Raw genomic sequence first — 71,558 nt, 5'->3', positions numbered from 1 at the left:
GCCACTACAAAGTAACGTCGTGATCGTTGCAGCTGTGCGGCTTCTAGGCTCAAGTGACGGGAGGTTAACGCCACATTGACATATTACTGTCGGCCGTGTTTGTATGGAAGTAGTGTTACGAGTAAGAGTACAAGTACACGAGCACAGTATTGGACCTGATGCATGATAATGGTATCGGTGCATACTATATTATTATTATATACACTCATAAATGGGACCAAAAAACATGACACAAACGCTGCTTGGTCCAGTAGTTTGCGAGATTAGATTTACGACACATATAACATAAGGTAAAGCCAATCCAAGAATCTATAAGCAAAATCCTTTCCATCCTCATATTTGTTTGTTGATATGAAAGCAAATTTTGGAAAAAGGCCAAATATTTTCTCCACCTTTTTACAGTAATGAATTGAATATTAAAAATAAAAAAAAAGGAATCAGTTACCAAGTAATGATTTTCTCTCGTTGAAAAATTTGAAATGCATGAATAACGAGTTGTGTGTGAACACCTGTTCTGATTTTAGCACAGATATTCTTAGAAGGGAACATGGTGCATTGCCAAAGTATGCCAACAGTATGTTTATGAAGATAAAGTGTGATTATATGTGTTGCAGTGCTGCTACGGTATTGATTTTGAGGGCTTGTGAGGAAATTGCCTTTTTTTTTTTTTTTTTAGTTCTCCGTAATGATCTGTTTTATAAAATGTGTGCAGTAAAACTTTAAGGTACTTTAAATTCCTGAAAGTCTATTCTACCGCTGTATAGAATACATCTGATAAGCATTTGAAGCAAACTGTAATTAGCTTATTTGTTTTGCGTGGAATGAGATTCGGATGAGCACGATGTCAACAACGGTGCAGCAGGAGTCAAAACAACATCTTAATGATCCGGTTGGTTTGTAAACTAATTGGTGTTCATCAACAATGACAGATCTGAGAGGTTTCTGAGCTTATCTGGTTCAAATAAGCAGAAACTTTAGCAGTGATGGAGGGTACGCCTCAGTGGGAAGTATAGGTGTTTGCACATTCATTTTCCTGCTGTCAATAATGGACACATTCTTCCCACGGGTGCGTAAGACAACATTACATGCATTAACACTCGTGATGGTTTTCATAACCAAAATGTTTTCGACTGAGTGAGCCCCCCCAGGTATTTGTTGCCATTTCTGACTTTATTCCTCGTTCCTCTGCAGATGATCACGTGGGACTGTGCGGCAGCTCAGAAAGCCCACAAAAAAAAAAAAACCTGCATCTGAAGGAGCTTCACCTTATCTCAGAAACACTGGAGGCAGCTTGTCAGACTTCTGATGTTTTATATTCAGGGGTAATATCCGGATTCAGATGAACAGAGGAACCCAGGTGTATCATACTGTCTGGGCAGAATTCAATCAAAACCAAGCCTGATCTGCTCCATCTCCCTCTCCCTCCATCACTATTTCTCTTAATTTCACTTCAATCCACAGTGCTCTGTTGGCATGAATGAGATATGAGCTGTAGTTCCACAGCATCTAACAGTAAACATTTGGCTTTTTTGACCATCTCTATCTGTGCATTGTATACCTGCGCTATATATATATTGATGTATTCAACAGCCAGAAGCCTTTGTGTTGCATCTCTATCTCCGTTTCTATCTTGATCTTTTTTTTTTTTTTTTTATCTCCTCCTGTCAGGCAACATAACCTTTATGTCAGGTTATCATGATTTACTTTATATTTTCTCACTTCCGCTGGTTTATTTGCCCCAGTTTTCAGATATCTGTATTTGAGAGTTCTCTATTGAAACTATGTTCTGCCGGAGAAATGAAAACAGTCCACAGTGTGTTCTTTGGATTATTATCGGTAGAAATTTAGACACTGTTTTTGGGAATACACTTTAAATGTTGTATTAATTACAAAATACAGTAATCTAAGCTTAACAAGATCCACTTAAGAGCTTTCCAGAGCTTTCAGTTGTATCTCATGGTCCTCTTTCTAAATGTTATTTCGTTTCTCTCCACTGTGTTGACGTGAAGGCCAAAAAGTCATCTCAGCTATCTGCATTGCAAGGCAATGTTGGAAAGTAATTGGGTACCTTTACTCAGTTGCTGTACTCTTACCGTACTATTTTGAGGTACTTTACTTTACTTCTACTCCACTACATTTCAGAGAAAGATATTGTACTTTTCACTCCAGCACATTTATCTAATAGTTGCTTACTTAACATATTTAGATCAAAAGATGTCATAGGGTTATAAAATACAATCCACTGTTGAAGATTAAACCATTGGTTCCCAATCACTGATTGAAAGCACCACCCGGCCAGCACGATAAGTGACTCAAATCAAACACACCCACCAGGTGCCTGCTTGTTCTAGCTAAAAGCTAATATGCTCATGGTGGATTCTGCAGTGGTGTCTTCTACATTCCCCCACGAACTTATACCTTCAGTGAGGTGTGTTTCTGCTGTTTTTGACAACAGTCTTTTTGATTCAATGTGTATGTTGTGTGCTGTACACAGCAGGCTGTAGCTGCTTACATTGTCTTTCCATCTCTGTGTTGTCTGCCTTGGCGATGCTTTATTGAGCTGTTAAAGTGGCAGGTTATTAAATGCATGTGGTCTTATAATGCTTGTTCCACCTGCCGCCGTGTAGCTCTTTATTTATCGTTGGTCATTTCTCTTTAATTAGGTTTTGTCCTCTTTTCTGGTTTATTCTGGCGACGCTGAGGAAGGCGATTGTTTATTTAGCTTGTTTATTTGATTGATAATCAGTTGCATGTAAAGGATGCAAATGTCCTTCTATTGAAAGGTTATTTATTAGTGGATTAGACATAAGTGCTCCGTGGTGTGACGTTGTTCCACTATTGTGTACTTTTTTTACTTTAAAGTACATTTGCTGATAATACTTCTGTACCTTGACTGTAACTTGCAGTGGATCTTCTTTTTTTCATTGTTCCAAGTAAATTAAATGAATACTTCTTTCACCATCTTGTCTTTAGAGCTGGTGGGAAAATATGTTTCTTAAAGCAATTTGTATGAACCAATCCTTTAAACAACACAGGTTGCTGAACTGAAAGAGGGGGAAGATCTTCATCCAGCCGTGCTCCGTGGTGCACATTTGCTTCTGTGTGTGTTTGTGATCCCACTTTGTAAGGAGGGGATTGGATTTTCTCTCTCCATTTGGGCCACCAGTGATTAGATGAGTCTATGTCTGAGAGTTTAATCCTTGTTGGAAGGAGCACCAAGTTGCATGTGGCATGCACGCACACACACATTCACACACTCACACTCAGACATCCAGATGTATCTTTTTTTTCTTTTTAAGTGGCGCTGCATCTGCAGGGAGGCATGCGGCCCTCATGGCACAGGCCCAAGCTGCTTATTGATGGGCAGATTTAGCCATTCATTTCACTCAGACATTCCTTTGTCAGACCCCTCACCCTCACTTTCTCCCTGCCACAACACACACACACAAAACATGCACACACACACACACACCATGTGTCAGATGAAGCCAGCAGGGGATGGCGACTTTGTGCAACAGGCCAGAACATAAAGAAATGATAATGTCTTTTCAAATCAGTCTGTAGCATAATCCAGTATTTAGTTTTCTCATATCTGCTCTTTCTTTTCTCCGTCTTCCAGTAATTACAACATAAAAAAACTTTATGGACTAATTTTACAGTGAACTGTAGATCAGTTCATTGTGGTTGTAAATCTGCCTCAGCCAAAAGGACAGAGCGGTTTTAGCATAATAATGCAGATTCTTTACTGTACATTAATATTCATATTTACAGACACTGCTGCTGCTCTGACAACTTGGCCCCTGTTGCACCTGCCGGACATCTGTGTCACAGCAACAGCTAGTGTATTTGCACAATTGCACATAAATAATCTGCAACACTTTCCTGGAACTTTAACACAAATGTACTGTAGAATGAGGACAAAGGTGCTTCTCCTCCTTTACAGGAATGTTTATTTGGATGAAGAGGTTACTCTAAAAACCTACAGCCATGGATAGATTATGAGACAACGAGACGCCTGGACACAAAAAGCCCCCCCATCCCCCCATCCCCCCTATAGGAACAAGACACCCAGACTGATGGAGACACAAAATGCCTCTTTGTGGTTGTTTTTGCATCAGTTTGTGGTCATTCTAATGTAGTTTTGTGTGTCTAGAGTCTTTTTGTGTCTTTTTGTAGTAGTTTTGCATTACTTTGTGCACTTTATTGAATATCTATTAAATCTATCTATCTACTTACTAAATGAATGTTGAGACAAGGTCACCATGTTTGCATAGTGATTTAGTGGCCTGCTGTTAATGTCAGCTAAAGAGTTCTGTTTTTCAGTTATATAAAGGTAATACTGCATGTTGAATGAGTAGAGTTTTGTTTTTATGACCATCTTGGATGTTTTATATTGAGCCCATCTGGGCTGGACATGTGGTGGAAGGTGCTTGAATCAACAATTCAAATCAAATTAGGAAAATTACAAAAGAATGTAGATATGAGGAAAGAATTCAATTCCAGGGTTTTTCTTTTTTGAGGTTTCTTTGTATGCAAGTCTGTGATCGTGACGCAGCAACCGTCCTCCAGTGCGACTCATGCATCCTCTGGCTCCAACACAAATCATCATGTTACTCATACCGTCCTAAACCACGCACACAGACAGACACACACACAGCATCTTACTCATTTCATCCTAAATATAAGGCCTGCCCAAGCCATATTTCATCACACACACGCCATCTATGAAATGGGCAACAATACAGGGTTACCGAAGCTCCTTATTGCTTTTTAAAGGTTCTTTTCTGTGAGAGGCCTGTTCTCCTTGAGAATTTTCTCTATGCATCTAATGAAAAGGCCCTGAGGTACAATAGAGACATGAGATGCAGCCCAACCACCTCTGAAGTCCCACCCTGCATAATTCTTATTGATCTGTTTTGTGCATTCAAATGTGATTTTTGTCTGTTTTAATGTTCTGTCCCTCTACCTAACCCTTTTAATTAAGTGTTAAAACTGTGCATGTGTGTGCTAGCGAGACATCTGGTACCTGGGCGAGCGTCTTTCCTCAGAATTGTAATGTTTTTTTTACATGTCACTCTGGCATTTTGTTATTTGCGATCATCTTTTCTCTCCTGCCGGACGGAACATATCTTGCAGCTCAACAATCGAGCGTGAAGGTTGAGAGACGCACCAGAGGAATCTGAAGTCTTTCAGGGGCGATAACAAGAGGCTTATTTTTTGTCATTTAATCGAGAAACAAAGGCAAATGTGATTGAGGTGGAATTAGAATTGGGAAAGGGGAGAAGCAACAGTTGGGATGTGGGATATCGCTGGTGGCCGAGATGAACACAAAGTGGCTTTGCAGGGTTTGCAGATGAAGAAAGCCTGTGTTTATATTGCTATGTAGACTTTTCGTCCCCAAACAATCACATTTTGTTCGTGTTTTGATCTGCACCGGTTCTCCACGGATGGCGCTGAATCTCAGCTACTCTGCAACCTGTCTTGGTTGACACTTTTTATTGCGACAGAGAAAGTGGAAAAAATAGTTGGTTCCTTGCACAGACGCCTTGCTTGTTCTCTGAGGTGAGCACCTCGCAATTAGTATGCAACAAAGACACCTCGGTGTGGCCGCCATCTGAATAGAGAAAATTAAAGTTGTGGAAAATATGATGTGTTTTCAGAGCCTTGGGAGAAAGGAGTTAATATGCATGTCAGTCAAGCCTACTGGCTGCAGATAAAGCCGAGCAACCATTTCATGCCTGAGAGTGGCGAAGATATTGGTGTGAACTAACTGACCGGATGCTGTTTTCAGAGTCCGTGACCTCCAAACGGAGATTTATGCAGAGCAGGCGAGTGAGGGAGAAGGGAACAGTGATTCTCATTTGTCAGAGACGTCATTCAAATCAGGAATGGAGTGACACTTCAATTAACTCCCCGTCCTCAACAAAGTTTACCTTGGTCTTCGGAAAGGCGCAGTATTTCATTTCATCCTGCAGGATTAGCCAATCATATTTCCAATCTCAGACCTGTCACCATGGTGTCGCTGTGTGGCAGCTGGTAGTCATAATGACAATCTATTCTTCAGGAAGTGAAGAGCTGTTTTTCTACCTCGATTTTCCAAACCAAAGAGGAACATTGTGATTTTTACTCCCTCGTAGCGGTTTGTTCTTTATGATGAATACATTTTGTGTCGGTCTGTCTACCTACCTGGACTTGTTGCAGGTCTGGTCATCTGTCCCTCCATCTGTCTGCTATTTGTTCTTTCTGTCTGGCTATCTATCAGTTTGGAAATATAAACAGGTTTTCTTTAAATGTTTTCTGAAATAATGCAATATTTTATCTAAACTATAAATACAGAAGATAATTGGTGATTTAATCTTTCCCAGCATTCCACCTCTGGACTGGGTGACACCAGAAGTTTGTGTCTGCATCCCAGACAATGTTGGCCCTGGTCAGCCAGCAACAGAAATACCCTTGGGATAAGTCCAAAGCTTTGTGTCAACAAGCCTGGAGAAAGTTTTCTGCAGTCCAACACTTTCCTCTTTCACGGAGAAGAAACTCCCAACAGGCGAATTGGGGTTAGTTTTCAAGAAACATGCTGGGGAATCTCAGGATTTCAGTAAGGCAGCAGATATGTATCCGACATTGTTCCAGATGTTGTAGCAGGACAGCTCTGGCCAGCGTCACAACCTCCCTCTCCTTCTTGGAATAAAGCACCAGGAGACAGCTAAAGAATGCAAGCAGATGTTTAGCATTACTGTACGTAGGCCCAGTTTGGCTTGGTTGTCCCATGATGGATGTCATGATGACTGACAAAGAGTGACACTGCTTCCAAGGAGATCCTCAATGATGGAAGTGCATTCTCTGCTGCTTTAAAAACAGCATACATCAATAAAACATTACTCCTGTCAAGTTGATATTGAAGTACGGCAGAACAGATAACAATAAATAGGCCATCCTTCAGCTTTCAGTGGAGGATTCTGGAATAGGCTTCATTTTCTCAAAAAGGTACTACACCAATTGTACATGTGAAAGTCAATTTATTAGTCATGGTGGGTGAATGGATTTGCATTTGTATAGCACCTTTCTAGTCTTCCTAACCCTCAGAGCGCCTTACACTACATGTCATCATTCACCCATTCACACCCATTCATAATGGCAATGGCCATGCAAGGTGCAACCTGCCCATCAGGACCTAACACATTCACACCCATTCACGCAGCGATGGCACAGCTTTGGGAGCAATTTGGGGTTAAGTGGGGTCGACTGGAGGAGCCGAGGATCATCTGATTGGAAGACGACCTGCTTTACTTCTAATCCATAGCCGCACTTAGCCCCTCAGCCTGTGAAAACTGTTGTACAGTTGAAACTGCTTCTAGTGTTCATGGTTACTGTCCGTTTATATGGATCAAGAAGCTTCGGACAGAATTCTTCCTTTACAAATGCTGTTTAAATCATTTGCCTAAATATGGTAGGCTAACGTCGATTCAATTTTAGTTTTTTACTTTACTCCCTTGATGCTTTGCCTCGCTGTAACTTGTCCGCTACCTGAGGCCTGTGCTGTGTGCACATTGAAATCATGACTGGAAAAAGTGTTCATATCATAACTTTGTATTCATGCAATAAATAAACAAATGTCAATTAGATGGTAATCTGCATGACAAATAGGGAAAAAAATTAACATTTATCCGCTTATAGTGATTCATTTGTCCTGAACACACGGGGTCACCAAGAGCGGTTTCCACTGTATAATGTCTTCTGTGACATTGCTCAAGTGCACACTTTTAAAAGAAACCATGCATTCACAACTGGGGGCGTGAAGTGTTTACCAGGTAAAAGATGCTTGACTGAATTACAGCATGGGATATGCTATACAAGTTAAAGTCAGAATATCTCGGACATTTAACAACCGGACATTTCCCTCTCCATCCGACAGTAAGATCATTCCCATCCACTTGTTTTTATCCATTTTTGAAAACGCTGGAAAATTGGAAAAAAACACAAAATGCGACAAAGTGTAATTTGAAACAGGCAAATACAAACCATGATATTTCCCTAACCTTAACTAAGTACTTTTTACTTTTTTTATTTTAACATAAACGATGATCTTTCCCTTAACATGACAAAACGTTGTTTTTGTGCTTAAACCTAACCAAACCTTTATTTATAGCGTCAACAAAAGGCACAGACAAATTATGTTGAGGGCATGGACAAACAATGTCATTTGTCGTGGAGGACTTGTTGGATTGAGTTGGGAAAAATAAGCAAAGCATAAAATAGTCTAGTGAGGCTTAATCACTTGAGACCTTACTTGCAGTTTGAAAATGGTAATTCTATAGGAGGAGGGCATTTTCCTCTTGCCATTCAAAAGTTGTGGTAAATGTTCACTGGCTCATTCCTTTAGAAATGCCTTTTCTTCTCTGTAATACTTGTGGGTGAATGTCGCTGCAGAGAACAGATGTAAGTCGACAATGCCTTTTTTCTTTTCTACCGCCGTCGGTCGTTTGTCCCTCATTTCTGCAAAAAAACGAGAACAACTGCTGTGTTATTGTCTCATTTGTTCTCTCTCTGTTGGTGGCCTCCATTCATTGCCCTAAAACATATGACCCTTTTTATTTGTTTTTACTCATTCAAATTGGTGATTGCACAATAAGGCTTTTAGTGTGAGGACTTAATGTTGCGTTGTAATGACTCGCCTTTTGTATATTGAATGACAAAAACATGAGATCACGACTCGGCTAAAGCGTGAGGCTTTTGATGTTTTGTTCGTATAACCAGCATTAGTATATTAGCGATTGTGTGAAAATGTTAATATTCAAGATGTATCGTCAGAGTCAGTTGAGCAGAGAATTACTTGTATTCCCTGATTTATTAACTGGCTGTTATAAACAAAACAATCTTGGAAGTCTTACATTTGCTTCCTCTTGTCTCATCTTCTCCCCCTTTGTCTCCTCTCTCCTCTCTTCTATTCAGCTGCATTGTTATCCCACCTCTCAACTAACAAATGGCCCTCATTTAATTCATACATGACCTTATAAAAACATACGCATTATGTTAAGATTCTTAAAATGGTGCTACAAGTTTTGTGCTCCCTCAACCGCTTCACATTCGTCATCCCATATTAATCAGTGAGCAACAAACAACTGTCCTACGTTAGATCTGCGTCACCAGATGATCAAAACCCACCGTGAGTCACACACCGATCCAATACATTTCTTCTTTTTTTTTTTTTTTTTTGTTGCATCTGAGACGAGGTGTCATCCTGTTCGTGCAACACAGGCTCATTCCAGCTGATGCAAACACAACAAATAGTATTCCCTCCGTAGCCTCGTGTGGTAGGATATGACTCCTCTATCATTACACACCTTAGAATGTGCATCCATGGTCATGAATATAAATGCAACGCTCCATAAAAAAAAAATGGATCTCAACAACAGCGACTAATAAGAATATTCACACTGTATGCCAAGACGTGCATGAGTAAATGTAATTGAGCGACGTGGTGCAAAGGCAAAAGGCAAATGACAGACGAGATAAATACTGTAAGGAGACGGAGAGAAGTGGGCGTCAAGAACTGTGAGCTGAATACTGAGCTTGATGGTTGAAAAGCAAAGAAAGAAAGAAAATATATATATCATGCAACAGTTGTTTACTGTTGCACATGACCCCAGGCCTTATACCTGGAAGGGTTTTACTCCATAATTATTTCATACCGTTTCATTGTCAGCGAGGCAAAATGCATCAAAACACCTTTTTATAATTGCTCAACAGCACAGGTAGTATTGTTGAAGTTATTTTGTTTTTTATTTCTAGGATTCAGTCAGCATACTAACAGGCCATACTGTACATACGTTAAATGCCTTGGTTGTCGATCAACAAGGAGAGGATGCAGGGTTTAGCGCGGCTAGGTGTCGACCCACAGCAAACAATGAGACACAGACAGAAACTGAACCAAAAATATTGAGGTGCTCATCAGTTATTGTCCTTCACATACTCAACAACAAGCGTTGTGCTCACCGCACTCTCCCCTCTTCTTCCTCCACTCTCGCCTTTGCCGTCTTTCCAGCTCATGTTAGTTAAGACCTTTAACATTATTTATTAGGGAATTTTTTGAAGATTGAAGAACCAATTACAAGTAACTATGTGTGATAACCTGTGATTATGACACAACAACAAAAGTGATGACCTGTTCATTTCCTTACACAGTTCAGCTCCGTCAACGGTGTCGCAACACAACTCCAGAGCCTCCACATCCACACACAATGACAGATTCTGTATTTAAGATGTGTAGAAAAATAAAACAAAGCATTATGATTTAACCCAGTCTATGTTCTGGTTTTTTTTAGCGAGCTATAGCTATAACCCATTTGTGACCTCAGCACTCTGTACCTTTTTAGGGAAGAGTCCAAACTTCCATTCTCAACTTGTTATTCAGTATCTTTCAGTTAAGTTTATTTTTCGATGTATATATGCTTTCTGTCCGGATTGATAAAACATTTGTTCGTGGGCAAAAATTGCATTTGAAATTCAATGTTTTGTACAGACTGTGCTGCCACTCTGCTCTTCTTCACTGATACAGTCGCTAAAAGTATTGGATTCAAATTTTGGGTTCACCTTGGTCAAACATTTTATCTTCTCAGGCAAACAGAGGACATTTGGGGATTTAAAAAAAAGCATTTGAAGATACCACTGTTCCTGTATAAAAAAAAGAACATTTTGACTTTGCCCCATAAAGTTTACATAGGGTGACTGAACCATGGTGAATGAACCAGCTGATTGAGAAATGTAAGCTTATGCCAGCTAAGAAGACACAACATGGAAATAATACTGCTTTTGAGTTACCAGGTCTCTAACTGCCTTCTCACACCTCCAGCCCCCTGCGCCAACCTAACACGACCCAAACCAGTGTGTCCACTGCACAGACAGTCAACCCTCCACCCTTACACAACGCGTTACAAAAAGAAAATACTGTAACACATCACTAAGCAATGTATCGGTACTGATCACAGAACATGTCCACTCACATGCCATATGATGCCACCCCCAAATAGTGTAACCTGTTCTGAAAATAACATCTGGCACACCTGTCTAAAACATGTAGTGACACAATCCTAGAAATAATGCGGAAAAATGGCCTCAGGTTAAAGCAGTCAACAAATAGTCTTTGCTGATTGTTAAATTCAACATCAAATCTTGTTTTATTTTGTTGTTTCTCTCCATTGTAGGAGGTAATAACAACACATCTTATAAATGTAGTGGTTTTAGAAAGTCTTCATGCGGACAACTGACTTGTCAGGTAACACACACACACAGAGACACACCACGTACTTAATGTTTCCAAAACACTCACACGCATGTTTACAGGGTCAGAAGAATTCACATACTCTAGTTTCATTGACAGCATTTCAACATGTCTACTGCCCCGTCAGCAGCATTTCCTTTCCAGCTAATTTTGAGATATGAAACATAGTCACAGTTGCGTTTCCTGGAAAGGTTACAAGGTCAACAGAGTTTTCCTTTTTCAAGAATTTGGAATTGTAAGCCAAGCTCAGTTAATTTAAAAGCAGTATTCAAGCAATTAATAAATGGTTTATAACAAACTAGTGTAGATATAAAACAGATATAAGGACAATTTGAAATTTTTCAAAATGTATTTGTTCATAACTCCTTATGCAAAGCAACAATCAGACAATAAATGAGTCATGATACAGCAAGTATTATTAATAAAATGCATTAATTGTTATTATTTTATTATTACAGTAATTCATCTCCATCCCTGACAAAGGCCACAAGATGAGACTCAAAGCTCCAGAAGAAATCTAGTAAATGGACACTGAGTTAAAGTTGTAATACTTAATCCTTATTTTTCATGAAACCAAACCTCGTTTTCCGTACTGTTTATGGATTGCATTTTTTCTACAATAGCCATTGAATCGATTTACATTGATACATTTACTTTTAAGTCAATGGCGGTAGCTGTACGAAAGCTATTTTGCGAGGCGGCGCAGCAGAGTCGCCTGAGCAGAGTTGCCTCAACAGAGTCGCCTCTTTTCGCTGGGTATCGGTCTTCATCAAGTTTAAATGCATAAGCTCAACACCGCTGACCTTCCCCCAGCTAATGACCCTTGTTATCACACAGGCTCCACACCGGCACTTTACACCAGGGAGACAGTATAAACAACAACCTCGGTTGACCGGTCTTCAATCACAGCTCCATAATGGGAGTTACCTTGGAACAGTGATATCTGTCATCATCATCCAGCATTAATTTATCATAAGGGATGAGGCATTAGACACTGCAAATACATGGCAGAGCAGTGACAGGGGCTCCCTCTGGTGTGATGAAAAAAACACTGGGAGCTCCATGCTGTGATGGGAAAAATACTATGTATAGCACATAGGTGGTCTGCACAATTAAGCTCCAAATAAATAGTTTTATTTCTTATTTCAAGGCAACGTTATTATCTATGAGATCTTCCTCGTTACGTCTTTCACACATGTGTCAAATTATGTCTGGGGAAAATAAACAGTGTTTCCAAGAAGTTTGCCAGAAAATTATAGTAATTTGCAACTTTGTGAAAGTTTGTGAAAAATGTGCTGGCACTCTGAGAACTATTTTCCCTTTTCTTTGTATGTATCTGTCTATTTATTTGTTTCTATGACACACATCTGGTCACCAAGATCTTCCATTGAGCCCAACTAAATGATGCAAAATATACAGAAAACAATCAGCGCTGTAGCTGCCATTGAGAACCGTGGGCCTCATGCAAGAACCACTTGTATGAACGAGAGATTTGCCGCATGCACCAATTTCCTTGTATTTTGAATTTTCTCATGGCTACGAATACAATTTGCGAGTGTATAAGACCTGTCATAGAAAACATGTGTAACTAGTCTGCTGTTATCTGACTTGGAACACTTGTACGAGCCCACAATACAAAATAAGGTAATAGAAATTTAAGATAAGAACACAAAAATGTTCTTGCACGAGGTCAAGTGATCTCATGTCCTTATTATTTTATTCTGGGAACTTGCACCTTCCACATTTTTAGGCTGATTACAGTTTTTTTAGACTCGGAACATTTAGTCTCACTCCAAATTTGACTAGTTTTGTGCCAACAAAATGAATAAACAATGGATTTAGTATTTCTCCACCAGAAAATTATTCCCGGCACATGAAGATGCTTTGAAACAGCATTTATACTTCAAAATTTGGGAAATTAAATACTATGAAATGCGACCCACTTAAAGGGAAATTAGAGACAAAGTTCTGAGATGAATATTCTTTTTCATCAGTTATTAGTTAGTTATGTTTAAGTGCAGTTGATGACTTGATGATGAAAGAAATCCTTGAAAGAGCTACCTCATTTAAATAAAACTTCAGCTGAAATACTTCAACAGCTAAGTCACTGAATAAAATATGAAAAGCACAAATGATTAAAGTCCCCTTCCAAACAAAGTGTTTTGCTTATTGTCGGTTCACTCGGATGTTCGAGCTTCACTCTGCACAACGATGTATGTGCAGAGTTTTCACGTTCATCTGTTGTCACTTTAAATCTTAGTGTACATAGACACAAAGGCATCTCGCAAACAGCAGCTTTTAAACAAATATTTGCATAGTCACAGATTCACAAAAACTTTTGTGTAAAAACTATATCGGACACATTATTATTCCAAGCCAAGTATTTTTATACATCTTTAAACATGTCTGGGGGGGATCCTTAAATATTTTACACGTTTGACTTTCTTTGTGGTGGTGGTGGTTAGGGAGAGTGTCAGAGGGACTCATAACTGCAGTAATTGTGAAATCCTGGCGACGGCCCTGTAGACGGTTCTCAGCAAAATGACCTTTGGTATTTAGTGTAACCATGTTGCAAGTGTAGAGGATGTATTTCTAGTTATCCATGAAAGTGGAGTGTAAAAGGACAAAATTAATGATTACAAAGCATTGCACAACTTGAAAAAAACTGCAGAGGCTTTTCACCGGCACTGTGCAAAACAAGCTTCGGTTTACAGTAAGCAGCATGTTAACAGTAACCGTGGTTGGTTTACAGTCAGTTCCATAGGGGGCTTTGAAGAGGAGGCACTGTATCCCTCAGGAAGGGGTTCGGGAGCAGATGGTTGCCTGGGTGTGCAGGCTCGGTGGCAACCCTTCCTACCCTTTTTTTTTGTCTGTGTCACCCTGGCTCCTTCGTGGAGGGCAGCTGACAGCCATTCACCCACTCATCAGCGCAGACGCCATGTTGAAGCGTGTCCTTGTTGTGGGAGGAGGCAGATTATAGAACCAGATTGTGGATGGAGGATTTGAGGATGTTTTCAGTCATTGATTTGTGAAAACGGAGCAGGATTGGTGATGGGGAAAATGCTAGATGATGAATGCAGATTTGCTTTCATCTTTTTTGATTTAGCGATTTAAGATTTTGGTTATGGTGTAGCAACCCCACCGTGCAAACAAGAATGTCAATTTTGGACGATTCTTGAAAACCACAGATTACATTCAATGATGAAACATTTATTTTACATCCAGTGGCAATTTTGCTGAAAGTCTCACTTGTGGTGTAAAGGTACATTTTGGTTTACACAACTAAAATGTTGTTGTGTTACACAGCCCTCCAACACTCAGTCCTGCAGAAATCCCCATTATCTTCCGTTGAAGACGTTTGTTTACGTCCAAGACCAACGCTTTTTAAATTCTCACTTTGGGCCATATTTGTGCATGATAACTAATATGGTTATTGTCAGGATAAGGTTGTTGTAATGGCATATAAACAACTCACTCTGGTCTCTTACCTGAAGGTCAGACACTCCACACAACCTCCACACACTGACTTTCTGCCTCCCTACGTAAAGAAGGTCACACTACCTCCTGTGTTGGCACTGAACACTGGCATTCACTCATTAAAGCTATCTGGATAATAAGTAATTCTGTCTCTGGAAGGGCACATCTCCACAAACTGCAACTCTGGTTTGTTTTTGGGAAGGCACAGATCCTTGAATTCGATGCGGAGGTCTCGCTACCCTGTAGGAATTTAAGTGATTCAGCCACTAATGATCAAGGGTTGATGACCAGACTGATATGTGATAATCCAACAATTTCAACAATCTTGATATCATCTCCAGGTTGCTGGCAGTACTACCTAGAAGCAGCAATCTTCAGTGTGGATCTCCACATGTTAATCTGTCTGGATCACATTGTACCGCCACCTGTTTCCCTGTCCTCGCCACACATTTCCTTTGTGTCGTACTTCTTCTTCCTGTTCTCACCATCCTTACAAATCCAGTCCTTACCCTTCATCACTATCCACTTCCTTCTCTGTTTCTTTGCAACTCTTCCCTTTGAAGACACCACATGTCTTCACATTGGGAAAAAACACAGACACACACACTTGCCCCAGTTTACATACAATTTGACCTGTGCAAGAGTTATACAGCTCATCCTGAATGTCTGTGTAAAAAGCATTATTTGTTTAGTCAGTGTTTGCGGTTACTACAACGTGAAAAGCTCTCTCTACCTCTGTCTCGCTCTTTTTTTCCCTTCTCTTTCTGGCTGGTTTCTAATGTATTCTACCCCTTTGGTGGCCTCTAGCCAGCCTCACTCTTATGTTCTTTAACAATGGAGAGGGAGGAGGTCACTTGATGCCTCCCCTAAGCTCGACTCCGCTCAGTTTTGCTCTCCTCATATTCCCTAAAATGCTGTTTTCCCGTCTCTCCTTTCTTCTGCTTTCCTCTCCCCATTCGTCTGCTCCCCAGCCCTCTGGGTGAGGTTGTCCTACCAGGATGTAACTAAACTCACTCTCTCACTCTCTCTCTCTCAGGAGAAAACAAAGAGCTGATAGAGGCACATTACAGTGGGCAGGTTGCTTAGAGCATGTCACATGTAGCGCTCTGCAAATAAGGCTTAAGGAGAAGAAACAGAAGGACTACATGGCCAAAAGTATGTGGGCACCCAAATATAACATCCACATGTGATTGCTGAAGATCTCATTTCAAAACCATGAAATAGATGCTGAAAAAGACAGACTTTCCACAATATATTGGAACCTGGCTCTAGGGATTTACTCCCATCCAGCAATTGGAGTGTTAGTGAGGTTGATGTTGAGTGATGAGGCCTGGCTCAGTGTGTGATAGGATTTGAGGTCAGCGCTCTGTCCAGGACCGCCATGTTCTTCTCAGTCCAGTATCCTTAGGTAATATGTTCATGTTGGATGATTCTGTATGTAATGATTTACGTCCAATGCCAACATTCTGTTGTAATACAGGAAGCAGGCGCACATTTCAAACAGTGCCTCCTGGAAGACACAGTGTTGGACTAGTTTATACACGAAAGTGAAATATAGTGAATACGTGTACCCAATTCTGAGGTCGGAAAGGTGTGGGGTATGGGTTATCCGAAGCTTTTTGACTAGCCAACAAGCTGTTTTGATGCAGTATACTTGCCTCTTAAGAGTGTCTAGGGTAGTTTGGAACAGGCATGTAGTGCATCTGACTTTCTTAGGCCAGAGTTTGCATCCTAAACACATTTCTTAATTACACTTTAACTGTACAGAAGTTTATTTGCCAAAACCTCAGTCTTTCTCTAACTGATATTGTAAAAAGAAATAATTTGAAAACGTTGACATTTAAAGGTGCTGACCTTGAAATTCGGATATCTATTGCCTCCACAAGGCTCTCAACATGGCGACGCTGAGCCAGTGGCTCGCAGCTAACGGTGCTAACAGCGATGATGCCGCTGGTCGGGGCAGCTGTAAGTGCAGTGCAGAGCGACGGCTGTGAGCTAGCCGGTGGATGCATGAACACAACTAACATGCATGAAAAGGTACGAGTGTCTTCATTCTCTGCTCAGGTTTCATGATACCTTTACACAGCAAACTATGCTGAGCCTTCTTTTCACCTCTCTTTATAAGATGGCAGGCGCATCAGGAGCCAGCAGCTACTGCTGCTACAGCCTCAGTCTGTATGTGGAGTCAGCAGAGGAACTTGCCATCAGGTCCTGATCGACCTCCCCTCATCACCTCAACCCCTCCGTCTCTCCACCCCTCCATCCCGGTCCTGGACCGTGCTGGCGGCCATGATGAATGATTCATCCTCCCAGCAAAAAGAGCTGACTCGGCGCTACATTTCAGCTCCATATTTCCAAAGTGGGCAGGAGCTAAATGGCTTTACCAATAGCCTTGCCTTCTCATCAGCTACAGCTACCTTCTTGTTCTACTGCTGAATATGCAAAAGAAGGAAATACAGTATTGAAATGTATTGCTTTCCTTTGAGTAGCAGCCACTAAGGCCTATTTATCTCTCAGGGCTGCGGCTAATTACAGTGTATTGTAGATATACATTTTGAATGTAGGCGTACTTTATCTAATGTGCTACCTCATGAGGTCATTTCTCAATTCAAATGAAGCGGTCTGATACGATCATTTATTGAATGGTCATCTCAAAAGCTCAGGTCACTAAATCGTCAAACAATCTGTCGAGAGTCAATGTCTGTCTCTTTGAAGCTGTTGGATTTGAGGAGCTGGTGCACACAAATATACACTCGCAGTGTGACATTCTGAGATGAAGGACATTTTAGTTCTGCTCTGCTGCAGTGAGCTAATGGTCAATAACAGATTCATTTTCATCAGGCCACACTACGTGAAAGCAGTGTGTGTGTGTGTGTGTGTGTGTGTATGGCCTGCGTGTTTGTGCGTGTCCTTCACTTCCTTCTCCGGCAGTTATTATGAACATTTTGAAATTCTGTACCAGCTTCTAGATCGAGCCGGGGGATTACTCATCTGCCTCAGATATTGTGCTCCTTGGTGGTGCTTGGCTTTGCGGCTGACTTAATGAGAGTGGAAGGCTTTGTTGTTGTGAATTTCTCTATTCATCCAAAAGAGGAGGAAAGGTGCTCCACTGAGGAGAAAAGGGGAAAAAAAAATAAGGTAGCTACTCTCAGCTGCTTTTCTCGGTGAAAAGGAATGACAACTAATACCTGAGGGCACTTCCTTATCTCCAGCCTGTCAACACAGACAGGCCATATCATTCAATGGGAGCTTTACTCAATGGGGAAAAGCCATCTACCAATGGGAATAAGCCCTTTCTTGAAAACAGTGGTGCTCTATATCTTACTGTGACTCCGTAACCTTTATCATACAGCGTTTATGGAAGAATGGTTCCTCACTCTGCCAAATACTGAGACTTTCTTTCATTTCCTGATTTCAAAGCAATTCTGTGATGTTCTCGGCTTAGAGGAAACAGGATGAGGTGAGGAGGCAGGAAGTGCATTGTGGGAGAAAGATGAGATTATGGGGTGAGGAGAGAAGATCAGGTTGAGATTCAAAAGATGTGCTGACCGCAGGTGGTGTTGTTAATGGGAGTGTGTCTGTGAGAACGTTGCTCTCTCGGACATTTTTCTTGATCCGTGTTTAAGGATCACAATTTAAACGATGCAATTTTAAAGCTCTGCTCCTCTTTCCTGGTATTTTGCAAAATGGAGAAATGGAACAACATCATCACTGGATGACATGATAGAAGTTTGAAAAAAAATACATATGAGAAAGATGATGATACCACAAGGCTCAATGTCTTGAGAAATATAAGTGACTTAGGGAAAACAAATTATGCATAAACAAAATGAACATTTTCTATGGCGAAACTGGATTAAGCTGTAGCTACATGGCTGTACACAAAGAGACAGAGACCTAAAAAAAACATCCTTTTAAATTTCATGTAACCCCAGAGCAAAACCATCAAAACCACATCCTGCGAATACCCACTGGAACCACATCCGTCCGCGCTAAAAACAGTAGTTCTTCACATGCTTTGTGGAAATTGTCATATAGAAAGCTCACTCAAAACAGTCATGTTATTTGGAGACCCACCTTTTAACAAAAACGGTGCTCAGTGCTCCTGATAAAAGACAACTGTCCAGGGAGCCCCCCCCCCCCCCCCCCCCTTACACTCACACAAAAGTGTCTCCCAAGAAGAAATCAATGACTTGGAGGTGGTGATATGCCACAATCGACTACACAGCCCACTAAATAAGCAGCCACTGGCAGATGATGTTAAATGAGGGTGGGAGGAGATAACGCATTCGGTCACAGCGTTTCTCTGGTCCTTTGAGAGAACAAGAAATAATTCTAAGGTATGAGGTGAAAAGCCAGACAGTCAAAAGTGTCCTTCTTCTAGTGGACAGAATTATAGATTGGTAGATGTCATGACCGACTGACAGAAGTTTGAAGCTTCGTGCTGTAACATCTCAAACACACATAATAGAGATGTTATGTTCTGTACAGCCCGCACAGATACAGCTTTTTACCTTTCCACTCAGATAATCTCATTTTCAGTTCTCCCCAGTAACACCAAGTCTTGTGGTCTGGTAATGACAGTGATGATGAAGTATTTAGGACCTGTAGTCTCCAGAGTTCTGAGTGGCTCACATCCACTTCCGTCTTTCTCTGATATGATTGGTCGCTGAGTTAATTGTGGAGGTCACGGATGGATGGGGAATTGAACTTCCTTCCTCGGAGACCACAAAAACTAGATCACTCAGAAGGAGACGGCATCATTAAAAGTAAACTATTGCTGTAATAATAATGACTGATTGTGATAATTTCTTTGTTTTTGCAGACCGTCATACAGTGATAAAAATGTAAATGAATGATATCAAACTTAATTCAGTGATTGAGGGTGGAAAGGTGTGCTGGAAACCTGTGGTTGGATGGTTGATACACCTGCAATCCAAACTGCTTGTTTTCAATATTAGTGACTATTAGTACACTTTAAAGGAACTAATGCAGATTCATTTTCACAAATTGTATGGATGTTGTGTTCTTGAACATATTGTTGTTATTGTTAGCTGTCATTTGTATGTGCTTGTTTGGCACACTCTACCTATATTGTGTTTGTATGATTTTTGGTCATTTGAACCATTTATTGATTTTCTTAATAGTGGTGTGTTGTTGTTGTTGATTTGGTGGTTTTGTATTCAGATCAGCTGCTTTTGTGTTTGTTTGTTGTTTTTTTGGATCCTGTTTTTATGATTATGTCAATATTTTTGGGGGGACATTTTCTTTATGTGTGTATCCAGGAAAATTAACTAATGGGGATACGATAAAACAAACAAATACACCCGAACTGATAGAGGGCGAACAGTCCAATTGTTATGAATAGCAAGAAGAAAGCAATTAGTTGTGGTTTATTTGCAATCATGAGCGATGAAGTCCTTAATGATCACAAAATGTTCTGCCAAATTTAGTTTGTTCACATGAGAGATTTCTGTGTTTGTTTGTTTGTTGTGTGTGTTTTTTGTAAAGTTGATTGGGCACAGTTGGACAAAGGTTACGTCATATATAGCCAAGCACCAACCAGGAGCATTTGAATCAGAATGTCAGAAATACTTAGGATATGAAACCAAATGGTACCCCATGGTGCCACAGCACCGACATTGGGAACCACTGCTATACAAGTTAGACAGTCCCTTATGATCTCATACCTAGATACCATACACTCACTTTTAAATTAATATTAGGTTGAAATCTCTTCAAGTATGTAAACGCTACTATAAAGTCACTCAACCTGACTGGTTTAAATTACTGGTAAACCATTCATTCATGTCATTGACTTCCTGTTATTTGATCATACCCAGACATTTTTTGCCTGCATTGATGCCGGGGAGAACAGCAAGATGAAGAGTTCCTCACATGAGCACAAAACTGTTCCTGATATAGTCAAGATTAATGATTGAAAACAAGTGGGCGAAACTGGGAAATAGCAACTATAAATACTGGTGCTTTAGAGAGCTGAGATCAGGCTGGAGCCTTGCACATCAATAAGAGCTGCTTTGCTCTACCTTTACTTCATTGTCTATGCAGTGTAAAGGAAAAGGAACATTTTTTGCAATGCTTTGAGACCATAAATGTGAGTCCTTCTGAAGGTAAAATTTAAAGGTTACAGCACCTGACATTTGTCCAAGTGGTCATTTTCAATTCGAAGCACATCAGATATTTATTAAGGGGTTTTAAGGCTTAATATGAAGTACTGACCTCCGTTCCTGTATGGACATTCAAAGGAATAGCTTTAGATCCATTTAGCACTTCACAACAACGGTTTTACCCACCAGACCATTTTGTTCATTATGCATGGCTGCCCAGTAGAATTGAAATGCTTTTGTTTTATGGAAGATCTTTTCTTTTTTGGACCTAGAATAGAGTAGATGTTTGTTTTATCTCCCTGATTAAGTAGAGATGGACCTGAGGATCTCAGGTTTCTCTGAGACTGGATGGGTACAGTGATGTAAATGTAGGACGCTTCCCATCTGGGTTTCAGGTGTCTGGGAGCTCCAAGTCTAAGTGGTTGTCTTCTTAGGCTACATCCACACTACTACGCTTCCATTATAAAACGCATATCTTTTTCACTACCCTGGAGATTTAACCCCTAAAAAAAAAAACGAAGGGGGCTGAAAACCTCTTGTTACTGCTATTTTCGACACAACCCCCTTAAATAAGTATAATTGAAGCAAACACATCTGACCTATTAGCTGAATTAGCATGGAACACATTGCTTTTGCAGTGGTGATAATCCATTTTGTCACTGCAGTTCCTCCAGGAAATGCTTCTCTGTTGCCTCATATGTACTGAAAGATCTTGCCAGGACACCACGTCTCATCTTTATCTTTAAAATCTTACCACTGCTGCAGTTGTTTCTTTCCCTCTTGTTGCTGCTCGAATCTGGAACATCCTCTTACAAAGTCCGAGAGAAGCGCGATCCGTGCACATCTTTGTTTTCTTTGGCTCTTACTTGATTTTATAATGTTTAGGCCTACTTTGTCCCTTGAGGAACAACAAAAAAAGTCATTGTTTGTTTCATGAGTGACCACAGTGGGAACTCAAACTGGCTATTAGTAGCACTTGGAGCTCAGCTAGTCATGCTTTTTGTTTTTTAAAGGAGACATCCTTGGTAGTGTCTGAAAGGGTAAAACCCTAGCAGTGCTTTGATATGACTGTACTAGATTGGTACCTGGTACAATTAAAACAGGTTCTTCCAGATCTTCATCCTGTGCTGGCAGTAAAATCACAATGTGGAGATCTGGTCTTGAAATGGAAAACTACCCAACAAATACAATAAACCTAAGTTAGCAACAGCTGGTGGTTATATGTAACTCTAAACAGCAGTAATGGATACATAGATGTTGCAGGTCAGTCCTATGTCTTGGTCTTTGTTTTGCAACCTTCCTCATGGTCAGACTTGTACATTCCTTTCCAGAGGCAGGTCGGCCTCAGTGCCAGGGTAAGCTGGAGTAACAGATGGTTGCTGGAGCAAGTCTGGCCTTTCCCCCTGTCTCTCTCTCTCTCTCTCTCTCTCTCTCTCTGTCTCTCCTCACAATAACCCCTCTGCTGTTCTCATGGTAACACTATCTGCCAAGTCCAAGGGATTGGATTTTCACAGGACACATGAGCTCAGCACTGTACCAGCGGTGGACACTCTGCTCCCACTGTCTCTCTCCTTCCCTTCTGCACCTTCATCTTTCTTTCTGTCTCTATTGAATGTTTCATTTCTTCCTCCCTGCTGGCCCAGGATCCCTTTGTCTCCTTTATCTGTCTCCACCTCTCCTCAGCTCATCTGTCATCGCTGCTTGTTTAGTCAACGGTTCCTTCTCTGCCTTCTTCTGGTTTTTGTTTCATCATCCAGAAATCCCAACCATGACTGGGCTTTATTAGTTAGTGTCTATAAATCTTACTCCAATCTAATCTCTTGCATCTGCTGAGCTATTGTTCCTCCTTCCTTTGTTTCACTGTAGCTTCAAACACATTGCCTCTATTGTATCATGTTCTCCAGACTGTGCTGATAGTCTTATCACAAGACTGATGATTGCATCTTTGGATACGATCTCGCACCTTAAAAGAATGCCGCCCATTTTGGTGTAAGGTTCTTGCAGTGTGCCGTGGTTGCCTGTTAGTGCTGTTTTTTAATTTTTTTGGAACACAATCAGCGACACACATGCACCGACCCATACAAACACACTTATTAAGGATATTGGATTTAAACGGGCACAGCATGGAGTAGGAAAAGATAGCCAGCTGCTCTTTGGACCAACTTAGATTTCTAAAACAGTGGCCATCTGTGGTTTGAGGGGGTGACCACTCTGAATTCAAAACATCTACAAATCAAATGCAAGACCACACACACACACACACACATTCTCCCAGCCCCTGCTCCATCAAAGAAGAAATTCAAATCACGAGACTTAAGAAAGGGAAGCTGGCTTTCGGCGTGTCTTGCCATCTTTCCATCCACAAGGTGAGCTCGCCTTGCTCTCTCTACCTCCTTTCCCTCTTTCTTCCTCTGACGGCATTGTAAATGGAATGAGTCTGGTAGCATTGCTGTATTACGGTGGGATAAAGTATCAGTGCTGGTAATCTTCCGTGGATTAATGGCTTCTTCTTTATCTGCTGCGGCTGCTGCGCTCAGATGTCTGGCCGGGCCAGGAGCCTCCCGCTGGAATACTAATGACAGACAGACAGACAGCTCCAGCTCTCCCTGTCCCTAGCCCCAGCCCAGCCCACGGGAGCTGTTTGTGTGTGAGTGTGTGGGTGTGTTTGAGTAAAAGAAAGGGAGCACATATGTGTGAAGTGCATGTAGATAGAGAGGGCGCACAGCAGAGACAGAGAAGGAGACTGCGTGTGTGTGTGTGTGTGTGTGTGTGTGTGTGTGTGTGTGTGTGTGTGTGTGTGTGTGCGCGCGCGTTTTCGCCCCCAAGACCATGTCGCCTCCTTTGTGAGGTAGTCGCTGTCCTTCTTGTCCTGGCTGACACCTGCTTTGCATACAGGAGGGGCCAAGCGGAGAGGAGGGGAGGGGCAATGATGGTGAAATGAGGGTCCCCCAGGATGTGAGAGTGAGGGACACAGAAGGGACGAAGGAAGGGAGGGAGGGAGGGAGGAGGAGATACAGCAGATTAGTAGAAGAAAATAAAGCGGACTGATGGAGCGAGAGAAGGAACCAGAGAGAAAATTGAGAAAGGAACAATGGGGAAATATGAACAGATCCCAGTGACTGGAATGCACAATGCTCCCCTTTTCCTATGAACCACTGACAGAAACCCATTCTGTATAAATATCCTGCTGTAGGGTGTAGTCATTGTGGAAGCTCCTCTTCCATTCCCTTAGTCGCATTTACCCTGTACAGACCCTAGGCTAAGAATATCTTGTAGGTTATTTTATGAAAAGGAAAAGGACCAACACTAAACACCATCTGCTTCCTCAGTGAAGGAAGAAAAGAAGAAGAGGAGGAGGAAAGGAAGAGGAGGGGGAGTGACAGAAGCACACCATGTACCTACATACTGGCCATGCTTATGTGAGCAGAAATACAGAGGAGAACAAAAGAAGACTGTGTGCCCTGAGCGTACCTCGTTTCCAAGGTGGAACAGGAACCAGTAAATTAAATGCCAACATCTCCGTATCAAACTGCCCTCAAGAAATTTGGCCACATTACTAAACCTTCATGAATCCAACAAAATACCAGAAAAACAAATGCATAAAAGTAACTGCGGAGTCTCACAATCATTGTCTCTCAAGTAACGGTTTGTAGTTGCTATATAGCTATTTTATTCCAAACTGCACTTCAGCTTCGATTTACTTTTCATTCATACAGTTGTGTGAAAAAGTGTTTGCCCCCTTCCTGATTTCTTATTTTTTTGCACGTTTGTCACACTTAAATGTTTCAGATCATCAAACAAATTTAAATATTAGACAAAGATAACACAAGTAAACACAAAATGCAGTTTTTAAATGAAGGTTTTTATTATTAAGGGGGAAAAAAAATCCAAACCTACATGGCCCTGTGTGAAAAAGTGATTGCCCCCTAAACCTAATAACTGGTTGGGCCACCCTTAGCAGCAACAACTGCAATCAAGCGTTTGCGATAACTGGCAATGAGTCTTTTACAGCGCTGTAGAGGAATTTTGGCCCACTCATCTTTGCAGAATTGTTGTAATTCAGCCACATTGGAGGGTTTTCGAGCATGAACCGCCTTTTTAAGGTCATGCCACAGCATCTCAATCGGATTCAGGTCGGGACTTTGACTAGGCCACTCCAAAGTCTTAATTTTGTTTTTCTTAAGCCATTCAGAGGTGGACTTGCTGGTGTGTTTTGGATCATTGTCCTGCTGCAGAACCCAAGTGCGCTTCAGCTTGAGGTCACGAACAGATGGCCGGACATTCTCCTTCAGGATTTTTTGGTAGACAGCAGAATTCATGGTTCCATTTACCACAGCAAGTCTTCCAGGTCCTGAAGCAGCAAAACAGCCCCAGACCACACTACCACCACCATATTTTACTATTGGTATGATGTTCCTTTTCTGAAATGCCGTGTTACTTTTACGCCAGATGTAATGGGACATACACCTTCCAAAAAGTTCAACTTTTGTCTCGTCAGTCCACAGAGTATTTTCCCAAAAGTCTTGGGGATCATCAAGATGTTTTCTGGCAAAACTGAGACGAGCCTTTATGTTCTTTTTGCTCAGCAGTGGTTTTCGTCTTGGAACTCTGCCATGCAGGCCATTTTTGCCCAGTCTCTTTCTTATGGTGGAGTCATGAACACTGACCTTAATTGAGGCAAGTGAGGCCTGCAGTTCTTTGGATGTTGTTCTGGGGTCTTTTGTGACCTCTTGGATGAGTCGTCGCTGCGGTCTTGGGGTAATTTTGGTCGGCCGGCCACTCCTGGGAAGGTTCACCACTGTTCCATGTTTTCGCCATTTGTGGATAATGGCTCTCACTGTGGTTCGCTGGAGTCCCAAAGCTTTAGAAATGGCTTTGTAACCTTTTCCAGACTGATAGATCTCAATTACTTTGTTTCTCATTTGTTCCTGAATTTCTTTGGATCGCAGCATGATGTCTAGCTTTTGAGGATCTTTTGGTCTACCTCACTTTCTCAGGCAGGTCCTATTTAAGTGATTTCTTGATTGAGAACAGGTGTGGCAGTAATCAGGCCTGGGTGTGGCTAGAGAAATTGAACTCAGCTTTCCAAAGATGTGATAAACCACAGTTAATTTATGTTTTAACAGGGGGGGGGGGGGGGGTCAATCACTTTTTCACACAGGGCCATGTAGGTTTGGATTTTTTTCCCCCCTTAATAATAAAAACCTTCATTTAAAAACTGCATTTTGTGTTTACTTGTGTTATCTTTGTCTAATATTTAAATTTGTTTGATGATCTGAAACATTTAAGTGTGACAAACATGCAAAAAAATAAGAAATCAGGAAGGGGGCAAACACTTTTTCACACAACTGTACATTTTTAAACTATGACCATAAGAATGCCCCCAAATTTGAATGTAGCATGAGCATTGAGAACTTGGTATTTGGCAGAGCTTCTATCATGAGACCCTGCATGTATTAAAGGTCACTCATGCACAAAGATTCATGAGAAGCACACTGCATCCTCTACTCTCCCCTTTGGACAGTTTTCATTTTCAAATACAAACATCCTAGCTCACAAACTGCATGCTAATGTTTGATGAGACATTGTGGAAAACAGTTGCTAAATGGCAGGTGCTACATAAGAAGAAAAGTACCAATGAGGTTGGTGCAGGCAGTTTCGGCCCACTCTCAATAAGTAATAAGTACCGTCACCTTTTACAATCGCAGTCTACGACAGTCAGAGTATTATTATAGCAGCAAAACTATTTTCTATTTAAAGATATAGTGGAGTAATGTCTACATGAACAGAGAATGAAGTTCTCCCTCTGCGTGTGTTGTTATCTGAGCTTCTCCTTTTTTTATTGACATTGCCGGATCGGTTGCGCGTACTTTTAGTGCATGTGAGTGTGCCCCCCGGTCTAGCTCATGGCTGCCGCTCTGCATTGGTCTCATATGTCGCGAAAGCGTAGCATCCACCCTTCGGTTCCCCCTCAGGTAAACACTGTCTGCTGTCAGCAATTTTGCCGTAGTTTGCGCTGTCAGCATTGTTAGCTACGGGCCGGCGGCGTCAGGTGCTCCCAATCTCATATTACCTTTAGTTTAATATAGCGAACTTGTTGGCAAATATTAGTATTATTACTGAAACAAATACCATATGGTATTCACAGCATTCAAAGTATAGCTGTAATAAACTACTGAAAAGTCACGTGAAAATGGATTATATTATTAACACTCTATGTCCTATATAGATTATTTATTGCACTGTAATTCACCGTAATTCACTGCATCAACGTAAAGCTGTCATCCGTGGAAAATATTATCATTTTGTAAAAGTATAAAGACCAAATCATACGGCCATAGTACAGTACAGTTATTATTCAGTCCTGTTGTACACAAAGTTAAATGTTTTTCAGCTACACCTGTTCAATCTAATGCAATCCAATGCAATGGCACTGCAATAAATCATAGCTTTGTGAAGCTCATTAGTTTGTTTGTTTTACACTGTTTATTTAGCTTCATGGCATTTCGAGGCTGTACCTTTTTATTTGTGCTGCTCCATAAATGTAAATATATATTGAACAAAACCACATTATTATTGGTGTTTTTATGATTATTTAACATGTCAATATACAGTGGGGCAAAAAAGTATTTAGTCAGCCACCAATTGTGCAAGTTCTCCCACTTAAAAAGATGAGAGATGCCTGTAATTTTCATCATAGGTACACTTCAACTATGAGAGACAGAATGGGGGGAAAGAATCCAGGAAATCACATTGTAGGATTTTTAATGAATTAATTGGTAAATTCCTCGGTAAAATAAGTATTTGGTCACCTACAAACAAGCAAGATTTCTGGCTCTCACAGACCTGTAACTTCTTCTTTAAGAGGCTCCTCTGTCCTCCACTCATTACCTGTATTAATGGCACCTATTTGAACTCGTTATCAGTATAAAAGACACCTGTCCACAACCTCAAACAGTCACACTCCAAACTCCACTATGGCCAAGACCAAAGAGCTGTCAAAGGACACCAGAAACAAAATTGTAGACCTGCACCAGGCTGGGAAGACTGAATCTGCAATAGGTAAGCAGCTTGGTGTGAAGAAATCAACTGTGGGAGCAATTATTAGAAAATGGAAGACATACAAGACCACTGATAGTCTCCCTCGATCTGGGGCTCCACGCAAGATCTCACCCCGTGGGGTCAAAATGATCACAAGAACGGTGAACAAAAATCCCAGAACCACACGGGGGGACCTAGTGAATGACCTGCAGAGAGCTGGGACCAAAGTAACAAAGGCTACCATCAGTAACACACTACGCCGCCAGGGACTCAAATCCTGCAGTGCCAGACGTGTCCCCCTGCTTAAGCCAGTACATGTCCAGGCCCGTCTGAAGTTTGCTAGAGAGCATTTGGATGATCCAGAAGAGGATTGGGAGAATGTCATATGGTCAGATGAAACCAAAATAGAACTTTTTGGTAAAAACTCAACTCGTCGTGTTTGGAGGAGAAAGAATGCCGAGTTGCATCCAAAGAACACCATACCTACTGTGAAGCATGGGGGTGGAAACATCATGCTTTGGGGCTGTTTTTCTGCAAGGGGACCAGGACGACTGATCCGTGTAAAGGAAAGAATGAATGGGGCCATGTATCGTGAGATTTTGAGTGGAAACCTCCTTCCATCAGCAAGGGCATTGAAGATGAAACGTGGCTGGGTCTTTCAGCATGACAATGATCCCAAACACACCGCCGGGCAACGAAGGAGTGGCTTCGTAAGAAGCATTTCAAGGTCCTGGAGTGGCCTAGCCAGTCTCCAGATCTCAACCCCATAGAAAATCTGTGGAGGGAGTTGAAAGTCCGTGTTGCCCAGCGACAACCCCAAAACATCACTGCTCTAGAGGAGATCTGCATGGAGGAATGGGCCAAAATACCAGCAACAGTGTGTGAAAAGTCATTGCCAACAAAGGGTATATAACAAAGTATTGAGATGAACTTTTGTTATTGACCAAATACTTATTTTCCACCATAATTTGCAAATAGATTCTTTAAAAATCAGACAATGTGATTTTCTGGATTTTTTTTTTTCTCATTCTGTCTCTCATAGTTGAGGTATACCTATGATGAAAATTACAGGCCTCTCTCATCTTTTTAAGTGGGAGAACTTGTACAATTGGTGGCTGACTAAATACTTTTTTGCCCCACTGTACAGTATAAAGTAATGTGCAAAAGTTTGCTAATTTAAGTACAAAGAAAGTGAAATATTAACATAAGCTATCCCTTTCATTCTCCAGTGTTTCTGTTTCTCACTCTCTCTCACACACACACAGCCAGCTTTCTAGTCACGTTATAGTAGCTCCATTTTTGTTTTTGGCATTCTCCTCGCAGCTGTTCTTTACAAGTCAGATCTTGAATAGTGGTAGACATTGGCTGTTTGGTTTGCCATTCAGTTAGAGCTCTCTGAAGAGACTTCTGTGTTTGTATGTGTGTGTGAGAGAGAGAGAGAGATAGAAAAAGAGATGTCATATATACAACACCACAACCTTGTCTTGATGCGCTGATGTGAGTCCTTATTCCTACATTATGTGGTCCCCACACATTTTTCTTACTCTCCTCTGGTTTGTATTTCCCCCTTTCTTTCTTTCTTTCTTTCTTGCCCCCTATCTGCCTTTCTCCTTCCTTCTGCCTAACTTCCCTAACTGAGTCTTTTCCTGTGTGGTCTCCAGCAGTTCTCTCCTTACTTTCATCTCACTTGAAGAGATAATGAGTTTGATTGCATCACCAGCAGAGTCATTTGACAAAAAACTTTAGATTAAATAACACTTTGATCATTTAAAAAAATAGGAAGAAGTTGTCAGTGAAAAATAGTTGTTGCCATGCATTTTGCTGTTACTGCATGAAACTTTTTATTCCATCAGTTTTGTATCTTTTTAAGTGATAAATCATCCATGGCAGAGATTAGCTCAGAGGGAGCACATGGTCCCAATAGAGATCATGTCAGTGTGGGGTGAGAGGCCAAACAACGTCCAGTCTGAGACGTCACGTTTTGACACCACCGAGTTGGGAGCAGGTGCACAGCCACAAGCCAGAAGATTGTAGCCAGTTTAACACTTTCACAGTTATTTTCATGGATTGATAAGAGGTCTGGTGGGGAGAAATGTTAATCAGATGACTCATACTGGCTGGAATTAAGCAAAAAGGCTCATTGTAAATGCATTTTCGGGTCATCATCATAATAAAAAATGGTTTAACAACAACTGTATAAATCTGGACAAACATTGGCTGACGATGAACATGAAAGGTCATGTTTGATTCTTTTGAGAAATAGAGGGAAACAAAGGGCCCTGGTCTCACTGGTGGTTGGAGGGATTTGGTGAAAGAGCGTGTGTGGGCGCACTAGTGTTTGTAGGTGTGTGAGCCCCAAGCGTCTTTGTGCCTTTTTGATGGACTCAGCCTTTGTTGCCACTCTACGTGTCACATGCACATGCACCGACATTGAGCAACTGAAGCACACACACGTGTCTGCATGCAAGTTGGCTGGTTTTTCACACAATAGAGTCTCCAAAAAACTGTTTTTTTTTTTTTAATTCTCATTTCTGGGAGGTAATTTTAGATGTTTTGAACGTTATCTGGGATTTTGGTCTATCTAAAATGCTCTCACAACCTAGAATGTCCTCATAAGTATAGTGGCTTGCCTATAGCCAATCCTCACAAGCACGGCTAAACCAGATCACACACATGCAGGCAGCTACCATTGGCTCTGCAAAGAGGGTCCCCTCCTGTCCCCATCCCTTCTTGCCTGCAGCTGCTGGCCAGCTTGTCAGTTCCCAGGCATCAAGCCATCAGAGATGACGCCTCCTAACGCCACCAAGTGGTAATCACCTGTCCTGCACCACTCACCAACAGGCAGCAGTGGATGTTTAGAGGCTACCAAAAATATTTATCTTCATTTATGGAGTTTGAAACGCAGTGTGTGTGTGTTTAAGTTGAGACTGAAGGTTCAAACCATATCATAAAGGCACATTATGGAATGAAAACCATGTAATATAAGCTGTGTAGGCTGTTATGCCATCATGTTGGTTGTATCACAGCACCTTTATTACACTGCATGACATTGTTTTTTTGTAAATTCACTTATATTCTAGATTACGGAAATAGAGCACTTTAATAGTCATGAATGTTTCTCTCCAGGAAAGTGCTGCAATTATTCATATTTAGCCCCAAAATTCTGGGGTAATGAATTTCTTATCACAGAGGTCATGCAAAGTGCTTTACAGGCAAATGATAAGAAAGATATAAATATAAAATGACAGACAAGTTTAAAACCAAATAAATAAAAATACCATTAAACTGATTAAAAGCTGTGGAGAGGACGGTCTTCAGCTTAGTTTTAAAAATGGCTACTGTTGGGAAATATCTTGGTTCCAAGGGGAGCTGATTCCAGCAGTGAGCAGCGTAATGTCTGAACGCTGTTTCACCACATTTGAACTCTTAGCACACCACTAACTGACCAGTCCCTGCAGATCTGAGACCCAGCTTGTACTCGGCAAACATATCTGCCATATATATTGAGCCCAGACCATTGAGTGACTTAAAGACAATAAGTCGGGCCTTAAAATCAATTCTACATTTAACTGGAAGCCAGGGCAGGGATCTAAGAATTGGAGAAATGCCTTCTCTTTTCATGGTGTGTGTCACTATTCTAGCTGCAGCATTTTGAATAAATTGGAAACAAATGAGTCAATGAGTGAGCAACTTAAAGGATGAGGCTGGCATTCCTTGGAAAGACACACCAACTATGTGGTGGTCTGTTTCGCAATACTTTCTGACTTCTCCAGGCTCATTCTGAAGATGTAAATTAAAAATTTTAAAACAGGTCATATAAATAGCTACATTTTATTTATTTTTAAGTAGTGATTTGAGTGAAATGACTGGGTGCTGCAGTTTATTTGCAAATGTTACTCGAACACAAGTAAATAATGTTTTTATAGGGGGGGACTATTTGTTCATGCTGATTTGCCACTTACAATTTAGGATTGCTTCAAAGTGAACTCCAGCACCCGTCCATGTGTTCATGGTTATGACAGATCTTGTAAGGGGGATCAATCCATCGTTTGTTTTGCTCCTTTGTTGACACAAAACTAAAGCATATCTCTTGATTCATCCTTGAAGTCAAATGATGAGAAACGAGATAAAAAGCTACAACAAAACAGGTCACAGAATCAAGATGTCGGTGTCGGACGTACCCTGATGGCCTCCCAGTCTACTGTGTGTGTGTGTGTCTCTCTGTTGTGGGTTTGTTTGTGGATAGTATGCCATGGTCTAAGTATGTCCTTAACCTCTACTTAGACTGTGGGTTCAAAGTCATGTGTATCGGAATGCGTGTGCATACAGTATCCTTGCTTTGTGTCTATGCGCACAAGTCGTGTGTGTTGTGGGATGGAAAGCGGAAAAACTGATATTTCTGAGCCATGTTATTCCGCATCCTTGCTTTATCCGTCAATCCGTGGATTCAAGTGTATGGGAATGTGTGCATGCATTGTGTGTATAATGTATTATGTGTGCATGTAAGCCAGTTTTTTTTAAAGATTCATTTTCTGCACCGGACAACTGGAAAACAGGAATATGTCTGGGCATATAAAAGAGGCTGAAGAGATGTGCCATAGAGCAGGTGAAGCGCAGGCGAAACAGGCAGGGGCTCGACAGTGGGGGGGCTGCTCGGGTCAATGAGTAATTGTGGTGGGGGTCACACAGGTCTGGACCTCATTAAGAGTAATGTCTGGGAACTTTCAGGCTCTGAGCCGTCGTCATGTCCCCTGTCTTCTTATCATGGGAGGCAGCGTGAGGGAAAACAATGGCTTATTAACGTGTCTTTCAGTTTTCCAGGTCACATAGTTTGCCATTAGAGTCAGGAAGATCAACGCACACACGCACGCACACACATGCTAATACTGAGCAGTTTTGCAGCAAACACTTTCAGATGCAAGCCTGTTACTGACATGCACACGTCTGACATCTGTGGACTTGAGACGTTTCAAAGGCAGGTACATCTCAGCCGGAATCGCTTTTGATCGTCTTCTCTTATCTCTTCAACACCCCCCCCCCCCCCCCCCCTCCCTCCCTCATCTGTTCTTAATTTGTATTCACAGGGGGGTTTTCTGCTGTCTGAGGTTACATAGATGAGAATTGGGGGGGATTTGGGGGCTCTCTCTCTAGCAGCTTTTTAAAGAGGCTGAGGTATCAATCAGGTGCTGATGTTACACTGATGCAATGTTTCAGCCTATGAGGTTACTTCTGGACGCTGCTCTGCTTTTTATCAACTCACCAGCAGCTAATTAAGATACCGGTTAACATTTGACAAATTATAGTGTGAACTAATGTGCTAAGATGGCTACATGATGTTTGATTCCGTATTAATTAGGGGCTTTCTGTCAGGGACTTAAACATGTTCAAATGTGACTAATGATCTGTTTGGTGCTTTAAAGTGAGGCAATATTGAGTTGGGTCCATGGTCACTGAACCGCATGAATCCGTCCGATAAAGCGGAGCGACTAGAAATCACAAAACCCATTTTATAGTGCCTTTAACCCGTTTATTCTCATGCTTTTACGCGCAATTCAAAGCATTCACCAAAGAAACAGAATACAATAAAAATTGTCTTCCGTTTTGAAAATGTTCATTCAAGAGTGCAATTATTTAGTATAAATAGAATACAATATCTGAGTGTTATAGAATATAAACTCTTTAAAAAAGTGTTTCATAAGAGTATGAAATATAGCATTTACATGAAGCAGTAAACAGACATTCATAGATCAGCAGGTGCACTGATCCCAAAACCCAAGGATAACATCAACAGTTTTCACTCATTATAAATATATATATATATATATTAAAAATTAAGCTACACGTTGTACTACAAGTGTGCAATCAGCCCAAGGATATATGATTTTCACATCCAACAGCATAAATATCACAGTAGTTTAAGGACGGGGTGATTATCCCACAGTAAGGTGCAGGGTTGGTTGGAGTCGGCTCTTTTTGAAATGCTATTTCAGCAGTCGGATTTAAATTGCATTGTAAGTAATGAATAAGAGAAATATTATTTGGACGGAACAAAAACGTATGTCTTGATAAAAGAAAAATAACACAGTTTGAGAACTGACGTGACAAATGTGAATCAGAAATGACTCCACAACCCTGCTTAGAGGTGAAAAGGCGCTATGGGGCGGAGGCCGACTAGTTTATCTTCTTGCAGTTTGTTGTGTCCGCGTTCTCTGACTTCTCTTTGGCTTTGAGCGATGCACTCTGACCCTTGACACGAGAAACCGGGGTAGTTTTCCGCGCTGCTCCATTCTCACCAATCTCTTTGGTTCCGGCGATGGCGGTGGCGGTCGTCCCGTTGGTTGCACCGTGATCGCCGCACGCTTTCTGTACCTCGCCGGTTAGGGCATCATAAGGGGAGTGGCCGGCGAAGAGGGTCTTGTAGACGGCCGACTCGATGGCGGCGAATGGTGAGGAGGAGGAGCCTGTCAGCATCATCCTCGACTAAAGAAAAAGACAAATGTGTCAAAACAGAAACAAAATGTCTTATTGGGTTTAGAATTGAATCATTTCCGAACTATAGCAGCAGCTAGAATCACTATATTCCAATTAACAATGGATCACATGACTACTTGTATGTAAAAGGACTTGCTTGTGGTGATGAACCTACAGAGAAGTGTCAGCTGTATGTAATTTGTCACTTTTCACTGAAGTAATTAGGGGATGATCTGCATCATCAGGATCACAAACTAATAAATAGAAGATTTGGACGCAAGACTTTAAATCTGATGAAATGCCTCTGCGATAATTCGACAGATCAGAGACGATGAGAGCTAAAAGAATGGGAGTTGAAAGAAGACACGGTAGATTTATCTGTGTCTCAGTCAAGAGCACAAGTTTCCCAAAGAAGAGAGAGGATGATGCAAGCTGATGAAAATGATGCAAAAGCACCAGCCCTGCGGGTAACACCGAGCTAATGCGAGTCACCACAGCTCAAACTTCAAAAAAGCAGAGGGAGAAAGGTCATTTAGAAGACAGGACGCCACAGATTTGGAGGGATCCACGGCACCAAAACATTTTACATACCCGAGTTAAGATCAAATAATAAACTAAGAATGGTATGAAATAATTTTTGTATGCGTCATCGGTAAGCAAATTGCCCAAAACGTGCCTTACTGTTCTGCATCTGAATCGCTAGCACCGTGGGCGTTTATTCTCACGGTCACGGTTTCGGGTATGAGCTACAGACTGACCTTGTTGACGACGGTGAAGACGGTGTAGATGAGCATCAGGTGGTGCGTCTTGAGAGGCAGGTAGTGGGTCTGCTGCAGAGCAAACAGCACCGCTCCGATCAGGGTGATCTTGGTGGGGCTGAACAGACATGCAATGAGAGAATGGTTATGATATAATATATGATCAAAATCAATAAATAGTGAGGGTGATCACTGTATCCCCAGATTTGTTAAGCGTTTTAGAAAATTGTCTTGTTCGGTAGATGAGAATATCAATACCACTGTCATGTCTATAAGGTAAATATAAAAAGGTACAACCATGAGCCAATCATCTTATATTATTTGCTTACCAGAAACTCTAAAAGGTCAAAAAACAACATGTTGTATCTTGTTTGTTTAATCTATGCAGTGTAAAAATGACAAGTTCTTTTTACATGAGGGGTTGTGTGCCAGACTATTTCTTGTCAGGCAAAGAAATTCATTTCTTAAATAAACACATTTCCCAAAATGTCAAACTATTCCTCTCAGTTTAACATTTATACTAAATGCAACACAATACACTCTCAGTGATTTCATTGAAAATGTAGTTTTATCGATATATCAGTGATTCTGTGCTTATAAGAGTCCTGCAGAAGACTTACTAAGACATCTTTAGGAGCTCATTAGTCTCTGGTTTCCATACACCTCGAACAAGCTGCTCAAAGTTACTTATCAGACCTCCTCCAGCACCTAGTGGGGGTAAGAAAAGAAAAGAAACGTATGCTTGATACAGATGGATATTCATATAAATAATCCATTGAAGAATCCTTCTGCATGCACCGTCAGCTACCGACCTTTAGCCCACCCAATGGCAATCATAACCAGCAGGCTGTCTTTGTATTTGCTGTGTGCCTGGGTCACCCCCCCAAGCACCTTCCACGTCCTGGTCACTTCCTTCATCACCGACAGCACCAGCCTGAGAGGCAGCAGGGCAGAGCAACAGTACACCAGGTCCATGGGGCAGTAAAACACTAGGTACCTGTAGAGACACACACACACACACACACACACACACACACACACACACACACACACACACACACACACACACACACACACACACACACACACACACACACACACACACACACACACACACACACACACACACACACACACCTCAGGTACCTGCTGTGTGTCAACTACGTGTTCATTAAACACGTTGACAGTATCACCTGCATGTTTCTGTCAAGTACCACCAGCAGAGGGTGCTGTGTACTTCTTTTGAGGAGAGTGTAATAATATGTGCCACCAGTAGAGGGTACCATAGGCTTCATATTAAGAGGTGGGAACTTGACAACAGCCTCTCTGTTTCATTCAATCTCTCCCACATGTCATGCTCCCTTAACAGGAAATTAAGTAGTTGCACATTTCTTCACAAACGTTGCAGAGGGCCTCTCTCTAACCCTGCAAACTGTCTGCTCCCCCTCCTCTTTGCTCTTTGCTCTATACTCTGTTTCAAGGTATATTTACCAGGTGATCGACGCAAGCAGAACACCGGTGCTGTTGGACAAAGGTGCCACCGCGGGCTCGGCCAGCATGATGGCAGACAGCACGGCTCCACCAAAACAGAAGAGCATGGAGCTGAACCAGCAGGCTAAGGGGCTGACTCTGGAGACCTCAAGAACACCTGCACAAGAACAGAAGCATACTCGTCAGCAGGATGGCTGTGACGTGGATCTCCCCGAGTCCCATATACGTGGTACATTTCCAATACATAAGGTATTAGCATTCCTACTGGGTCTTTTAAAAGCATGGGAACACCCCTGCAATCACTGTTGCATGTTTACCACAATAAGCATTAAATATAGTCTTTATTATAGTGGAGGGATTTATGTGATGACAGTAATAATGCCTAAGAGATGAGCTTTGTGGATACAAGTAACATTTAGTCCAGCCCAAAAGGTAATTTGTGAATTCCAGTGTTGTTGTAGAAACACATTTTAAATTTAACACACAAGTGTTTTAAAGAAGAAGTGGAGTTTAACACGTTGGTCTCTTCCCTGTGTGACGCACGAGTCTCCCAATCCCTGTAACTGTGTTAATATTAACTAGTCAGAGGGAGGTCTGCCAAGCACAGTAACATTATTGCGTAGTTCAAAGTGCAGAGGCACGGCATTTATTTGATCAATGCTCCTTCTGTGTTTCCACCATTTAAAAAGAACTCTGTATTCCTTTTTCTCCCCTGAACCCATTTACACGCCAACTACTGCAACATCACGAGTTTTAGGCAACTGAAATAGCACGTGAACTGCTGTGTATTAGGATACTGATGTTCTTACTGTAAGTCTGCGCTATGGAAGGAAGGTCTGGTGTTACTATTATCCAGCCAAAGATTGAGATGTGTTTATATAACTCTATTGACCTTTGCAGAGATGGTCCAATATTATCTAAAACCGACTCGTCCGGCTCTACCAGAATTAGTGCCGCCGACGTACACTAGAATATTCCTGTTTGACTAAACTCCAGACGGGTAACGCTAAGTCGACACTGAACCACCTGCCCAGAGTCACTATATGGCCACACACAGGACCATACTGGTAATCTGAGGATTACAGACAGATTATAGACTCCTGGAGAGAGATCGGTAGACCAGGAGGATTTATAACTCTATCTGCCTCCTCTGCAGACTCCCAGAGGATTCTGTCTGCTCGGCTCACTTTTTAAACTTTGCCCACACTCAAAGAATATGGAAATAATAGACAAGCGGTGGAATTCACCACTTTAAAAAAACAACAATGCAATACAACAATGGAATAAGGGATAACCATGCTTTAAGTTATGGAAATACTATTCCCATAACCTGTTGGCTTTGAGTGATGTAAGCAAGAAGTATAATGGTGCCATGGAGTAAGTAAGTCAGCTGTGGGTTACAACTCCCTCTCCATTTGTATATTTGTTTACATTTTGGCAAATAGCATAATTTAAAGTATGTTGAATTAGCTGTTGGCATTTCCTGTTTGCAGCGTACCCATGAATGTACAGACAGCTATTCCAGGATTACTTTAATACTGAAGAAAACTTAAAAACGTGATGATTCGAATGCAAGTTCTGGAGATATAAAGGGGCGCTTTTTTTTTTTTTCAATGAGTCATAAGTAGATGTCTGAGTGTTTATTTGTTTGTACTATTGATTTATTCTGAGAGAATTATATCCTTGGGAAGTGTACGTCACACTGAACAAATATGTCTATTAAGTCTGAGTTATGAGTCAGTAGTTTACATGCAAAAATCAGGCACTAAGAGTTTTATAGTACCTTTTAAAATTCCTCATCCGCTGTGTTTCACAGACACTGCTGCTGCTCCAACCACTGACGGTGTTAGTGAGTGGGCCTAAAGTAACCAACTTCCTGTTTTTAGAACGCCGGTATGCACCTGTCTCCTTCGGTTCAGTGTCCTGACCTCACGTCTGTCCCTTCATCCCCCCCATCCCCCCTTTAAGCTCTCCCACGCCCCCGTGGGTAGGCGCCCCTCACAGTTCTGAAAAAACTCTGCTATATACCAGAAAGAATAGTAGTGCGAGCGAGTGCAATATGGCTTCAGCTCCGAGTGGTTACTGCATGCAACTGCAGCATCAAAAGCACAGTGAAGTGTCAGTGTTAACAAATTCTAGTTATTTTCGTGTGTGTGATTTCAGTTTTGCAGCGATGACACAACGAGACAGTTTTTTTTTTTCCTTTGTGTGTCTGATGTAATGGACATTTCTGGTTTAAAAACTAGCTGCCACAGTTACAAGAGGAGGAAGTTTAGGGGGAGAAAAAGCACCCAAAGAGTCCCTTCCTCCTGTGAGAGGGTTACATGAGATAAATGCTCAGTATCAGTGCTGTTGGTCTTATCGCAGTTGCAGCACTCAGTTCACAGGGTGCAGCACATGGCTTACATAGTCAACAGGGTCACTGTGTCATCCCTTTTAGTTCCAGAGTGAAACAAACTGCTAAGTGTCAGAGCCTGACAAAAAAATAAATAATGCTTTGTTTACATTTTACACTGAAATATGTCACTCTGTTTGGACTGCTCTGACCTGCTGGGCTACAAACGCACCCTTACCAGATCAAGATCCTGTTTGCTGGTTTGCGTTTAAGGAAACACATTTGCAAGTCAAATTTGGCGAATACAGGCCAAGAACACCACAGATGCAACATGTCATACTGGTTGTTGTTGTTTTTTTTAAATTCCTCTTTTTTCTGAGAGGAAAAAGTATCTTAGTATATTCAGTGTCTATTAGTTTAAGTCCAGATCTTTCACAAATCGAACTCAAAGGAAAAGGAGACGAGTCTTGCAGCTGAGAAACAGTTCAGTTGTTGCTGCTGCAGCCTGATCAACAACCAGGACGGCATCCCTCCCACCATACACACACTTGCGCATAAATAAGACATTCCTCCTCAGACATTCCTCCTCACTCTTGAAACTGGAGAACTAGAGAAGAAACAAAGTGGCCTATCCCCGGTTATTTTCGGCCTTGAAGAGGGACCCGCTGATCGACTGTCCGATACAATCCACTCACAGCAATGTTTAAAATAACTCCGCAGTAAACTGCACAGATGGTGTCATGGAAATGTAGAGAGACCTGGCGAGCGCGTTTTAAATCCTCAGGCTGGTGGAGAAGAGTTAACATATAGGAAAGAGAAAAGAACGGGCGGGTTGAGAGTGGTTTACGGCATTCCTTTAATTCTTTGGGGAAAAACAAGAACTTCAGCTTGCTCCCTGAGTGTTAAATGTCTTCTTTATTCGGGTTTTATTGAATTCCCTTTGCTATCCTCTCCGTTATGAGGATTTCGTGTTGCGTTTGCTGACCTCTGGCATGTTGTTTCTCTGTATTTTCCCTCTGTGTGCATCTGTCTCTCAGCTACAGATAGATGGATGGATGGGAGCAGGGGACTACGGGTTAAAAGGTCACGGGAGCTCAGATGCTTTGCGAGGCAAGTTCATAAATAGACCGTAGAGTCACAGCAGCGGGACTACAATGGACTGCGTGTGTGTTCTTGTAAGTTGTGTGAGTGGAAAGTCGACTCTATTTGCAGTTAAAGTCCACCTGTCCCTGTACACTTTATCTCAGTCACATAACATACTGGCTCAGCGCCGGCCTTTGGTCTGAGCGGATATACAATCAACTGTTACTCAGCAGCAGTGTGTGCTTTAAAGTTACATTTATTTATCAACTCATTACGGCAGAATAGCAGTGCGTCCCATTATCTGGCACATCTTTCTTTTACTATCTGTTTAGTTTTTGTGACCTTTTATACGAGTGGTTAGATTAACTTTTAGAGCAGTACATGTAGTTTGGGCTGTTTAACTTAATATAATTGTTTATTATTTAGACTACACTCCTTACCAGGGCGGTGATATGTGGGGTGGACGAAATAATAGAAACAACAGTCAATAAACAAATAAATAAGCTTTTAAATGTAGCTTCTAACAACACTAAGACTAATAGTATGAATGTATGTTGAATGTCCTTATAACAAGAAAGAACACAACAGAAGTAGATCGAAATTATATGCACAAATAAAAACTGATTTGAGATGTTTTCACTTTAAAATACAGCCCACTAACTTCCCCAGTGCTTGCGTGGCATTCTGGTGTTGTTCTTGAAACACCGGGACATCATGAGGCATATTTGTGGAAGTTTCACCGGGACAAACTCTTGCCAAAACTTGTGCAAAATAACTTGATGAAACCTGCAAAAGGCGTGCCATGTTATCACGCGCGTGAACTTTGCGTCAGCCACTTATCTTACCTGGCTGCTCCCTCAGAGCCATGATTGACACGATGTAGTGCGCCATGTCGAAGTATGGAAACATGGACAAGTTTGCAAGTCCGTGGGACAGCTCGTCCAAAGGCAGCAACTCCAACAAATCCATCTTCTTCTTCTTTTTTTTAAATATAAAAACTCTTCAGCAACAGGAAGCGATAGTCTAGTTGATCTCCGCGAGTAGTTCGAAGGGAGAAATAGGCACCGGTCCAATTCGGAGCATCACGGGCTTCATCCACCGCCTGTAAAGTCTGACACAAGCCGGTGGCCCAAACAGCTGTGTGCGTGTCTGCGGATACTCTGTCGCCAAGTTGCTCGCATCTGTAACGCCAGAGGGGTGATCATCGTCGGTGTTGCCCCATCGGCGACGCTGTCATCGGCTCATAGCCGGAATTCCTGCTCAGTGTTCCCATGGTAGTGATGTGGCGCCGGGCGGAGCGAGCGCGAGCACTGGCGAGCCAATCACGTGTCACAGCGGCGGCTCTGTGAGGCGATGCTAACAAACCATGTTCAGACAAACATGCTGGGTCCACAGTGTTGGGACTTGTTTAACTGTTTACACTAAAAGCTTACAGGCTTATCTTCAATAGATGGAGGATACAGGTATAAATGCTAAAATGGAATTGATATCATGTATTACATGGTATTATATTGTTGAAGGTATTTTAGGTCTGTATGATGTATTTTTACATTTACTGTATGACACAGTAAAACAAAGTTCTCTTTTTCAGTTTGGTCAGTGTGTCATGTTTATTTGGCTCTGAGGAAAATGGCTTCTTTATCTCCTACCATTATTATTGACCTACAGTTTAGATAGAGTAGACTATCACAAAACTACATATAGTAATTACCACTTTGTTTGTTGTCTCACATTGGGTAATATATCTTTACCTTGTTTGACAGCACACAGGAACTTTAAGGGGATGTTGACAGATTCAAACTGTGTCGAGGAGGGTGGAGCTGGTTGATCCTTTTTGAACTCCCTTGTCTTTGTCTGGTCATATGATCAGATCAGAGTCACTGCAACATCAGTGCTTTCATGGTGCATTCCACGACCTATGGGTCAGTTGTACTGTACATAATGTGTCACAAAATGGTTTTGTGCATTAAAACATTCTCTACATGTGCAAATTAGTCAGCTAGTCTTCTGGCCAGCATGAGCATGACACCTGGTGGTGGCTCCTTATTAGTTTTTTTCTTTGACTTTTTAGAATCAAATTGGAATAGAATCAGATCTAATCATAATTGTTCTGTTACAATGTGGTTAATTGGCACAATAGTAGCTTTGCTTGGTAATATTGAGACACTGACACGTCGATCGTCATTTGATTTCTGAATAAAAGCTTTTTGCTACCGTATAGCTTGACGTAGCACATTAAGAATACACTTCATCTTTCTGTTTTAACCAATACAGCTGGTTACATACATACAATTAAATAATTAACCTGTACAGAAACGACATGGGGTGCCCTCGTGAAGATTTTACTGCACACCTTATAATAGGTGCTGGGGCAAGCAGCTGCAGCCAAAAAGCTGTGGTTATGACACAACGCCTTTTATAACATGTCAGACATTTGGTGTCACCCAGAATGAACAATCAGACATCAAACTTGCAACACATATGCTTGTATTTATTTTGAAGTAGCATCTGGCAGTTTGTATATCATCTAACATCTCAGTATGGTTCTGATCATTGAAATCAGCTGCACTTCCGCTTAAAAGAAACGTTATTATAGTGCAATGTTTTCAAAGGTATTTTAAGAGCTTTCGAGAAGCTGTAATGTAAAGTTATTGCCACTAGATGGCACCAGTCTACTACATGTCTCACAATGTTGATATCTGCCCTCATAGAATGTTACTGAAACATAATCATCCAAAAGCAACAGTCAAATAATCAGTAATATTACACTTATTTAATTGTCTCTTATTAAAAAAGATAAATCAGCAAGTAAATGCCTGCAGAAGATTGTCATCAAAAAAAAAACAGTTGATTAAAAAAAAGGCTGATGAAGATAGTCATCAGTGAATAAGGGTGGTGTTCACCTTTTACTGCCCTTTACACAAGCCATTGTGTTACTTGTTGAACTGTAATGGAAACTCCTAGTAGAGGTGATGTGATTCCAAAGCCATGATTAACATGGACTGATAGCATAGAAGAGAGGCACAATACCGAACATGCCCTGGTGATGATGTAACCTCGTATTTAAAACCAACATCAGAGTGAAACTCAACCCAAGACCACTCCTGTGTTTGTGTTGGTAGCAGACGGCTGAGATGTGTATCAGCTTGTTGAAACCTCTGACGTGTGCACTGTGTCGTCATTGAAAGCTTTACGTTATTGCCAGAGCTTGCATTTTAGATATCGCCCAGCTATATTGTGTGACACCTCCCATAAATATATTATAGGACCGTGGGTCCATCAGGGTCAAGGCTCAGTGCTTGTCAATGCTTTCAACACACACACACACACACACACACTCCTCTCCCTCTGAGCACTTCTCATCAGTATTCTCCCACTGGTGCAGGATTAAACTGTGTCCGCAGCGTTGACAGCACATGGACGGCCTCTCATTCCTCGGATTTCCGGGGCCCACCTCGAAGCCCCGGAGGCTAAAACCGGGGATTTCAGAACAACTGGAATCTTTATTTGATTACGTCTGTGGCCGACGAGCCTGTCACCGGTGTGTTAAGTCTTACTACAACCATCAATTCTGCCCACGTCATTCTTGGAAAAGGCTTAAGGGCATAACCATGAACAGGAAAACACAGTCGGAAGAAATCGAGGCAACATCACCTGAATCCATACATCTATATATTTATATGGATCATTTTCTAGATTAAACAAAAATAATTCAGACTTGACTTCGAGTTGACTCCCTTACTTACTTTAGACAGCTGTAGATTTCTTTCCAGCTTCTTTATTATGGCACATTTTAAACGCATTAAGTGTTTTCTTCTCAGCCACTTGGGGGCAGCTCAACATTGATATATTACCATTCTATAAAGTTGTTATGGCAAACGTGTTGGCAAACGGTTGCCTATATACACACCTGGCAGTCACTTAGCTACATAAGAATTCATTTTGAAGTTGTGTTTTTGTCAATTTGATTAATTACCTTTTTAGCTCTGTTTTAGTCTCCACCAACTGCTGATGGAAATATCTGCCTCCTTAAGGACCTTTACGCATCGGGGACGTTTTCTTTGTGCAAATATTTCGCTTGTCAATACATGTTTTCGAACTGTTGTTTTTGTCATGAATAGCCTACTTTCACACAGAACGGAGAACAGAAACAGATCCGGATGCACTGATCCGACTTTTTCATCTATATAGTGATACCTGGGCTTTAAGTATCGCCCGATACCGAGTACTGATCCGATAGCAGTGTGTAATTAATGAGCTGTGAAGTGACTGGGATCATTCTTTTATATCTAAGGCAAGTCAGGCTTGACTTAAATGTTGCTTTCCAAACGTTATAAAACAAAATGTAACAAATACATACATTGATATAAATGTACTGACTTGTTATTCATCAAAATAATGGTATCCGATAACATATTGGCTTATTGTCACCAATAACCGATCCAGCTATTTGAGTCAGTATGAGACCGATATCCGACATCTGTATCTGTATCGGTGCATCTCTAGTTTTATTGTAATAGTGTGCATTCCCAGCACAGAGAAGAACCATTTAATTGTGTAAAATAAAGCTGGATTGGCGTCATCCTTTAACTAAAGATGTCAGAGGTGTCTTACTTACTGTCTGCTGGATTGAATTGGCTGTGACAGAACATAAGCTTTTGCCTTAAAGTTTTTATTTTGAAGGCGTACATGTAGAGAGAAGAGAGTGGAAGCAGGACACAAGCCACACCTTATGAAAGATGACATGAAGACAGAATGACTAACGGTGAATGTGCCATCTGTTCTGATTACATTCTTGTTCAGGTGCCGAAGTTCATGTGGAATTCCCCCGAAAATATAACCGTTGACGCACGAAACACAGGACCTTTTTTATACCAGATGAAAAAGGCACATGAAGCTCTCTGCCTGTCTGCATATTGTTGTGTAGCAACCGAGCAAATTCCTGGGTATGGTGAGCAAGATGCAGTACACCAGCCCATTAATCAAACTCAACCACTGAGCGGATCCATTATTTGTGTGTACTGTACGTGTGTGCCTCTCTCTTTGCTCTGCAGTAAATTACTTTCCAAGGAATATAATCTTGTACAAACAGGATTTTCCCCCATCGAGTCATGCAGAAGTTTCTCAATTATTTGAACAATGAAAGTATGTTTAGAAAAATACCTTTGGTTCTCAGATGCATTAAAAATACCTCTGAATACCTCCCTTATTTATGTTCCATATTCAACCATAACCGAGCTTCCGTCTGATCCTTGATTCTGAGATTGTTTCACAGCTGTGACTGATTTCTCTTCCACGCGTTCTAATCTTGTGAATCACTCATTCAAATGGCTTTTAATTATAGCTTGAAACCCTAATCTTCCTTAACTGCATGCTTATGTTTCTGCAAACAATTATTCTTCAAAGTTGAACCTTATTGTCGATGATTGATGTGTTTCTGACAAAAGCAAGACTTTTCTCCCATTATGGACAAATTTACCTTGATTCTGTGTACAGAATTTAGAGCATATATTTTGACTCCCAACAGCACTCGACATGGTATCGGCTGAGCCAGCGGCTCGCAGCTAATGCTGCTAACAAGATGAACAATGCAAACACAGGCAACAGTGCTGACAGAGCTAGTGTTTACCTGGAGGGTGAAACAAAGTGTTGACTTAAGATGTTTTTGACCGATATAGTTTCTAGCTACTTCACAGATTTCAATTTTACATAATATATAAAAAGATAGTATACAACACATTGGTAAAATGTGTGGCTCCCAACCATTTGGCTTGTGACCTCTTAAAACAGCTTCTAGTTGGGGCTCCTAGTCATGTCAGATGTCTATGACACTTCACTGTCTATTAAGTCGTTTAAATTAGCTCCACATGGACCAGTTCAACTGTGCTTATGCATCCATGCATTAGTCTTATGATTTCATAATGTATCATGTCATTTTACTGCAGAACAAGTTACTTAAAGTACATTTTACTGATAATACTTTTACTTAAGCAACATTTGAATGCATGGGCTTCTACTTGTATCTAAGTGGTGTTGGAATGTGGAAAAATCTTCCATCACTGTGATAAAGTTGACAATTTCACCAGACCTCGCCTCTCAGACAGCCAGAGCGAGGTAAACTGTCAAAGAGATTTGTTTACATGGCTTCTATTCCAGACCTGGTGACTCAGGCGCCTTCGAACATTCATCCCCAGCAACACTGCTTAAAACAGAAACTAACCCTAAATTGCCCTGGAATAACCGGTGACATTTTTGTGGTTAGCTACGTCAAGCAATAGTGACATGAAACCAGTCATATAGGGTTACAGCTGTTTAAAGAACATGGATGGGGGCGACTGTATTGGACTTTTATCTAGTTGTGTTTGTTTCCACTGAACCTCCTTTACACAAACACACAAGTAATTCCTTTTGGGATCAACTTTCCAGAAGAAGAATTATGGTGCAAGCAACAAAAATTCTAGCTACACAAACACAAAGAGCTACAACACAGCGTGATGATGCCTGGTTCATTTTAGCAGTGTGATGAACTCCTGAGGTTCCTCTCGCTGATAAGTCAAATGATCAAACTTCCACAGCAGACACAAAGAAGTTGGTTTCACAAAGACTCGCTTGTCTTCCTCCTTAACACCAAGTTTATATGAAAACAGAAGTGCTGCCTTCATAATGACTAAAAGGGTCAAAAGGGGTTCAGGATCAGTTCCTTCAAGTAATCCCCCCCCCCCCCCCCCCCCCCCCCCCCCTTCCCCCCCGCAGGACTCATCCGGCTGAATTACTCCACTGCAACTAGTTTCAATCAGACAATCAATAGTGGCATTGATCTGGCTTGCATCAACATTGATTTCAGATACTTAAAGTGAATGTGTAAACGAGCAAACACCATTCCTGAGTTATAGCCACAAGGATATACAAACTAATCACTTCATTCTCTCACTCACACTAATCGGACACAAGTATTGGATTTTTTAAAGCCTCGATCTTCTGTAACTGTCTTTTCTAAAACAAATAAATATAAAGAGGTTTTTTTTTTGTTTTACAATAAATCTCTGCATTGCTCATTTGCATTTCAGACCTACTTCATAATTAATTTGATGAGCGCTCTAGATTACGATAATGTGATAATACCCTCATGCTGTGTTTCAATCTTATCAGACAGTCATTGCCTCAACTCAAGGCTTCTCTCGTGCTGTGTTGACAAAGAAAAAGAACATCCACTGGAGGCTGACTGCACGAACAGAAGGGCTGACTATGCGTTATGCATTATGTATATGTGTGCGAGAAAACCTAGAGTGTGTACCGTAGACAGGCCGTGTAAATAGCCCATGTAGCAAAAATGGCTGAGGACACAGCAAAAGGCAGGCCAGCCCTGAAGGAAGACAACCAGGATAAACCAGAATTATCTCGTCATCGGCAGCAATGACAAATGTAAAACCATATGTATGATAACAGCATCATATACACACACAATAGTGCTGCCTTGTCAGCCAACTAACCGTCAGACTGTTTGCCTGAGAGCGAATAAACATCAGACTCTACATCAAAATATGCATTGGAACAAATAACCTTTTGCGTAGACACAAATACCAACTTTATTATTCTATTGTGCTCTGGGAAGATCAGTTCTTTGAGACTTCTCTGTATTTTGGGTTTGCTACTTTAACTAATCCATCATTCTTTTGTTTTGGTGCTTCTGGTTAAAGCTGCACAAATCAATATTTTTACATTAAACAAAGGATCAAATAATTCTGTAATGTGAAAGAATTTGTTTGCATTTAGAAGCCAACATACATTATCTTCTTTGCTTTGGTTTTACAGCCTTTAACTCTACTATTTTGGTTCAGCTTCTCCGCTCTCGTCTGCATTGCAGCTGTTTTCAGACCCGATGGATTGTACGTGCCCAGCACCAACGGCTGGTGAGCATAGTCCGGCACTTTAGTAGCTAAAGAGTCCGATATTTCCCTCTGGAGTTGGCCGTAAAAAGATAGTGAAACTTTCATCAAGTGGACAGAAACATGACTCCAAATGAATGATAATGTTGCTCCATGTCTGGTAGGTGTGTAGAAAGGCACTTGTTTGCTAACATTTCTTTAATAAAAATGAGAAAACTCACGCACACTGTCTCACTTAGTGTTGGAATATTAATTCATCTACGACATTGCAGTCTGTTTGACTGTCTGCTGACTGTTTATCGGTTACGTGACGTTTACATTATTCGGATGCCTTAAACCAAACTGTTAAGGGGCTAAGTAGTGTAATGTAACAAAATACTGTATATGTGACTGTCAAATATCACCATTGATATGATATGATCAGACTGAATGACATACTAGATCCCAATGCTGCAAATTACCCCACTGACACAAGTTTTACCCAGAAAAGTGACAAAGACCCGAAGTGGACCATTCCTCGTGACTGTGACACATGGCACAATGTGTTCGACAGCACATTAAATGTAGATACAAGGTTAGTCAGTGAGTCAGATTGTCGTTTTACGCCTCAGGAAACTAGATGTATGTGGGACATTGGCTGCCTCTGGGCCTGGCTGGAAAAACCTCTCGCCCTCGAGACCTTTCCACAGTGCTCTCAGCTGCCAACTACACACACACACACACACACACACACACACACACACACACAAACAACAACCTAAATGGACGGAATTATATCTACGGCATCCTCAACCCTGTGTCTGCTGGTGTGTGTCAGCCTGACCACACAATGATACGGGGAGTCGTATGGCTGGTGTCACTCTGTGGTAAATTAGTAGTCATGTTATAAACAGAATATTTTAGTCTCTGATTACGTGCGTACCAAATGATGGCTTAGTTTAAACACCAGTGACTCTGCCCAAGTGTCCTCTCTTTGATTACACATCAGGAGGTCTGGAAGATAACTATTATACTAAAGATAGTTGCACAGAATAATTTCCAGAAAGGATAAAGCTACATTATCATCTCAGGACCCCTTAGATTTATCTTGAGACCCTTAGAAGGGTTACATTGCATGGCAACTGGATTCTCGCAATGTCACAAGATCACGCAAGGATTGCTGGATCACATATCACACGAAAGTCCTTGTCCGGCTTCAAGCAATGCATAAGCGTCCTGTGAGGAGCAGCGTGGTTTAGGTGTACACAAGACAACACAGTGGGGTTACTGTTCATTCTAAACAGCAACAATGGCGACTCCTGAAGAGGTTAGCACTTAGCAATGGATGAATAGCATCAGTTATATCAGAACAGGAGAGTATTTCTTCATTAAAAGAAGAGCAAAGAACGGCACTTTATGCTTTCTGAGTCAAAGGGGCCATTTGACTACATAAAGAGTACTTTTACCTCTGATGTTTAGTGTTGTATAGTGTTGTATTGGTACTGTTCCTCAAGTAAAGGGCCTGATTACTTTTTCCAGGACTAACGTAAGAAATATCTTCGGTAGCTATAATGGCTTTCTGCTTGGTGTCCTGAGTGCATCGTCAGGTTTTTCTCAAGATTTCCCTTTCCATTTCCTTCTCCATCTTTCTCCGGATGCAGCCGCTGTTTCCCCATACAACCAGGAAATGAGGAGTGTTAAAGGCTCCCGTGTGTAACACCAGAGTGACGCTAAGGATTACACAGGGACCAGCTCAGTTTTTCTGTTGGACCCCTTCCAGTCGTTAAAACAAATGAAAACACCTCTGTCATGCACTCAGACACTGAGTGGGAAAGGGCGGAGGGCGAACTGCACCCTCTTTGCAAAACCACACCAACCTCGTCTCTCTCATGAACCCACATATGCACTTTGTCTTTGCTACCAGACTACACCGTATCATTTTGGGAAGGCCAAATGTGGGTGTTGTCTGTTTATGGTGAAACCATGAGACAGAGGTGATTAGAGAAATGGCTGTGGCAATACCTTAATAGAAAGACTTTATGTTATTTAGAGAGAGTTCAGTGGAGAGAGAGAAGGGACAATTAGATAAATTGGCATCACCAAAATGACATGATTTGTTCCCTCCATAGTGTGTGTGTGTGTGTGTCTGCACCTCTACTGTACTCTAGAAATGAAGTAACTGTGGATCACAAGGTTACAACTAAAACTGGAGGTTCAACCAGAGGAAACCTGTGAGAGTGAAAGCAGACTTTAAACTCACTCTGGCGTTAAAAAGGTCTTGTTGACCATGAGTGAGAGAAGATGACCCGCAACATTTCACCCTGGGTACGTTGGCCATGTTGTTCCCATGACAGAACCAAGTTATGCTTGTTATATTTTTATCCTCACTAAACCAAGTTTTTTCTCATCCAAAAATGGAAAGTACCTGGAAAACTGAGCTTTAGCCTCATGATGCAACACATTCTCACTCCCAACTAAAATACAGACGCTTGGTCAGTGGCCCTAAGCTTCAAACTATGCCGCTCTAGCTACCCCTCTAGCGTCAGTTTTAGACGCGGCAGAGACAGCGTGACAATTTCCACTCATTACATGAATAGCGTCTTTTCAAAATAAACTGGAAATTAGGTTTACGCAACAACACCACTTAGTCAGTTTTAAGAAGAGCACAATTGACGTTACCCTGACTGACTAACGACTCAGCTGATGACTAATGACTGACTTGACAAAATGTCAATGTTTCCTTTTATTTCCCCACAGGATATGATTAACGGTCTCCTGGATGAAAGTCCTGTGTTTGTTTGACCCGTCCACTTCCCCTTCCTGCCCTGTGTGGACTCTTTCTTTATACTACGTCCGTTGCTCTGACCGTCTAATAATGATGCGGATGGCTTTACATTGGAGTTAGTTGAATGCCTGTTGTGTCTCATACAGACGCTGAAGGGTGGCCGTAACTGCCCACGCTGGGGGCTGTGTGGCAGTAAAGTTAAGAGGAACTCTCTTTTAACCCTAATTTCAAAAGTCAAAATAGGCAAGCATGCAGTACAGGTGTTGACTTTATTAGACAATGTTGCAAAATAATGATTGTATCATTGCAATGCAGCAGCTTTGAAATCACTGCTGCTTATCAGGTAGAATCTATGAGAAACAATTAAATTAGACTTCTGTCGTCTAATAACAGATGCAGAAAAATATGTAAATGAGAATGACTTAACATAAAATTGGCCATATTTAAACAAGTGATAACAAAGAGCTCAGGGTGACACTCACTACTCAGATGTCCCACCTCTTATCAGACATTAGCTGTGATGCACAGTGTTGCTATATGCCGGCTGAAAAGAAAACGATGAAGAAACAACTGACCCGGAAACCACAATGCAATTTGTTTTCATGATGTGGAAATTACCTTCTAAGAAATGGCTTACTGTAGATGTAGATTTAGATCACCTCATGATGTCTGCACTAGTTTTGTTTTTTTAACACTTCATGTCATAGTCATGCAGCTGCATCACAGTAAAAGCCCCCACAAGTGCCATAACCAATTTTCTAACACAAAGCTACTTTATTACTCGTATATAAATTGAATGCATAATATGTAGAAATGTTTTTACTGTTGTCTAGTGGAATCTAATCAGTTTCATTAAACAAGTGAAAGGGTTGTATTGTGAAACATATGCAGAAACTAAACTATATAGTGTGTTAATAGTAAATTAACTTTTAGTTAGTTTAGTTAGAGCAGTAGCATTAGAGTAAACCAAAACTCTAAGATATGTCAATTTACATTCTGTTTGCTTGTGTGCTTCCTCAACTGTTCTTGTGATGCTGACTCTCTCTCTCTCTCTCTCTCTCTCTCTCTCTCTCTCTCTCTCTTTCTCTCTTTCTCGCTCATTATCTGGCCTATTCATTTGGACTGTAGTCCAGTGATCAATCTCCCCTCTTGGTCCTAAAATCACCATTAACAGGCTGTCAGACTGCAGGTCAATTAAAACAGCTAAACCCACTGAGAGACTGCCAACGGCCCTACCCGCTCACTGTTTGCTTTTAACTGGTGAGGAAAAATAAGTGTTTGTGTGTCAGTATGTGTAAAGGATCCACGGTGGGAAAACTGGCAATGTTTTGCACTTAGTGAAAAGATATGCTTTCTGTATTAAACTCAAGGCCAAGTCCCAACTAAAGCACTGCAAAGCTTGCTGTCAAGCACACTCTGAATTAATTATCTCTCCTTAATCCTGAGTGGCATACACATGTTTATGATTGATTGGAAAATTAACAACTTGTTTTATTCTCATTTTTTTAAGCCAATTAAAACAGCACCTCATGTTATAAACATAATTTGAAGTTCTGCCTTTTAAAACAAACTTAATTCACTCTTTTTGCAGTTCAAGTCCCACTAATTTCCCGTGCTGCGTCAGACAGACATTTAGATTAATCAAGCCTGACTTGAGCGGTTGTCGTGCTGAGGAGGAATGCTCCTCTTGACTCTCGACGTGTTTGAGGATAATTGGTACTGATTACCGCCTCTTACTGTGTGTACTCACTGCTCACTGATGAGGAATGGCTCTAACACACAGATGCTGACAAACACATAGACACACTTTTGTTGTCCCCAAAAGAGACACTCGGTGCATGCGTACAGATACACACAGTTTCCCCCGTTATCTGCTCCCGCACATACCTGTAGAGGAGGAGGCTTGTTTATTTGAGCTGTTGGGTCTCTTAAAGACATTCCAGTGTGGTTTTCCCACACTGAGGGTGGTGCTGGTAGCTGGTGAGAGGGTGGTGGTGGTGGTGGTGGATGGGCTTGGGGCAATGGCCTCTTGGACTTTGTGTTGATAGTCGGTGCACGAACAGCCAAAAAAGCCGTGTCTGTCCACCACAATACATAACACCCATTCCTCTGAGATATGCCCAGACATGTTGGAAAAGACTAAGCAAGGACACACACACACTCTCACTGATGAGAGTAGTTGTTTAGAAAAGGAAATGTGGGTTTTATCCATGCATCTATGTGTGTATGAGGGGATTTCAGTACTGCAGGATTACTTTAGGTTTTTCACTTTTGTGTCTCAAATCAACACACTGCATCTAAACAAGATGCAGCGTTGCAGTTTGAAAAGAGGGCAGCCATTGTCTTGCTTAAAAAAAGATAAAAAAGGCTGGATAATCCAGCTATCATTAGAGACACAGTTAAAACAGAAAAGACAAACACAAGTGTCGAGCTGCCCTGAACTGTGTGGCTCCAAATTAGATCTTATCAGCAAGGCTCCTGTTGCCAGACAACACTGACGAAAGAAAGCGGTTTACTGTCTATTTATGCATAGACATGCATGAGCACACACACACAGTTCACTGTTAAGGCCCGCAGCAGCATCCCCAAAGCTCCCATTGTCAATGTATATCAGTGGCGTTTTGGTGAAACCAGACTCCCCAGACACCAGAGGGCCAAAGAAGAAGGACCCCCCCCCCCCCCTCATCTTTCTTTCTCACCCCCAGCTGCCAGGGAGGGGCAGCTCTGTGCCCTGATTTATACCCTGCAGGTGTCTGGCATGTTCATGTGCATGCACGCAGAAGGCCATGCACGTGTAATGTCGGAACAAATTGGCCCCTTCACTGTATTTTACTATTTAGATAAGGCAGTAAAGTGAAACACTGAGATGCTTTACACCCGCTCCATTAATTCTGCACTGTAAAACTCTGCCTCTAAGAACCTATTTCTGCTGTGCAATGGAACTCAGATTCAGTATGTGCTTCTAGCCACCGCACAAAGCACATTATAAATATTTTTGCAATGGACATCAACTGTTATCTATGTGAATTAAGTTCTTTGTAATATTTTCTCGTAAAAAAAGGTATAAGTAAACAGTAGAGCCAGTGAGTTTTTGTTTGTGTAATCCATGACAATGGACTCCAAAACCTATAAATGCCAACTGTAGCCATGTATTCTTAGATCACAAGATAGATCCTTCCATCTCCCTTTGCACACTATAGGGAACAACTGTTCTGCAATGCACAACGTACAGTATATATGTTCATGTACATATTTAGATTGTTTAATGTCCAAGAATATGCTTCAAGTTCACACTTACTAGACCAAATTATAAACACGAAGGGAAGGATTTTAGATGAGCATATAAAACGAATGACAGACATTTGCTGCTGTGAAGTACCTGTTTGCCTGCATGTCTGTGATGTTCACAGGAAGCACAGATTGTGGGCTGGGGGTCCGTTGACATATGCAAGCACGGATGAACACACACTGAAATGTAAACAAACAGCATGATTTTTCTTTTTTGACAAGATTACGAGTATCAGATTCAGAGAGAACAGCAATCCACATTTTTACTTGTTGTAAATGTATTTATTGATTGCATTGTCTTTATTTTTCAGCAATGCTTTGCTTCTTACAGCAGTTCTCTGTGTCTTGGTTGCTGCCTAAACCATGCCCCTGCCTCTCTCAAACACAACCAGTCTCTTCTTTCATGTTCCCAGAGGGTTCGTCTTGATAAAGGGTATACTATTAGAAAAGACGGAGGGAAAAGTGATGGGCTGATAAGAAAGAAAGGCAGTGGGGTGTTGGGGGGGAGGGGGTCAGGTCAGTGCAGAGTGCTGATTTAGCTCTTCCTAACAGCCATCACACGATCTATTCCAGAGTTTCCCCAGGGAGTAGTTACGTTCTCAGGGCTCCAAGCTCTATATAACGGGAACATTCATTGGACAGACAGCACCTAGTGACAGGGATCACATTACTGGGACAGGGCAATACGTGGTAGAGAGGCTCCATGTAACTTCTTGTGGATGTAACAATGAGTTAAAGCATGAGAAAAGCCCAAGGCCATGTGATTTTATATATAGCGATTTGTTTATTGCTGATGAGTTTCCATGTGAACGCCTGCGAGGTAATAGTGCAGGCTGGCAGGATGTTGTTTTTAGCTGTGTCTGTCCCGCAAGGACAGTGTGAACTTAAGTCAGATACTCCTAAATATAATGCAATGTCTTTCCAAGTCAAAACAGTTCTGTTTGACCCCAGATTTAGCTCACTCAGTGCATCTCAGCTTTCAAACAGTAGATGAAAAAACCTGGAGAAGGTCAAGGCCGTCGCAGACAGCTGAGCTGACCAAAACTGCCAAGAAACTGATGCTCTGATACGTCTCAGACGACCGTTTCTAATTGGCTGACAGGAAGGAAGCGAAAGAATGCCAGGAAGTGAGGTTCATTGAAACGACCCAAACGGCTGCAGTGGCCTTGGTTGCTGTATAGCGGCATGAAACGTGAAGGAATGTCTGTGTCTGCACAAGTCTGCCTGCTGTTGCTTAGCAACCCTGATTAAGTTTAATCACTGAGAGACCTTTATCTGCTTGTGACTGCAAAGTTTGCCCTGCCCTTCGGAGAGGTCACTCAAGATAGTGTGTGTGCAAAGTCATGTATCGCTACATCAGTTAATTATTCCATTCTATTGACATCCATCTGATCTGGATAAATCTGTTGTCATAGGTTATGTTTGTTTTTAAACTTAAATTTTTCCTTTCCATCTGATAGCTATAAGACAAGAATCCTGTGAAAGAGGTTTAAAAAAAAAACACAGACCTGGCACAAAGTTGGTAGACGAGCAAACATTACGTATTTCTGCATTTTTAGTACCAGCAGCTACATGTTGGATGTTCAGTACACCACAGAACACAGTACCTGGAGCGATAAGGAGCATGTGCCAAACTGTAACTAATTTGCTAAGGGTCGATTTGACACTCGCTGTTTGATGGAGGGGTAATGCATCTAGGTTTCGTAGGCTGTGATACAAATATTTCAGCATACGAGCCAAAAATGAATGCATAACTGAAAGTACACAAACACACCAAGCATGAGAACAAGTATTCCTGCTCCCTCGGGCCATGGTTTCATTATCCATTCATCAAAACCACATTTATTAAGACTGTCTACGTCTCCACAATACGTATCTCACAATCAACACTCAGCCTCTTTCTCTCACACTCTCCCCTTTATCTCTGTGCTTTCCGTCCTATCTCCTGTTCAATCTGCTTTCTCTTCCCCTGCCTCTCATTGTGTGCGTCTGCCTCACCTTTCTTCCCCAGTCTCACTCTCAGTCCTTTTATGGAAACAACAGGTAAAATCTGTTCTTACAAGTTTCCCTAACCCTACAAAAAGGGGGGGGGGGGGGGACAGAGCAGCCATCTTGTACATATACAGGCCATAAATGATTTAGTACAGGTTTGAGATGTGTTCATTTCATTCTTCTCCCACAGGGTATTACTTTCTCTTGTACATATCATGTAAATGTGAAGGAACAAAGGAGATGCAGGGAAGGAAAGAGGAAGCAGAGCAATGGATAAAGGGTTTCATTCTTAAGTGAGTATCACAGGGATACCTAAATTCAGCGGGGAAGACAATGAAACGGCAAATTACAAATTAGAAGATTGATGATTTGTCTAACCTTGGAATTTGATCACACAAATCAAGAATATATATAAAATTAAACTTTCTAAAGGGTTGTCATTCATCATTCCCCCTTTTTAATACAATAAAACATGCATTTGTAAACTTTGGGTACCCAATGTAAACGCATATGCGTGAATATGTAATGCTCCGTTAGTGATGTTCTTGACGTGCTTTTCTTATGTTGTTTACGTTTTACTTAGCTTATACTTGTTTTAAGTCATTTCTTTTTTTTTACCAAAACCTAACTTTGGTGTAAAATGACACATGTGAAACCTAAAAACATGACACAGGAATGTCCTTAAAATGAGATCAGATTGCTTATGTATATTTTGTTGTTTCTATATTTCTATAGCAGGGCCTGAGTGCAGCACAACTATGTGAGCCAATTGAATTTCCTGTGTTGCTACAGTATGTTAACAGGCCGTATGACACTCGCAGACATATCCTGTATAAAGACACCGAACAAGAAGAGACAGCTAACAAAACCACTGCGGTTATTAATCCAACCACTGATACGAGGAGGCAGATGGCAGGATGCACGTATGCGATTAGACAGCTGTGTCTGTCATACTTCTTTGACGTAGAGCTTCCCAGGTGTTGCCTCCTGGGATTCACTGATGGAGGCACAGTGGGCACTGCATTTTTCTGTATGTGTGTTTGTCTCGATGTGCGTCTGTCTGAGGGGAAACCAACGCTTTCACGATTGTGTTTTTCTACACTCAGGTTTCGGTGCCAGTGTACAAGTGTACATGTCATGTCATGCCTTTGTCAAAATGAGTGTTCGCAGTAAATCTCACAGTTTGCAGCGAGAGAGACAAAGGGAATTTCCTTGAAGCTGAAGCGGATCTCACGTGTGCATTCCTCTCGTACCAAAAGCCAGCCAACGCCAAGATAAAACAAAAGACAGGTATCTTTTACTTGTCGTATGTTTATTCAGGATATTTGAGACCAAAGTTCATGAGATGGCACAGAAAAAGCAAATCAATGGTGCAATAAAACAGACACTTTAAAAATGCTTTTAAAAATGTGTATATTAGTGTAAATGCCTGCTCACTTGATTATCTACCCATGATAGAAAATGCTGTATTGAAATATTCAAGTGCAGTTCAGTTCACAGCTGCTTCTCTTTAAATGTTTCTCCGGCTGCAGTTGTTTGGCAGATGTGTGCATTAAAAAAAAGCACTCCACCGATTTAGCATAGCACTCATTCATTGTTACACAATGACCAGTTTAAAAAAGAAGAACAAAATAGATGCAGCAGAACCAGAAATATGGGCTTTTTGATTCCACACATTCTTGTCAAAAGCTGGCGCCTACATCACCCGGAATGAAGTGACATCACTTGATGCAACATTGGTGGAGTTCCTGTTTAATTCCTGATCGTCTCTGATCAAATTATCAGAAGCTATGGCACTTTTATGGAGTTTTTTTCTGTTTTACAAACATCATAACCACATATGCCCAGAGTCATATCTCTTGCTGATATACAGCTATTTTCCTTTGAATTGAATGTATTTGGAAACAAATGCCAGTGACAATATTTTTGAATGCATCTAAAATGCAAACTCGTAGTCCTCTAACTTTGACTAGTCATGCATGTAATCCGTGAGCAATTTGTAAAGCCCTGAGTCTGCGCTCATGTGAGTCATTTTAGACACCAGCTCATAAAAACCAAAAGGTGTCTGAGTCTGCCATGTCATTCATTTGCATTTCTGTCATCATCATCACATTCTGGTAAATGGCTGATCATGACCAAACACTGGAACAAAGAGTGACACGTGTGTGTGTGGGGGGGGGGGGACAATAGGTTTTGACTTTAGGTTCCTGTAGGCATGATCTGACAGGACCTTGAAGAGAAGTAACTGTCACTTGCTGGCACCATACAGACGGGAAGCAGATCACTGACTGATCTGGTTTTAGTTCCCCTGGCAGCTCAAAAGCAGGAAGTCAGACTGATAAGCAAGAATAGCCACAGACAATGAACAACTGTAAAACATCAGTAAAGAGGACCACATACTCAAACATGCTGGTACACAGACTTATACACAGCACATGACAAGCCTGGGACTGTACTCGTGATTTATGACCCCCCCCCAAACATTTTTTGTTTTGAGTTTATTGTTTCACGATCTGCGGAAATAAACACGCTCTTCTCATTATGACCAACATTTCTCACATTTACCACAAAATGTTTTCTCATCAAAAAAAAAAGCTTGGTGGAAACAAAGGACCATATTCTGTGCTTGCAATTGGAGCTGAACCGCTAAATCGCTGTTGAAATAATAATGCATACCGGCACACATTTGGATAATTCCAGGATGAATCAAAAAGAAGCACCAAGAAAACTGCCACAGTAGAAAACTCAGTGGCCTAATTTGAGTTCTAACATGTATAGGTGTGACTTTGAAAAAAAGATAAAACAGTATTTTATCTTTTCCATTTTTAGAAAGAGAGAGTACCTGCACTAATCTTGTGCAGCAGGCTGGTAGTTTAGTATTTTTATACAATGGGAGACTCTTCCTGTCTTTCTGTTGCATTCCAGAGCTGTAGGTTTGGATGACACACAGTTCAGGATGTCCTCCTGGTAGCGATCCTTCCTGAAGGAAAGGAGATGAAAGGTCAGCGCGTGATGTTTTTGTGAGCGGCGGGGATGGAAAGTCAGTATCATTTGTATTTCTGTGTGTTTTTGAGCAATTCTGGCTGCCACTCGGAATGAGGTTGAAACTAAACGTTTAATAAGCCCCTCCCCTAAACATTGATTTTCCATTAGCAACCATAACTCTGCATTTCTCCAGATGATGAAGCCTTCAGATGATGAAGCTTCAAGGCTTCCAAATGGCAGTCCACAAAGTAATGGGTGACGTCATGGTGACTAGGTCCACTTCTTATACAGTCTATGGTTATTTCAATATCCAGACAGACAGTATGAGAAAATGCATTTTACATTAAAACATATAAACATGTTCTGGTAGAAACCCAAAATACATATAAACGTGAAAGTCAGCATAATATGTCTCCTTTAAAAAGTCAATTGGAGACGGTGTTTTCATCTGACTCATGAAGGTACCTATAGCAAAATTAGCAAGCTCGCTGGCTAATAAAATCTGTTGGCGACAGTTTTCAGCCTACAAAATTTCCTGTTGACACTCAAATGTGTAGTGCACCTCAAGTGCAAGGATTTCAAAGTGATCCAAATAGTTCTGCAGCCCCAACCAGCATTCTGCAGAATGACAAGTCTAATGACTAATCCAATGGTCATCCCTCTCCCCAAACTCTCTTTCTTAATCTTTCTCTCTCTCTCTCTCTCTCTCTCTCTCTCACACACACACACACAAACACACACGCACACACACTCCCCTCAACACCACAAACAGAGCATAGCCAATTAAATAAGATGAGCAGCAAAGCTTGGGGTTACTGGAAGCACACAAAAGGCTTTTGTAGAGCTGCCCCAAACTGACATACACTGGTTGAATATATGGGAAAAGATTAACCATGCATACTATGTGGCCAACAACCATTATGGACTTGTGAGATTCACACACATGCGCCTCCATTCTATGTCTTCGCACTGCTTTACAGTAAAGTCTCTCCGATTATTTTAAGAACTGAAGCGTGTGAAAAACCCTCTCGGCGGGGACAGAGGTTTCCATGTGTATTCAAATGCCTGATTTTGACAAACGTTTGAATGTTTCTTTCCTCCATTTAAAAAGCAATGTAGGGAAAGGTGGAGAGAAGCGTGGGGGTAATAGTGGGAGAGAGGTCTGGACAAAGACCGACCCTTCACAGCCCCCCCCCCCCCCAAAAAAAATCATTGTTCAGGCAGAAAAGAATCATTGTTAAATGAGACAAAGAAGAGGAAAAGAAAAGGAAAACGGAATGAAAAGGGACATGGGCATGTCTTGAATGACAGTGTCTAACCTGGTAATAATTCAACATGTTGTCTTTTTGTTGGTAAAGAAAACCAGAACAGATGTGAAGCAAAGATAGGATTGTGGTTAGATTTTTTTTTTACTGTGCCTATGTGAGAATTAATGCTTTTTAAATGTGTTCTACTTAAATATTTGTAAAGGTGTGAAGTAGACAATATCAGTTGTGTCTACTATAATTAGCTCATTTGTCGTAATGGAAATACCTTCAGTTTTTCCAGTACCCACCCTCATACTTTATTTTATCTTTTATCCTGATACCTCCCTACCGACATGCATGCAAATGAAGACCGTTGTTTTGATTCCTCCACACACCCCCATTCGATATCATGCTCTAATCTGCACAGGACTGTATGCATTTTAATAATTCAGCAACACACACACACACACACACTTAGTCAATGACTCCATGCCTTCATGCAGTCCTCAAGGGCAAACCTATCACTATTTGATGAAGACTTCAAGAGATTTATAATAAAATAATAACTGAAATGCAAGAAGAGCTGTAATGTGGCTCAAAGGAAAATAATTCATTTTCTAAGTATATAATAAGTGACCAAATGAATAAATTTAGCTAAACAAACAGGCTATAACCCGGAAAACACGCTTTCTTTTGAGAGTTGGATGAGAAGATCAATGCCACTCACAGCTGATACAGGGGTATTGATCTTCTTATCTAACTCTTGGCAAGAAAACAAATAAGGGTGTTTTCCAAAATGTTGAAAAAAGGGGAGGTGAGCTTTATAATTGTTTCCATTGTTTTCTTCTTTGGCATGCTCTATTGTTATTGAATCCTTTGTGTGTAATTACCACACACAGTATAAAACACAATGACACACAAATTTGTCATTAATTACCAATCAAAAGTTTGTACATTTTGTCCCTCATACAAACTCAAACATAGTGCATTTTTGATGCAAAGCCTCAATGATTACTCATCACGTCTCCTGGTCTCAGTGTACACACAATAATACACACGTACCAGAGAAGCAAACATTATTGCACATATTCCTGATATAACGCCATGAGAAACACAAATCAGTGTGAAAAGTTCATTGATATCCCATTCTGTGATTCATGTGACATTTCCTGGGAAATGTTCCATCTGTGCCCTTGAGAGATTTGTTTAGTGCCATTCGATTTTTCAAGTTTGTTCCCTGTTCTGAGCAGGATATGGGGGGAAAGGGTTGTAACCTCGAGGATCTGTGGCTCGCTCTGTGTCTCTTCTTTGATGGTGACAGCGTCAGCGTGGAATGCAGATCTAATCATCACCTTTGGGAGAAGTTGTTCAAGACAAAGTAGTCATTACACTTTCCACTTTCCCTCGCTTGAAATGGTTTCCACAGAGAGAGAGAGACACCGTGAGACACAGTGAGAGAGAGAGAGAGAGAGAGAGAGAGAGAGAGAGAGAGAGAGACAGAGACAGAGAGACAGAGAGAGAGAGTGTGTGTGCGTGTGTGCAGCAGGTTTTTTTTGTTAGTCCTGTTGGACCAGTCCATTGATCAAGCAATACCAGGTTAAGATATACAAGTTTTTCTACCTCTTGAGGGTTTTTCCGCTTTGGGTTTAAAAACTGAATATTCAAAAGAGGGTTTCGGTGTGTTACAGTTTGAGGCTTTTCCTGTAAATGTTTTACTAGTTAGTAAGATGCTGCTCTTTCAAAGTGCCTCAAAGGTCTTTCACATTATAGCCTCACACATGGGAATGTTAATCCAAAAGTCACTGTACATTTCAGTGCTTTTCTTCTCTACTTGTACTGTAGAAATACGACATTTAATACGTTTTTATTAAATAAAATTTCCATGAACTGATTGTCCAGAACCTAGTGGCTGAATACATTTGTTGTCATGTTTGTCCTTGTTTTCCTTCTTCTTAAGTAGGTTACAAAGTGTTTCTTTATTTCTCTAAGTTGGCTTTACTTATGTCTGGAAGTTATTTGAACAATAAATAAACGTGCACCGGGCACAAACAACGATCTCCTGGTTGAGAGGCCATTGTTTACTTGACTCGTTCCCCTGCCCTCCCGCCCGCCCTGTGTGGGTTTTTGCATCCTTCAAACTTCCTGGTTCATGATTACGTGAATTACATACAGATTGTTTTTGTGGGATATCTACGAATTACAGAGCATTCATTTTTGTAGGTTGAGCTGCTGTATGAGAACAGCCTGAGGCCAGGGGCACCTCTTTTGTGGGGGTTAAAGGTTTTGTCTTCTACATGGATCATCAACTTGAACATTACTCTGGTGTATTACTTTGTATAACAGCAAAGATGGGTATGATACAAAGTTCTTAAACTGCAAAGCTAACACTGCTGAATAATTGAGAGTATTGTTCCCCTGTTCGAGCTGGACATGAAAAAAAAAATATTTGCAAATTTGGGACCTAAGCCAAGACTTACTGCCAGTTACTCAGGTCATGGACAGCTAATAAATGAAGTATGGCCTTGCTAAAAAATAAATAATGGAAATGTCAATGTGTTTCCTCATCCATGGGTTGTTAAAGCAATTAAGGAGAGAGTTTTCTTGCCCTCTTCCCAACGGCAGAGTCAGAGTCTCTTTGTCTTTGGTTCATCTATTATTGCTGGAGGCCAGTGTAATTGCACAGAGCACCAATTTTCTGATTCAGCACTTCCACCATGGTAGAAAAGCAATCAGGATTGTCCCACAGCGATCCGCTTTATTGCTCCACTCGCTCCGTTTTATTTCAGATAATGTGAAGTGAAGCACAGGACAATGTTCAGTTATGCTCTGAGGCCAAATGTGGTGGAAGTTCTCCATTTTGTCCAATCATTGTGTTTGTGTGTACGTATGAACTCTCCATCTGCCGGGGACATTCTCGCTGATGAGGTTTGCACAACAGGAAGATCTTGTCTATTGTCTCATCACTCCGGATTTTCTTTTCTTCTCTTCCTCTCTTCCTTTTTCTCCCCTCTACTGCACCATTGTGCTCTGCTTTCCATCTTGCTCTTCGATTATTTCATTAATTTGTCCGTAGCTGTTTATTCATCAACATGAGAACATATCCAATTAATTGGAAGGATGGAGTACCCACAAAACGGTTTCAAACTAAGCTTGAGTCTTGCAGTTCAATGCAACAATACAGACTATGTTCCAGTGTGGACACATCAATATTGCATTAATTAAATAGCCATTAGGAATGTTTTCCATCGTAGTTGTGAGATTTATTGGGCATGTCTGATATAGTTGGCTCATGTTATTGATTATGTCTGGAGCATTAGAGCAAATCCAGCTCCAGAATAAAATTCAGTTTTAACCAAACCAAACAGATGGATTAAAGGGGTTTCTATTAATATGTGTCTCCACGTATATACACACGTCTGCAGGTAGAAGAACATTGAAAATTCATAGTCGTAGATTCATATCCCCAGCTGGTAATAACATGCTAGCCTACCGAGCTATTGCTGGTCAGTAACAATAATTCTCCAAGCTAATTTCTATTTTCTCTATTCTTTGGCTGTTTACTCCCCTCTGGCTTTCAATAAAGAGCTGATAACTGTCAGTTAACTATTAGCTGGCGAGCTAGTTTGGTCGCTAACAGGGACAATAAGATCACACAGTCTATTTCAGACTTATTTGTACTATTGACTTCTTTCTCTCCGGTCATCTTTTGTAAAGCAGTTTATATTGTGACAAAGGATGTTAAATAGAAGTGGTGTGTGTAACACAGCTAATAATCTACAATAGCTCTCTCCATTTTGGATTCTCCGGCTCTCCGTTCCCTCAAAGGTCATGACTGTCACGAGACGGCTTGCTATTCGTAAACTGCTCAAATTATCATTGCAACTTGATGCAAAAAAATGTGAGCTTGGGACATTTTTATATGCTTCATCTCATTCAAGAATGTCCTCATTAAATCAAATTAACACTCCCGTCCCTGTCTGTCCGTTTCTGGTGTTTATCTCAGTTGTCTATGACTCTACTCCTCTCATCTATTTAGTCAACACAAATAAGCAAAAAACCTTTAATTTAACTGCACTTCACCTTGTGTCAAATTTTTTAATAACTCCCCAACTGAGGAGAGAGAAAGATTGAAGACGTTGAGAAGGGACACAAAGACTCAACTGCAGCCAAACATTTGCCTCTGAAAGTCCAAACTGAGCGTACTCTGAAAAGAGTAATAGAGCAGGAAAAACCTGCACCTGTAGCTGGTCTGTCAACAAATGACAAGCCATCAGTAACCTCCGTTGGGATTGGGCTGACCAGACACACACACACAAAAACACACACAGAAACCAGACAGGAATTTCTGGCCTCCCCCCAGACAGGTGCTTATTAAGACAGCAAAGTCCTTCTTTTCTTCTTCTGCTTGTGCCCTACTTGGCTGAGGTCAAGAGAATGAATATGAGAGGAAAAAGCAAGATAGAACGAGAGATGAAGATTTCTTCTAGACCACCCACTGCCATCCTAAGGATCTCCTCTTCCTCTTTTTTTTTACGCACATAAGAATCAGAAAAGGGGGACAAATTCTCCCCGAACCCACCAACTGCTGTTACTGCAAACACTGTACAGCTCTGTTTGGGATAAATAAGCAATGCGTGTAGTTTTCTATTTACTAGCTGACAACGGATAAAACCAGGACTTTGTGAAGTCTCAAAGTTTCCTGGGAAGCTGTTTTGGAATTCGCAAACAGATGGAAGGAAATCCATATAATTCAAAGAGCCTTTGAAACCAGCTTAGAGGATCTAAATACTTCTTTTTTTTAAACTTTCTGTCCACTATCCTATTTTAAATGAAGCTGCATTTTACAATTTTACAAATCCTTTTAAAATTTGTTCCCCAACATTTCACGACCAAGCAATTTTACTCCCATTCTCAGTGATAATAACTTTGGACAAACCTCAGCTCTGCTGAGCGTAGCAGTCTGAAACAAACTCTGAAACTGGCTTTCCTAACCCCATTGTTAATCTGGAAGTTGTTTGATATGTGAAGCCAAAGCGCTCTGGGGTTTCTTGTGGTGGTTATTGATGGAGAATGCCATGTTCTTTATGATTCAAAGATCAGTGAGATTGTGTGGGAGCAAGGACAGCACTTCCTCTGAAGGTAGATAGGATGTTTCTGGTCGTTATTTATTCTGCTGGCTTTTTTCCCCCTCCTTACTCGAGCAGCATGCGTTTGTATAGTGATGGATCTGTCATGACAGCTGCCACAATAACAGAACTATGTCATTTTTTATTTTACATGTGTGTTATATTACATTGTGCGTGCGTGCGTGCGTGCGTGCGTGCGTGCGTGCGCACTGCCTGATGGCTTTGCATGCTTCAGAGGAAAGCTTGTGTGTCTTTGGTACAGTATGCCGCTGTACTTTACAGCACTCATTAAGCTTGGTTGGATGGTTACTGTAACTCATTAAATCCTAGTTGCGCATGGCCCAGTGCGTGTGTATGGACCCAGAGAGGGATACGGTTTACTTGGCACCAATTTAGAAGATGAGGAGTGAACAGGAGGTGGATAATGCAATATATTCTGTTATGGTGCTACATCTTATCGGAATAGTTTGACATTTTGGGCATACACTTATAAATTGTCCTATTATGCATCCAGTGAAACTAAATACTGTAACATCTTCTATACCATGCATTAATTACTGTTATGATTATCATCATTATCATCATCATCACAAGTGTTGTAGTAGTTGTGGGCTTTTGTCATTATTCACAGTTTATGAAACTGTTATTAATTATTATTATGTCGCATTCCAATCTGAGTTTCCGCCTATAAGAGCTTAATCTCACTCCCCATCTCATTCTACTTTGCCACTCATAATTATTAATCATCACATTTTAATTTAGCACCATTTTAATAGACCACCTTTCTGTGTCTGATAATAATTGTGAGAGTGAGCAGGTGCTCTCATCATCCTAATGCACTGGCTGGTAATGCGATCTCCTGGGTAGACGGGTTGTGAGCGAGCGGCTTTTCCCCCCCGTCATCTCTTCAAATCCCTCGGGGCAAAAAATTATCCACATCTGAATTATTAAAATGGACATAAGTCTGAATGATTTGTCATCAGGAGATTTTTTTTTTTTCATTTGACCTTAGATTACCTGTTTGTTACATGTCTCTTTTCTTTCTTTTCTACGTCTGTAAGAAGAAACTTTGCTCCACAGAATTCTTCTTCCCCATACCCAACATGACTAACAGGCTGCTGAAACCACAGACCGCTGTCAGTGTTGAAGAACGGCTCCACCTCCTGCTCTGTAGTCCTCTCATGGCTGAAACAAAACACGGCAGATAAGAATGCCTCTTATCTGCCACCTCTCGTGTCCGAGTCTACAGGATTATGTGTATGTGTGGTCAACCATCAGTAGTATAGTGAGTGCCAGATGTGCCCCTGTTACATTATAGATGATAGTGGCAAACATACGGTCTGCGTTGGGTTTCCACATCAATGTCCCTGTCCATCTCCAAGATCTGCTGCATCTTAGTGGCTATTTTGAGCCTATTTTGAGTGTCTTGAGGAAAATATCACAAATACTCTTCTTTTTTTGTCTCAGCAGCTGGAGGGTTTTGTTGGTGGTTGAATGACATTAGCTGGAAGGCTGAACCCCAGCAGGAGAACGAGAGACCAAGTAAACAAACTTCCTCTGTGTCTTACTAGCCAAGGACAGACAGCGTGTTGTTAACAATGGCAGAGAAGAGGTGCTGAGGTGCAGGACGAGGCATATGTTCATGTTTGTAAGTTAGATGATAAGGGGCAAGAAAGCTAATGCGGGGTTGTTCTTCAAAGTCTGTGGCTCGTGTGGCATGTAGCAGGCCGGCAGACTGGCTGTTAGTCCGCCGTGTGGCAACGGTTTCTGTTTTTTCTTTTTTTTTCTCAAAAAAGCACAAAGAACATGTGATTTACAGACCAGATATGTGTGCTGCAGCAGACACAAAAAAAGAGCTGATCCTCTGGTCTTATCCTCTCCCCTATCCCTTCATCTTCTCCTACGCTCTCTCTTTTTAAATTGGTGGGGCAGGTGTTTGGGTGCAGCAGAGGTTAATGCGTCATTCTTCCATCTCCTCTGGGACTTGTGTCCACAGCCCCGTTTCATACCATTAAAAAGTAATTGTGATTAATGCACACACACCCGCACACACAGATGCCTACACGCACGCTGTTATACAATATCATGCAATATCATCATCCATTTAATTACACTATACGGGAACATGTTCCTTCACAATATTGAATAGGATCTCTTTTACTCATTACATAATGTTTTTAGATACAATTTTATAAGATCCATGCTTTATTCCTCATTTTGTTGATCCTTCTGGCATAGCTTCTATAAACATTAACATCCACATTTGCTCAGGTGTAACGTTTTCCTCCCAGCTCATCAAAGCTATTCAATCACTTCTTATGAACGTTTGAATACAGCAAAGCTGCACCTTCGGGAAATATAAACAGTTTCTAGAATGATGATTACGACCTGGATGTTGTCGGTCTGTGGTGACTGGAGTAATTGTTTGTGTGGCTTTTAAAGCTTCCCAAAACGGCCTCAGGTTATTGAAAGACACTGAGTATCTTTCATATCTCTGACTCAACTGTTTGAGTATGGGGAAGTGGACCAGATAAATCTACAATGGAAATTGGAGAGTACAGCAGATATACATGTATACATGTATTTAATTTGAAAAATATTTTTCAGAACAGCGCGTATACAAGGTTGATGATGGTATATTAATCATTATAATGATGATCATTACAGCACTCGGGATATTACTGTCACAGCTGCTCGTAAGCAAGATGCAGGAAGATACGATGGCTGATTTGAATGCAGATGAGAACCTACTGAGAGAGAGGGACGGCTGGATGCTTCTCTCTGTGTGAAACACTGAAATGCAAATCAGATTCCCCAATCATGGCAGGATTACCAGAAGGAAGCACAACCACCTCCTTTCCTCAGACGCTTCATATATTCTGGTTTGCGCTGTGAACATATTTATTTAAAACCATACCTGGTGTTTTATTGCGCCACGCTGCTGCATTGTAATAACCCTCACATATTGATTTTCTTTGAATGTATTTAATATTAATGCCATTGGGGTTGCGTTTCCCTCCTACAGGCTGTTTTTTTTTAAGACAGCAGTGTAGTTTTGCAGTGAAGCTAATTTTAGCAGTAACTGCTGCGGACCATTTCCTTCAGCTGATGTTGCAACGGTTCTGCATTCATTTTAGGCATTTTTTGGTGCATAATTATTTGAAAAATACTTAATTTCCATTGCATTCTTCGTGCAGTTACATATTTGATGTGAAGTCAGTTTGACAGTTAAGATCTTGCTACATGTTTCCCATCTAGTTGACTCCACCTATAGGTTCAACACTGACGCTATTGTTCTTAAAAAGAGGCTTGTCAACAACGACTCTGGTGAGGAGCCACATGCATACTCGACTAAACTCGGGCTCTTTGTCTCCGGTTCTGGTTCAACACACATATGTAAGTGAGTGAGGAATCACTGGACTAACAGGTTCTCTGCAACTCGAGCTGACTTTGACTAACCCGTGTGGGATTTCAAGGTTTAATGATTGAGTGGCATTGGAGAGGCTGACAACATATGAAATGTTGCACATTTCTCAGATTGATCTGAGGGATAGAGGGATCTGATGAGCCACAGTTTTGTAAAATTTCTGATGGAACAGCTGAAAGTAGTATTTGAGTGTTAATGGGAGATGAACATTTCACATTGTGAGAGTCCTTTTAGCAACTTAGCAATATCCAATTCTCTCTTGCCAAAGATCAAATTCGAAGTGGAGGTTCACTTTCATGCAAGACAGGCAGTCTCATTCGCACTAATGAATCAGTCAATTTAGCATGCCATTGTGAAGAAGAAACAAGGCTCTGCTAAACTTAGAACAACCACCACCATCAATGTCTCTGATACGGATATAAAGTTGTGGTATAAACGCAGCTCTCAACTGCAGCCTCACATGAAATGAGAAGTAAAGCCGTCCAAATCTGCCGTTTTTCATCTCTGTTCCCCCAGACGGACAAAAGTTATTTCTGAAAACATGACTGGCTATTTTTACATGCTGTAAATGTCATCGGCTTGTTTACTGATTCTCTGTCCCACTTCGCAGGCACACCCTCTCGTTCTACTTCTTCATCCCACTCAGTCTGTGTGCTTTAAACCACGGATTTAACAAGCAAAGATTAAGACGGAAGCAGATCACACCCATTTTCTGTCTTTATAAGATGTGTGTTTTTCACATCTGCTGTAGTAATTACATAGCAATCTGCCTCTACCACTAACTGTTCTCTCTTTTATTTCTCATTTCTGTCAATTTTATCTCTATTTGTGTTAATCACCCAACTTGTTTCTCCTTCACCGTATTTCTACATTCCCATCTCTGTTCTTAATTTCCTTGCAATGCATCAAGCCTTGTGCTACACCAAGGCATTCTCCAAAAAGGTATTGGTGTCTGTTAAGTCTCGAACATCCTGCTATGCCCCAAACAAATGCACAAAAGGGAAAATGTAACCACATACTGTAGGTGGAAGGGAATTTACCCTTGTGAGAATCATGATCATTTTCACGCAATCATCACAGAGATATGGCCCCTCCCCCAGCTCTCTGCTCACAGTGCCTGGATGGCACATGTGTATAAATGGCTTCTGCACCAAAAGCAATTAGTGATAGCAAACAATATAGTGAGAGTGAGGATTTAATAAATTGAAAAAAAATGCATTCTTCATTGTGCAACTGCGCACACACACATACAACCACAAAAATGAGCATTCGTACATAAAACATGCACAGTCAGCACTAAAAGACTCCACTGCATCTATTGCACACATGAAGAGCAAGAAGGGTGTTAACTACAACACTTTTCATGACTAGCACTCTTTGGTGTTTGACATGATATAAAGACATGTGACCTCCAGGAGGTCATCAGACGGTGGAGAGATGAAGCAAACAGGAGGGGGGGGGAAGTCTGGAGTGAACGTGCGTGCGTCTGGGAACCAAGTGTGATTCACACGCTACTCATCACCATTCAGCTCTGTTCCATACAGAGCCTCAGGCACTTCACTAAGAGGGGGGCTTTGTTAGGATTCAGTGTTTGTGAGTGAGAGTTATAAAGACCTCCTGTGAATCAACAACTGTACATGTCATATGTCCATCTGACTAATCGAGGGTTCATCGTTCATCCATTTACTCTCTCGTTTCTCAGACTTAAAACACCCGGCAGACACAAACAAGTCAACGAGAAGTCAGCTGGTCAGCCCGGGGAAGCGATGCCGGCCGGTTTGGGCTTTCCCTCTAGAATTTATTTTATCTAACAGAAGCCAGTGCACAGTTAGAAGGTTGTTCTCTTGTGATGTTACACTACACATGTGGCAGTATGTGTAGCAAGTTCAAGAGGGTTGTTATTATCCACGAAAGTGCCAATTAGAGCACTGGTACTAAACCTCTTTGTTGAGGACCTGAAAGTGACAACAGAGCGTGGTTACGAAGCTCACAACTCCATGCCAACTACATCATTTACACTTCTCAAATCCTTGTTTCATGTAAGCCTTTTCAACAACAACAACAAGCTTATAAAAAAGTCCCTTAAGATGCTGTGATGAATTAGAAATACAGAAATAGATTGAGGCAGACCGGAATGAAGGATTGATTCCTCTCTTATTTGTGGTATTTCTTTCCCCATGCTATGTCTTTTTTTGTTTGTTTTTTTCATCCCAAGCTGATTAAAGAATGTATCCTTGGCATAAGAGCACAACTTTCATTGTTCATTCGTCATTGTTCAGACGAAACACAGATAGTCAGATAGATTCTTTGATAAAAGGCTGCTTAACTGATAAGTATGTGTGTGAGAGAGAGGGTAAAAGGGAGATAGACGGAAAGAGAGTGCACATCCAGTCAGTCACACTGACGCCACTAACTGTAATCACAGCACTGAGGGTGATCAATCTTCTGGGAAACACTGTGAGGCAGACAGAGGGTCAGACAGTGTGGCAATGTTTACCTTATGGAAGTCACAACTTGATGTTCATTGACACACATCTCACAGCATTTGTGTTACAAAGCAATATGAACAATGAGTATGGAGTATTACAGTAGTGTGTGCTATGGAACTGGGATGGACTATCTTTGTCCCCTTGTGGGAAATGTTTTTCTTGAGTAATCATGGGTTCACTCTCTTAGCTCGTAGAATTGTAGGATAACTAAACTTGACGGTTGGTACAGTAAATAGCACATTCTTTGACTTAGAGTATTTGTTTTAAGGGATTGTATTGTCCATGTTAT

The 71,558-nt window shown here is 41.2% G+C and overlaps 1 protein-coding gene across 1 annotated transcript; it reads right to left on the bottom strand.

Moving 5' to 3' along the window:
- Window positions 1–33,432: 33,432 nt before the first annotated feature.
- On the bottom strand, window positions 33,433–41,353 carry tmem38b (transmembrane protein 38B). The gene is made up of 6 exons (XM_076087151.1): window positions 40,911–41,353; window positions 36,648–36,804; window positions 35,969–36,153; window positions 35,777–35,864; window positions 35,157–35,274; window positions 33,433–34,407 (listed from the first exon to the last, which is right to left on the bottom strand). The coding sequence occupies exons 1-6, from the start codon at window positions 41,032–41,034 to the stop codon at window positions 34,099–34,101; spliced, it is 981 nt and encodes a 326-aa protein (XP_075943266.1). The 5' UTR covers window positions 41,035–41,353; the 3' UTR covers window positions 33,433–34,098.
- Window positions 41,354–71,558: the final 30,205 nt, after the last annotated feature.

The sequence above is a fragment of the Anarhichas minor genome, unplaced genomic scaffold (assembly GCF_050575085.1).
Source record: "Anarhichas minor isolate MPS153535 unplaced genomic scaffold, ASM5057508v1 ptg000002l, whole genome shotgun sequence".
Lineage (NCBI taxonomy): Eukaryota > Metazoa > Chordata > Actinopteri > Perciformes > Anarhichadidae > Anarhichas > Anarhichas minor.
The sequence above is the reverse complement of the archived record's forward strand: the minus strand, read 5'-3'. Positions and strand labels throughout refer to the sequence as shown.

Coding starts and splice junctions, on each gene's coding strand:
- tmem38b (XM_076087151.1), bottom strand. CDS start 41,034: ATGGATTTGTTGGAGTTGCTGCCTTTGGACGAGCTGTCCCACGGACTT. Junction 36,154..36,647: donor CTGCTTGCGTCGATCACCTG/GTAAATATACCT, acceptor GTGTCTCTACAG/GTACCTAGTGTTTTACTGCC. Junction 35,275..35,776: donor GAGCTCCTAAAGATGTCTTA/GTAAGTCTTCTG, acceptor ATGTCTGTTCAG/CCCCACCAAGATCACCCTGA.